The sequence below is a fragment of the Echeneis naucrates genome, chromosome 17, assembly GCF_900963305.1.
Source record: "Echeneis naucrates chromosome 17, fEcheNa1.1, whole genome shotgun sequence".
Lineage (NCBI taxonomy): Eukaryota > Metazoa > Chordata > Actinopteri > Carangiformes > Echeneidae > Echeneis > Echeneis naucrates.
The window spans coordinates 14,465,363-14,537,451 of NC_042527.1; the positions used below are offsets into that span (position 1 = coordinate 14,465,363).

The window sequence follows — 72,089 nt, forward strand, 5'->3', positions numbered from 1 at the left end:
GTGTGTGTGTGTGTGTGTATTGCTTGTCTGCGCACCTGTCTGCCTTGAGGCAGAAAACTTCTATAGTCTCTCATTTCTGGCTGGCACTCGTGTGGTAATGCATTAGAGGGCTTGTCATTGTACTTTATTGGAGACCTCTGACAACCTATTTGACACTCTTGACAGGGTCAGAGGTGTCAACCTGCTCAAACTGACAGGGAGATGGACACACAAGGGCACAGGCGAATTAGGCTGCTACTCGAGTCAATTGCAGGTTGTAACCTGAGGGCACTTTGCTGCTCCACCGCTACTACCTGAATGTTCATGGATGAAAACATCAGCAACACAAATTTAGACCACCTTTCACCATTTAAGTCAGATTTCAAGTATCTTTAGAATTCTCTTTGTTATTCTTTACAATATTTTATAAATATTTTGGTGATTCTGTTGTTAATTTTAAACAGAAACATTACAAATAACATTTTGGAGGGATCAGTATAACAAAATACATATTATTTCAGCCTTCTCAAGTGCATTTAATGAATGTCCACAGCAACAAACTGCAAATACAAATCTGAATAAAATTATGTTAAATGTATTATGTGAAAATCATTTGAAATAGGCCAGAGCGTATACACTTCGATGACAATATATGAGTAACTATGGACTTGTAAGGGCCAAGGAAGGACAAACAATTTAGCTGAAAACTCAGAGGATGGAAATAATGGCACAGAGAATTCTAAAGTCTCAAATCCTTGTTAAGACCCTCCATCTTTCAAACTAAACTGGATCACACCAAGAATCTCCTATCCCTTTATCCTGTTTAGATCCTCTAATCCCTCAGCCATTTTCTATTCTTTCTCTTTTTCTCATTTCAAATGGCAACTGTTTGGTTGTCCGGCAGTGGAACGTTGAGAATTTGTCCTTTTGGTGAAAGGAAAGTGACTATATTGAAGAAAGGAAAAACAGCTTGACAGAGCCAAGAATGCTACGGATCTCTTTAAGTCCCATAATGAGATGTTTTCTCTGCTCGGAGCTTGTATTGACATGGAGACTAATGATTTCCACAAAGTAATAGATTGAGAGAGTAATGCGCAGGGGTGGGAAAGACAACATGAAGTGATTTAAGACGTAGAGTAGCCAAGATGCTCAGTGCCTCTCTTTGTATGGGACGTGAGGAGCCTTGATGGTATCACTTCTCTGCAGCAAACACACACACACAGAAGTATTACTGCTGAGTTTGCAAGGAGCTTCAGTGAATATGGAGCTTATTCATTTTAAATTTGAAAAAAACAACAACAAACATCTTTATTAATTACTAGAAAGCAGGTCAAGTATAATACTTAAAAAAAGGCTTCTGATTTGAGACATTCCCATTAGGAACTAATGCTATCTCTATTAACCCTTCACCCCCCCCCCCCCCGACTTAGCTTTATTGAGGGAAGGGCAAGGGGGTTGGGGTTGCCTCAATAAAAACAGCACTAAAAAGCAATTACAGTGCTGTGAAGAATGGGACTTGTCAGTAATTTGCTGTCTAAAACTGAGGAGATTGCAGGTCTGGGGCCGATTGGAATTCTGAGCCTGCAGTGCAGTGTGGGAAAAGCAGTGGGAAGGCGAGCACCACCCTTTGTGAGGTAATTACTGGAACTACCAGAGGCCAGCGCCAGTCCCTGCTAATGATAACCCCACTCCTCTCCCCTGCTAGTCACCTTGTAACTGATACACCCCATCTCACTCGCTCAGGACACGTCCTCAATTATGCGAATTAATTTGGGGATGCATCTCTTTTTCTTCATCATTTTGGTTGTCCAGTTTCACTAAGCAGATGTTTTTGATCAGCAAAAAGAGATGTTTGAGCAACTGAAAATAATTCTATCAGAAAAGTCACACGTGGTCGCTGCGATTGACTGCCGACCTGTCCTAAGTGTACCCTGACATTGGCTGGGATTGGCTTCAGCATCCTCCACAACCCACACAGATGCTGAAAATGAATGAATGAATGAACTCACATGTGCTGTCTATTCATCAATACTGACTAGCTGGTCCTGGTCCGCAACAAGACTGCTGATTATATTACTATTTTAAGGCTGTCATTATGAATCTTTTTTCTTTTTGTGAAACTTTTTTCTTGTGTTTCTTCGTAGAAATGTCAGTTTAACATTTCAGTATAAACTGTGTGGCTAACAATCGTGTATGGGATGACCTGGAAATTTCCCCAACTGAACACCAATGAGGATTTCTAAAGTGTTATCCATTCTTGAAAGTTCTTCTGGGGACAGAAATTACAAGGAAGTAAGCAAGTACTTTCTGCTGTATTTCACCATTTTTTTCTTTTTTTTTTTAAGGGATTAATCATTCACCTCAAAAACTGGCTCAGTGCTTTTTGTTTGAGCTGATGTCACTCTCTGTATTGATTAACATGTGGAAACCGTAATCTGTCATTTAGGGGCCTAAACTGGCAGCTGCCAGTAGGCAACTGAACGCATTAAATATGTATATAGCAAATGTAGAAAAGGTTAATAACTGTCACTAAATATTTAAGGACAACTAAGACATCTACGAGAAATGTCAGTAAGCGAAGCAATTTTAATCTCTTTTCTGATATTCAGACCCAAAATGAAGACGAGACTTAATCTTGAGACTGAGTGAATAAACTTCATGCTCAACCTACCTGCTAAACTGCTTTGAGCTACAGAGGTGAAAAGGTGACTAATGAGTGATCATGTCTGCCTCCTCCTCCCGTCTACCGCCCCGTCCTACATTGATCTGAATGACCTCTTGTCAACCTCCAAGGCTTGGCACGTCACCACCACAGCCAGACCACATCCTACAGCAGCAGCATACCTGAAAAACTGCCATGTACCGCTTTAAAGCAGCCAGTGTGGTGATCGAATGCACATACATGAACATGCAAACGCGCATCAATAGATTGCATATGGGTCCCCCCTTCCCCCCCCGTTATCTCTCTAGTTTGGATAATGCTCTCTTGGAAGTACAGAGGTTCGAAAAAATTCCTTTGTTGGCTTCAACAATACAGAAAGCAACTTCAAAAGAGGATAAGGCCGCTTTACAGGTGTCACATCTCGTCAGATGATGGCCGTCCTCTTTAGAAATCTTGCAGATAACCCATCCTCCTCATTCAAGGCAGGTGACATACTTCACACCTTCCCCTCCTCGGCTATAAAAGAGAAAATATACTGGCATTATTGCCACAGATGTTAAAACATTTCAGCTCGGCCATTAATGGAAAGAGACAAAGGTTTGTTTTGAATGACAGTGTGGAGTTAGCCACAGAAGTCCGATCATTTTGACTCTGCTGTGTCTAATCCGAGAGTGGAAAAAAAGTGATTAGTACTGTGTGATAAACAACACATTGGAGACGCTTTAGTTAGAATTTAGTGGCTGAAGTGTTGGATAAAAGTGTGAGGGCTGACAAGATGTATTTATTTAGAAAATAGAAGTGAGAAACTTACAAGCTGGACTATCACCGGATAAACACAGCAAGTCATTTTTAACATTTTTGGATGGTAAAATGTTTTATATTTTTATTTGGGAATCATATGGGTGAGCTAGGTCATTTTTTTCAAATCCCGTTGTGCTGGTGTTAATGCGTTTTTTTTCCTTATGATTCTTTTTTTTTTTTTTTTTTTGCTTTAAACAATCTTCCCATCTGGATCCTCTGATGTGTTAAATGTCTTAAACAGATGTATTGAATCCAAGGGAGTGATCTAATTTCAGACAGAAGAGCACACAGACATCAAAAGACTGGCTTCAAAGTCAGTTACATAATGAAATGCCCACATACTACACTCCCCTCTGCAGCTCGGTTTTAGCCCGTCACCTTTGGTGTGTATGACCTACAAACAAGAAGAGCTTTGAAAATCAGACTCTTTAAAGTTACTCTCAGTGCTAAAACAAATTTTTCTTGTGCATTAGGGAAACTGAGTTTCATAGATACACCATCTTGTGACTTTACAACCAAGTTTTCAAAATCATATTGATCATGGGAGATATAAATAATCATCATAGCGGGTGTGTTTGTTAACAGCTTGAAGAGATCTTCGTGTTCGACTGAACATCAAAAGGCTTTAGGAAGAGAGGCAGAGCTGGCTGTAATCAAAGTGTGACTTGAGTGGGAGTATTTGCATCGTGTCATTGGAGTGTGGCTCTTTGCACCACTCCACTGTATATATGTCGCTCCGGTCTGTCCCACAACAACATGGCTTCATTGAAATGCATGCAGGTGTCTCTTGTGAAAGTCAGGGTGAAACTCAGGACATAAAATAAAAAGACAGCACTGATTGCAATTAGGCCCATTGTCTCCTATTTATATGGTTATTGGGTGGTGCCACTTGCAGTCTGGTCGCGTCGAAGTTCTCACAGTCAGGATACCATCTCTCTCACTGGGGACGCCTCCTCTAGCAACTATCTGCTAACAATGTTCATCTCACTTGGGTGACAAAAAGCTGCTAGGTGGGTCTGGCTGAAGGGAAGGGACCATTTCCTTAAGCCAAAAAAAAAAAAAAAAAAAAAAAAGAAAAGAAAAAACCAACAACAACAAAAAAACAGTGGTGCTACGGGGAGTTTCTGTCCATCCTGTGATCTGTTTCATGTTTTGTACTTGTTTTCACCCAGTGAGATGGTGTGAAAAATGTCAAAGGTCGAGGTGTGGAATGAACAGTCCCCCGAACCTGAGCCCGGGCCGAGGCCTTGGAGCTCGTTCACTTCACAAAATCTTTACTCCTCTCCCATCACGGGACCACGTTCAAATGCCATAGCGATTTTATGAATGTCTGGGAAAATTAGCACATGCAAGTAATGAGTTTGAGTCACAGGACAAACTGTGAGAGACGGCTTAAAATATAGTTTTATGTGGGAGGACTAATGCATCAACATTAATGAGAACGGAAGGGTATCACTTTTCTGCGATGCTTCCACACCGGAGGGGGTGTGTATCAATCTTTCTGTGTGATAATAGGGTTAGATAGGAGAGAGACCTGGCCTCTGGTGGTGACATTGTTGCAGAACTCAGACTATCAGGGGTCCAGGGGCTGAGCTGGAGCACTGGTGGGCTCTATTCACATCCAGCCACTAATCTATCTTGAGATCAGGTCTTTTTCTCCAACAAAGCTCTGTCTATTTTCAGACTCTCATCACTGATTTTTTTTTTCCTTGTTATATAGTTTCTCCAAAAAAGCACAGCTGGCCTCTGCAGTCTCTCAAAGGAATCGAATTATAAGTCCAGCTTTATTTCTCCCCTTTTCTTCCGATACCAAATCCATAGCCCGTGTTTCGGCAATAGAGGCGAATCTATTATTGAAAGCTTGTTCACAGGCTAAGTATGTGATTGTGATGATATTTTTCATTATCAGCTTCAAGAACAAGGGAAGGCCTCAGCATTGTCCCCAGTAGGCTGCCATAGTATCTTTGTGATGATGGCCTTGTGACTAATTCAAAATATTTTTAACATGGTGGCCACTTGGTTAAAATTTATTCTTCCATGATAGTTTGTTGGCTCAGAAGAGCGGTCTTAATGCTCCTTTTCACAAACACAAAAAAATATATATATTTTAGGTATTTTTGGCCATTTTATGCCTTTACTGTTTGATAGGATATTGGAAACACATGAAATGGGATGGCGAAAGGGAGTCAAATGCGTGAAAGGGTCCAGCCAGTGAAATGCTGGCTTGAACAACTATTTCTATTTTACTTTATTTCTCGGTGTTGAGAACAGCCACTTTCCCGCTGCATGTCCCTTTTCTCGGCATTACAAAATAATTATCTAGCATTATTTCGTTTTGTATTTATTAGTTATTGAATATCTTTGGTTGCTCATCTGATTTTAATAACACTTATGGCTCTTAACATAAACTACAAATCATGCTGCCATTCCTGATGATTATGTCTCATTTGGGAAGTTATAGATTAGTGAGACTTTCCAATCAGGGCTGTCTATTCAAATTTCCATCCAATCTGGTCTTCTGTTGGCAAAAAGCACCTGGTGGCTGAACACCTACATAAGCTAATGTTAAAATTAATTCAGTGCTAAATTTAAGAAACATTTTGCTTGCTTGATGGTCCCTTCCTCATATAGTGGCTTGTCTTATCTTATTTTGTTAATTTTATGATTCGCACGAGTCAGCAAAAATAATTAATAACGTAAATTTCAGTCATAGGCAAGAGAACAGCTGTTTGGTTTGTTTATGTTGTTTTATTTTTGTGTTAAAGAGTTAACTTTAGAAATCTAATACAGGCAGTAGGACAAACAATACCTGTATGGAGTCAGTGGAAAAACAGATATGAGGTAAAAAGACGACAGTGTTACAAGTCAGCACACTGCTTCAAAAAAAAAAAGAAAAAAAAAAAGAAAAGAAAAGAAAACAATAATCAAATATATATTTTTACTTACTAATATGTACACTGCATGGAATAAATAAATATAAAAAAACACATCCAATTTTAGAAACCCAAAAAAAAAAAAAAAACTCAAAAACTAGTTTGTACAAAACTTTGGATTTAAAGATGTAACAAAAAATTAGAACATAAGCAAACTGTCTACACAAGCAATCAATCATATATAAAGTGTGCAGTAACGTAACAGCTCTTGCACTGATATTGGTTGCCATGTAGTTCATTAAAAAGGTCATAAAGGTGAAACTGGTTATGGCTGCTCATTATTATTTCCAGGCATGATGGAAAGTCATCATGGGTGGGCAATTCTGATTAGACACCGAAAACTATACACGCCTGAGACAAAGCATTACATTGGCTGTGAACATTAATCCATCAGTGACTACACATCTCTCCTCCGTCAAGTGGTTGTCTCTTTCAGTAGTTTTTTTCACTTTCCAAATAAATACTGTATTGTATTATATCTTCTCAAATTAAGGGAGAGAAACATGAATAATATTTGCCCTGATGTTTGGCAAAACTACAAAATCCACAGACAGCTAAAATAACATAAAACTCTATTTTGGTCTATTTGGTTAAATGAGAATTATGGTATGTAAAAATTAGTCAAAACTTCACATTTTTTTCCCAAACTAAATATAATATATTTCTTTCACAGAAAGAATCAATACATGCAAGAATATACACATAACAGATAGACGACAGACATACTGTATGTAAAGACTTAACTACAAACACACAGACACACACATATTAACTTTACTTAGCAGCATTAAAATAAAGGAAGTCTTGATAGTTTCAGTGATGCTGCTTGTTGTTTAGTTTGGGGAACAATAAGCCACAGCTGAGAATCATGACATGCACAGGTTTTGGTCATTATTTTACTGCAATTGCAAATTATACTGCATTATACAGAGCTTATATGACACCGCTTGGTCTGTGGTTCATTTTGCTATTCAAAAATGTTTTTTTCCTCGAGGAGCATAGAAATAAACTCTATCTGATCAGATATCAAATAGTACTATGTATGTATAAATGAAGCAAAAAAGGTGGGAAGATCCTTTTTTTTTTTTTTTTTTTTTAAATATAAATAACAGTTTTACCCACACCCAGTCACATGAAACAATGCTAATACTGATAAAAAACAAAGAGAACATGCTTCATATTTCTCAACAGGACACAAGTGCTGACCTTTCAGGTTTGTCTACAGCTCTTTGACCACTGCCAACTAACAAGGGGTTTTCCTTTCTTGTCTTTGGTCATTCAAAGCGTTGTTACTCTTAACAAAAAGCTTCCAGTGTTACCAGGTGTCTCATGAAATGTGCAGACTGTGTATTACAGTGTTTTCACAATGTTCGGTGGATGTGGCTCATGTCTACTGTCGGATAAAATTAATCATTTAAACCAGATATTGACTCGTTAGCTTAAGAATTTGTGAAAATGTAAACAAATCACAGCGTATAACTACATTCACTCAGGTGCAAGTGCATTCTTACCCAAACATCAGTGACTTATTAGCACTATAAAACTATACTCTCACTCACACAATGATAATGTTAGTTTTCAGATATACAAATATATACTAAGAATGTTGCGGAAGAGAATGCATGCTGTTGAGTGTCAAAAGATGTAATTTGTTCATGAATCCCCTTTTGAGTCACTTTTTGAGGCAAAAGCAAGTGACCAATAATTGATGCAAATGTGACATTTCCACTGTTTGTCCCGTCAACTTGAAAGCATTGGCAGTGCTGTACTATTCTGAACACAAGTAACTACTTAGACCACGGAGGGGATAAAAAAAAAAAAAAAAAAAATCACCAATATGGTGTTTGTCATTTAGCCGACAGTTCTCCTCTCCTGCGTCTGTACACGAAAAAACTGCTGTCATCATCACCCCCTTCACAGTTTATTTGGGTGATGCTTTGAGATGTCAACAACATCCTTTCAACTGTTCCAGTCGATTAAGGCTCTTCTGGCTCTTCTTAGCATCACAGCTCTAAAAACAAGGCCTTTATGTCCAATGCTTGGGTCCATGGACAGGTCAGCCAAGTTTAGTCCCTTGTTTCTTGTAGAAAGGTTCCCGTACTTGTTGCTCTGACTGTTGACGACTTAAAATTTTGGTCACTAGAGATATGCACAGGATGTGGCTATTTGCAGGTATGCACATCGTAGACTCTGACACACTCTTGACAGCTGACGTAGCAGCACCAGTGGAAAATACAGTGGCACTTCTCCTTCCTCTTCTCAGTCCGGGTGTTGTGACCTCTTCCGCAGCACAGAAGGTCACATCCATCTATGCCGTGGGATGTCAGGTTGCAGATGCGATCTCGGGTTCCAAAGGAGCCAGTCTCAGGATTAGGATCACAGAAGTTAGGTGAGCCTTCATAATATACCAGGTCCCGCTCTGTGGGGGGCTTGAAGTAGTTGTACTTGGGTCTCAGGGTCTCCACCCATCCGCGGGATTCCTTATGTTTCTCCACAACCATCTCGGATGCACTGTCATACTTATCCTTCATGTAGTCACCAATAACTCGGAAATCAGGCTGAGACCACCAGCATGTTTTTACTTCACAGCTTCCAGAAAGACCATGGCACTTACACTTCAGGAACATGTTGTCACTGAGGGACTAAGGACAAAAACAAAATATCTATCAATTAAACATGGATGTAAAAAAACAAACAAACAAACAAACAAAAAAAAACTGCCACAACACAACCAGGAAAGAGAACTTTCAGAAAACGAACCATTCTTCCCGCCTCGTTGTTATGGCGGTTCATTGCTGAGCGTGCGTCGGGGCGATTCTCCCTCGCATCAGCAAACTCCCGTGACACCATGCTCCCAAACTCTACATCCTCGCTACAACCACCCCACTTCCATCCCTCACCAGGGGGGCCTTTGTGGCGTGTGTCACACCCGCAGATAGTGGCTGAACCTTCAGCACAGGCACGGGTCACCGCAAATGCCACTCCAGCCGAGGCAATGGCATGAACAAATGCTGACTCGCGAGTGGCTGGAAAGAGAAGTAAGGCATAGATCATTGGAACATTTCTGTAATGAAGGAACAGAGGCACAGAAAGGCAGTGATAGATTATTAAATGACTAATGACCGTCTTGATGGTATTGATTGTTTGAAGGATCAAATTTATTAATATTTCTAGAGAATGAAGGTAGCGCGCTGCATGTTCTCCCCGTGCTTGAGTGGGTTTCCTCCCATCGTCCAAAGACATCATGTTCGGGTTAACTGTTGACTCTAAATTGTCTCTAGGTCTGAGTGTGGGTGGTTGTTGGTCTCTGTCTGTCTCTGTGTGCTGACCTTGTGATGAACTGGCGACCTGTCCAGGGTGTACCCCACCCTCACCCAGAGTGAGCTGGGATTGCACCCCCGCAAGCCGGAAATGGAAAAGCGGTTGGAGATGAATGAATGAATGAATGAATGTAGGTCACCATCTGTTTACACGAACATCTGTTTGTGTTTCTTATTGTGTAATTACAGGCAAAGATAGCAAAGAAACGGCATCCTATATGTACAGCTCATTACATTATTTAGGTCATATCCATGAAGGTGTACCAGTTCCTGGATTCATTCAGCTCAGACATCAATCGTCCTGTCTATGAATAAGACCAGAAAGGCCTCTATGTCTCTGTCTGACATAGCTAACTGGTGACTCAGAGGGATCAGGATCTTCCAGAGAGATGAGAGGAAGAGACGGGCTTGACAGGCCTATAATTAAAAGACTCAATTAAGCTTTTGAAAGGTTAGGAAACAGCCTCACACTCAGGGGACAAGTCATAGACGCAATACAGAGATTGGACTGTAGTGTCCAGATCTCAAACTATTACAGAAGGAAAGACGTTTTCCTGCAGCAGCATTACCTGCTTTAACAGGACTCATTATGGCATAAAGGTTGCCTTCAATATATGTGCTTGTATGGTCTTGCAAAATCGCAAGAGCCAGAGAGAATAAGATCAGCGAAGTGGAAACACCAGGGGTAAACATGAAACAAAGAACATTGTGAAAGAGAGTCAAGAGATAAACAGAGACGGTTAAAGATCAATATTATGGGAGAATGTGTGGGGCAGACAGGAAGATGTTTCTGACTAGAAAACAGAAGGAAGAAAGAAGAGAGTAGAGAATTAAGGGGGAGTATAAAGCTAAAGGGAGGAGAGGAGCGCCTCCCTTTCAGCAGGTCCCAACCAGTTTGAGGACTAAAGAGTATTAGAAACAATGATGCAAGAGAAAAGGTCTCCTGGCATCCTCCACCACCCACTTCATACTACTACTGAATACGGATAAGGTTACCAATGTTTACACTAATGGTACATGTGATCCTCTATTCTTCTTCCTCAAGTCCTGCCAAGTGCATCCACCACAGGCCATTTCACTTGGATATTGTCTCTTTTTTTTAATGACAGTACCTGAAAGTGGGAGGATTTAGTCACAGCAGGAAGAAACTGCCTAGAGTGATTAATTACATATTCCCATGCGTCATCGAAAACGGACCAAGTAGGAGCTCCATGCTTTACGTTTACAAGCTACGAGTGAGTTGAGTTGAATTTCTGAGGTTTCAGCACAACATCAATCTAAAATGTCGAGGTATTTATACAATAGATTCCATTTCAGCTGCTGATAATGGATTCTGTAACTAGCTTTTCTACTGGATAAAAGCTTCTCCCTGCAGGTAATCCTCACGGGAAACATTTCACCCCGGAGTTGAGTGTCAGTTAGTGTATATTCTTCTCTGATATACAAGATTGTATCATCAGCGTAGAGATATAATTTTATGTAAATGCTTTACAGCCTGCTCATTGTTATGAGAAAAGTGAAGAAAAGTGGGCCTGAATCTGAAAGTTGAAGAACACTGGAAACGTGACCTTGTAGATGAAGAGGAGAGATGAAACGTGAGATCTGAGAGAGGATTATTTTTGGGATGCAACGAGAAGACCAAAAGGATAATTGCAAATGAGATATCCTTAAAAAGATTATTTAAGTATGTTTTGTGCACAGCAATTTGGACGCAGTGTTCATCGCCCCAACTGATTCAACACATTACACTCTTCACATTTCAAAAGTAAAAAGAAGGGTTCTACAAACAGGCTGGATGCAATAAATATTTTTATAGCGATCCATGATAACCGATTATTGATAGTATAGAAACTTTTACCATGAAGTTACAAGATTTTAGGTTTTAGTTGATAATATTAAAAATATTTAACACATATTAAACATTGACAGTTTTTTTTAATATCTACCTAAAAACTTTATTTTAGAACCCAGTTCCAATGTACAGACTTCTTATTTTTTAATCAGGTGTGTGATATTATGCATCATGCTTGGTGTAACATGGTGTGACCATTTGACCTTGATATACCTGTAAAAGTTGCCTATACTTCACCTGTAAATACCAGCTCTTACATGAGTCCCATTCCTTTTTTTCCCTACTTTAATGACCAATTTATGGTATTTCAGGACACTTTTCCTCAATAGGACAATACTCCTCCACCAAACTTTGGCAGATCCTGGCAGGCCAAGTGGTCCCTACAACCTGGTGGGGGGTTGAATCCCCTATTGTGCTGCCACTGTCACGCTGTGTTAGTCCCACAATAGGCCCAGATATTTTATATGAAATTTGCCCTGGCCAGTGATTAGTGGGGACCAAGTTAAGTCATAGCAACAGAGAACTATGCATTGGCTGGACCCCGCTTGTCGGCAGACGGGGAAATCCCTATTCAAATGGTTTAATAAAACAATCTAAAGGGCGTGTGAATGGGGAAAAGCACTTTTTCTCCTGCTTAATCTCATGGTTGCGAAGATATTGTGCTCTGAGCAGTGCCCAGCAGGGAGTGGGGTTAAGGTCCCCCCATCAACTCCATTTACCACACCCCTTCTTTCTTTCTTGTCCAGAGTTAATGATATACTGGTGCGCTAGTTTCCCTCCCCCAGCATGGAGAGACATACGTCTCATGAAAAGCAGAGACCTCTTAGCTCATCCTAAATAGTTATACTTTCTCATCCTCAGGTCACAGGTCGCAACCCACATCCCCTGACCTTTTCCTAGATAGTTTAGATGGGACCTAGTGATTTAGGTTGATTGATATTTGGAATATCGAATTTGGGCACTGCAGAAGTACCAATAACGAATGCAGGTTTGGTAAATCAGAGTAATTACAGTGTAAAATTTTGCAGTCTCTTCCACATGCTTCACAGATTACATAACAGTCTTTCTTATGACCCTTATTTGAATTTAATGGTTTCAGTTTGAATAGAGATGGTGCATGCCCATACCTGCAAAGGTGGTACCACCTGTGAAATTGTGGCTGTCCACATTTTCTAGCGATGTGTCCCTGAATAATTCTATCATATGACACGTAAACTGAGGACTGATTATACCCATATAGTCGGTAGGTTTTCTGTAAATTCCAAGAATGCCGAAACAGCTCTGGGATCAGCTCTGCGGACTGAGAACACCTGTGCAGCTTTCTATTGCCTTTCATCACAGGCAGATTCCAGCAGAGCATGTTTTGACACTTTAGTTAATGTAAATTAATGAGTGCTGACGCAGACATAGCCTAAAGGTAGGGCTCATGATTTGGGGTGTGGAGTGAGCAAAGAGCACAGAGAAGATCAGAACAAGAGTAAAGGAGCAAGAACATGAACAAGAGAAAGAATGGGTCCATTTTGCAGGTGTGAGTAATTTTTCATGTTTGGCACATGCCAGGTTTCATTTAGGTGACTAAGTGAATAAAGCATTTCAACAAACAAAAATTGCAAATTTTTTTCGACTCAGTCCCCCAGATCTTTAGATTATAGAATCAATTCAGTTTGCAGGGTTGTCTTCTCTTCTTAAATGGCCATATTTTTTTATTCCTCTAGTACTCACCTTGATCTACCTCAGCAAAACAAACTCCCGCACTTGGTGAAGATGAGGAGGACACGGGCAGTTATGGGCTAACTGAACTAAGCCCCTGAAGCCAGCAAAGGCACCTACTCTTCCTTTCAGCTTTGCCCTTCCCAAAAAAAGGCAGGAGGAAACCGACACACAACAGTCTGAATTACAGACAAACAGACACCAGCGAGGACAATGGCCCTGTTGCACAGACAAACACTAGCATCAATCAAATCCAATGAAATGGAAGCCCTCTCCTACTAAGCCCTATCAAAGGCCTGTGAGCCCCTGAGTCACTCTCCTCTGCCTCTGACAAAGGCACTTAATCCAGCCACTTTGACCTCTCACATTATTAAGGGCCTCAGTGACCTTAATCCAATCAAAATGATTTACTAAAGCCCAGTAGCTGCCTCCTCTTTCCACTCACTACCCCTGCAATTTAGGCCTGGGAGGGGAAGCAATGGGAAAGATGTGGTGGCATTTTGCACCACAAAGGGGCTCAGATTGAGAACCCCCATCGTTAGCCACCTAGCCTCTTCTATCAACTGGCTCAGGAGTTTATTAAAAGCAATTGCCCCAACTAACCTCAAGCCACCCAAGCCACCCCCTGCAACTTTACATCTGTCTTCTGTAAAGTAGATGACAGGTACAGACGCAAACCCTCAACCTGGAAGTTTTGCACTTATTTTGAATTTTAAAAGTCTGTTCGCAAATTAGCAAGAAGCAACACAGGAAAAGAAAATACACAAAACAACATCTAATCTACCTGCTGAACCCATGATTAGGCTTGAAAGTTGGAATACAACAACATAATGGAAAAAAAAATTATTTTGGAAAACTCTGCAAACCAAGCTCTTATATAAGGTACATCTGGGGAAAGTACAGTAGAACAATCTCGGGGGATTTCCTCCTAAAGAAAACGGCAACAAGACAGAACTCACTCATCTTAATTGTGTCCATTATTTTACACACATAGCCTGCTTAGAGCCTGTTCAGTCAAAAGTCTATTTAAACAAGGATTTGAGCATAATGGATGATGCATACAGGGAATGCAGCTTTGCTTATGCAAATATAAGACTCAGAGAATATTAGATTGTTGTTGGAAAAGTCAGTGTAAATAAAGAAAAGTAAGCAATGTGCATTTTATAGGTGGTTTTAGGAACCAAAAACTTCAGGAAACACAATTTTGTATGCCACAAGCACACTTCATATCTATGTCAAAAAGAAAAAAGCAGGAAAAAAAAGGTCAGAACCTGCATGAGAAACACATCCTGTGTGTGATGTTACCTTTGTCTAACACTGGCCCAAAAATGGCCAGATTGTCATTGATGGTTGTGCAGTTCCAGCGTCGGCCTCTGAACTGGTGCTGGCACTCCTGGATGCCAATCTTCACCCCTTCGGCCACGCTGGGCATGATTTCCACATAGTTCCGACAGAAGCGCAGCTGTTTGGGCACCAGACCTGGGATGCTGCCACACAGAATAGGCTGGGTACCCATTGACGAGTACTGGTGCCCCACGGCGAGGGACCTACAGGAGAGGGGAAGTCAGAAGGTCAGTGCTTTGTCATGATCGCATCCTATTCTTTATCTATTGATTTACTACGGCTGACGTTCAACACTAATTTCCCACCTGAGGTGCATGATAATTTTACGTCTGTGTATGTTTGATTGTGTGTGTTTATTGGTTGAATCAGATGCTACTATTAGGCGTCCATCCTTTATCCCTTCAACTACCCTTTCTGCAGACACCTGGCCTTTGTGTGTATTGAAATTGCAGCCCTGCTGCCACATAAGCAGTCAGTGTTTCTGTCTAAGATGAAAGTCCACAATGCATCTCCAGGTCTTCATAGACCATAAGTTGAAAACTTGGAAAACTACACCTTGTTATTAACTGTCCACACACTTAACAGGCCTTCAGCTTAGGGTAATAAGAGTGCAAACCCTACACTGAAACTTCAGAGAGTGTATTAAGTGTAACACTGAACCCAACCCCCCTTTTCCTTTGAGGAAGGTATTCTGGGATACAACAAGTGCAAACTTGGTTCGCTGATTACATCTTTCTCTCTCTCTCTCTCCCTCTTGCTGCTTTTATTGCTTTCTCTCTGTCCCACTCTTTATTTTCTCTGCTCTCCCAATTAGGACTTTAACGTCCTAAGTTAGAAAATCTACCTATCTCCCTACCTGTCTATCTATCTGAATCTTTATCTATTCATCCATTTTACATCAGCAAACAGTTTTTATTTAGCTATATGACCTGCTGACTGTAGCACATGGCACATTTCCTCTTGCCCTGATTATTGACAATCCAGACCTTCCTTATTTTAGGCCTTATTTCACATCATCTATCACAGGAAAGAATGAACACTGGCAGGACGAGCACTGATGACCCTCCTCTGAGAGCTTTTAGAACTGTTACTGTAGCTCTTATATGAAGAGGTAAGTGTGCAATCTTTAGCTTCTCACTTAGCTCACTATCTGTTGACCCGTTCGTTGTTGTTCACGGACTAATTGCTGGATTACCAAGACTCCTGACAATGGCCCTGGGCTGCTTTCCTTAAACCCTGACAACCCAAAGATATCCTCAGCAAAATGACCCTCGCTGACAGTTTCGGATGACCTTAAACATGCAGGCTGTGAATACCTCAATCACATCCTGATTATATCCTTGATTATAAGGCCATGCTCTACTGTAACATATTTGTCAGGTGTCAAGGTGTGTAAGGCTTCAGGTGATTATGCAAGTGAACCAGCCATTTATTTCACCAAAAAAATGTCATGCATGAGTTATGCGTTACATCATTTAGAAATGACCTTCTTCCCAAATTTCTACGGATTAGATGTCTCTAGTTAATCATAAAATCATAGGCGAGACATCAAGTAAGCGAGCAAAGGTGAGTTGATAATCACGCTAAAGGAAATTAGTCTGCAGTTTGTCTACAGCATCCATCAATAAGAAAGATATTCCTATTGCAAATCGACCTGTCTTTCTTCATTGTCAGTTTCATACATCCTCAAGCCCATCCTTGCTTTTACAATACAAATACTTTTTCTGCCATGAATGATCAAATGGAAAAGCAACAGAAATCAGCCCCTATAGAGGGAGAAATGTCAGCCGAATTTGGATTTTTGGTTTCTCTGTTCAGAAACAGCAGGTTTTATTCTCTGCCAGAGACTTTGATGTGCCTCATCAGGACTACGCCTCTTTGCATACATTCCTGCCAGGTCATCCTTCTGTAACGTGTCACACAAAATCATTGTGATGAGTCACTGTGCTTAGGTTGCCCCACTCATGCATGTCTCAGTGAGTTTTAGCAATCTATGCCACCTCTTCCTGTCTTAAGAAATGTCCTAAGAGAAAGAGCAGGGCATGTTCCATCAGGAATTATTTTTGACTTCTCTAAGGAACTATTGCATTAAAATCAGTTTGGTTAAATGTCACCAATTATTAAAATATAACTAGTATTTTGGGCAACTATTGATCTTTAAGTGCCTTCAATCTCTGTAATTCCTTCAAGAAGGAATAGCATTTATGCCCACCTTCACTCAAGAGAAACTGATGCTCACTTATATTTACTTCAGTTAAATATTGTTACAAATAAATACTTAGGCAAAAACATATATCATATTCAATTTTAGTCTCTGTACAGACTTTCCCCCCTCTCATCTAAGTGTATCCAGAGCAGGTTTAATGCATATTTCAGCAAGCCCAAGCAGGGTACCTTAGAATTACCACTTTACTTGTGGGCCCTGGGGCCTTGGAGCCGACTTTGACATCAAGAGAATATGTTTGGGAAAAGGAATGTGCGGCAAGCTTTCACCTCCAGGTATTTATCTTCTAAGGTGGGGTGGACTAGGGAAGGGGGTGGCAGGGTGGTGTCTGCAGCCAGGCTATGTCATGGCAGGTCGAAAAGAGACAGACATGAACCTGTCTTAGTGTGGATCTGTATCTCCACAGACTACTGTGGCACAGAGGTTGAGTGCGATGCAACTCCAGTAGCCATTAGAAGCCAAGTTCAGCAGCGTCTGCCAGTAAAACATCCCAATTCGCTTTTCAGAGTCGATAGCTCTTAGATAACTGACATGCCATTTGCAAATGGAGTGACAATGCAGGCACATTGAGTGCAATCCAAAAGGAACAGCATTATTTGACTTGGGATAAGTTGCCATGTAACAAAAAGGGAAAAAGAAAGAAAAAAAAAAAAAAAAACCATCAGCAGGCTTGCAAAAATAAATAAATAAAAAAAATAAAAAGTGTTGTATTCAAAGATTGCGACACTCCTAACTTATTTCTGATATGTTTGCTTGATACTCCTTTGCTCCTGTAGTTGCAGTCTTCAATCAATGAGCTGACCCACCCTCCGAAATCAAACCATCAGCACAGAAGTTGGGCCTGCTGCATGGTTTCTGTTATGACAGAATGGAAACCTGCCCTCCATTGTGCCATTCACGATTGGCTGCACAAAAAAGAAGAAAAAAAAAAAAAACAGATCCTATGGAGATTGAAATTCAAGGTTTCTACTTGCTCTTCTCACCACAGAAAAGCACAACATGGACTTGCACTGGCACCGATCACAAAAAGTGCCAACATGCTGATATCAGATTGTAAAATAGCCACCATTCAACAAATAATTTGGAAGAGAAGTCACCGTGACAGCACTGCACTGACTGTCTGTTTTATTTTTTCCTTCTCTCAGTCCAGAAGGCCTGCTGTTGCATCAGGATTTCCTTCCAGCTGAGCATGTAATTAGTTTCAAATCAGTAATACCACTTGGGAACCTATCAAGGGAAGCAGATTAGGGTAGCAATGTCTAAACAACCCCGAATAGTGAAAGATTTATTTTAAAAATAGGCTTCTTTTTTTTTGTTTAGTGCTAAAAAGTGTGATTGACGTGTGCAGCTGATTGGCTCAAGAACAATGTTGTGAAACTTGGCAGGAGCTCCTCCAGAAGATGTGACAACATTCGCGTCAGATGTAGAAAATGTGAATGAAAAAATTGTGCTCATTAATCACAATATTAGTCAAACCATTCGTTTCTTATAACCTTCGCTTGCAGTGACTTGTAGAGATAGAAAATGCAAGAAATTAAGTTATTATCAATGCAATGAATGTTTTATGCTGCATTTCTTAAAGGAAAAGGAAAGAAAAAGCCACTTGACACACACAGACACACACACACACACACACCACAAGTAAAGCTTCTCCTTGTCAGACTGTTGTAATTTTGCTTATTGAGCGCTTTATGTTTAATTAGACGTGAAAGAGGTGCCAGAGGTCTTAAAAGAAAAATGCTACGTTGCTGATTATGTTTCATCAATAAAATACAGGAGATAAATGACATTAGCTGTATATTTAAGCCTCAGGAGCCCTGAAGCTAAAGTCTGGGCATCATTAGTTATTTCCATAGTTCTGTGCCACTTTGACCCTCACACACACACACACACACACACACACACACCCCTTAACCCACGACACATGTGCAGACCCGCGTGCACAGACATTCACACAGTTGTAAACACGCAAACTTTGCACCTGCTGCACTGTGAATGTGAATATTTTATCTCAGCCGAATCAAATGTATCAGTCTCCTTTCAATAAACCTCGCTATTTCAGAAATAATCACTTGAAATGAAACAGAGACGTTGAGAAATGCGAGCTTTTTCTTTTCGTCCATTAATATTGCAGAACGGCTCAATTCTCTGCTACAGTTTCAAACAACGAAAAACCTCAACAACTCACCCGTTTCTCCTCGGAGGACAGTAATGGCAGATGTCAGGCGTCTCCTAGTTTAACCGAAATGTTCCGCCGGTGTCAGAAACGAAATTACAACTAAAAGCGCTCAGACTGACAGAGAAGCCTCATTAACACTGAAGAAAAGATGTGCCCAGGATTAAAAAAAAAAAAAAAAGAGAGACCCAATATAAAAACAATCAAAACTTACCACCAGATGGGATAACTTGCCATGACATGCGTGATCCCACAGAGCGTCAGGAAACATCCAAGGTATATCATCCTTAAAGTTTCGCAAAACATCTCCAGCAGAAAGGCTTCATGCGCGCTCTGACGCGCACACAGTTTCCACCGACAGCCAAAAAAAAAAAAAAAAAAAATAGCAAAGGGAAAAAAAAAGAAAAAAGAAAAAGGGGTTTAAAAAAAAAACCCGAATCTGCCCTAAAGTGTACTTTTATTCCTGTCCCCCAGAACAACTGAGGGAGAATCAGTCTCTTCCAGTCGTGGCAGGGTCCAAATATTAAAAGTTAAAAGCTGCTGCTGGCTCTTTTTTTTTTTTTTTTTTTTTTGGGACCCAATCAGCAGGTTTTGCCCTTGGGGGGGGAATTCTGATGATATGTTCCCTCTATTGCCCAGTCAGGCAGTTTGAACTCAAGACAATTTTAAGATGTGTTTTTTAGTGCTCACTGAGAATTGGCTGCATTAGCATGCAGTGTGTGTGATATATAATGTTGTTTAAAGGCGACAGAGGGAGGGTCTGAGGGCTTTTAAATAGACATCGGAACCCCTGTGGATTGCGTAGCTATAACAACCTGTCCGGATTTCACTCCCTGGCTTGAAGCTTCTAAAATGCAGAAATAAATATGTGTGAATTGCTTGAGCCCATTATGAAGGTCTCCAGTCCTTCACTTGTTTGCTGCCTGTTTGCTATCAGTGGAAAATAACATGTTTGGACTTTTTTTTTTTTTTTTTTTTCCTTCTTCTTCTCTGGAGTAAATTGCTATTTAAGTTTCTCCATATTAAATTCCTAATGATTTGGCCCACATTCTTTAATGTGTGAAATAACAAAAGCTAAAATCTGTAGTTTTCTGTCAACTATGTAAATGTTCATTTAATTCATGCCCCTCAGATTAAAAAAAAAAAAAAAAAAAAAAAGCCCAAAAAACGCAGAGGTGTCATCATGAATTTAAGGCATCCTGGTGTGAAGCTACAAGTGCCTCATTTTAACTATTAATCTAAGAAGAAAATATTAATTTTGATTCTTTAAATGTTACCTCTCGCTCTGTTGTACCTACGGTGTTTTCACAGCTTGAGGAGTCTAAGTTTAAAGCTGCCTGCCAGATTTCTTATTCCAACGAAAATATCCGTTAAAATGGGCCACAGCTCAGAGTGTGAACTGTCTGATTCCCTCCAGTTAATGACAAGTGCTTGTTGATAGCTGATCTAATAGTAGGTGGACCGGTCTCTCCCTTTACAGGCACTGATGCTTATCTAACGATTAAAAAAAAAAAGTTGTGCAACATCAGTGACTAATCAGGTTGTATGGGACCAATAACACTATTTCTAAATTTAATCCAAGTGATTCATCCGTTTGATTGTTGTTTTAGTATCGGTGTGCACTATTCTAGTTGTGGGCCATCAAATATCAGTAAATGTTGGGTAAGGATAAATTGCAGTATTTAATGAAATCGATTGACTAGACAAAAAATAAAGAAATTAAAAATTAAATGTTTACACCAGGGAGGAGAGATTTTTAATTAAAACTTCAGAATAAATGAATGAAATAAATCTATTGTCGGAGAAATTAAATGTGCAAATACTGCTATTTTGTTTCTTCCCCTGTGATGCGGAAAGATGTGCTTAAAAAAACAAAAAACAAACTGTGATTAAAAGGTTGATAACAGAGCTGAACATACAGAGTCCGTAATGCAGCGTGTTGGCAACAGAGACTGTTTCTTTTTAACCAGCTTTTCATAAAAACTGAAAAAAAAAAAAATATATATATATATATATTTTTGTATTTGAATGTTTCATTTTGTGTGTCCGTTTTTATCCCCTCAGTTATTTGACTTTGAAGCGTGGACAGCTCAGCAGTCTCACTGCTCTCCAGACTAACACGACGCTGACCATTTCTTCCAGATTATCACTTGTTGTCGACCTGCACCTTGCTTTGTGCAGCGGTTACACAACATTTATTTCTCATTATTACATTACATCCAAAAAGGTGTCCAGATACGGCACATTATCGACTGTCTGGGTCACAACCTTCAAAGGCCCAGAGGCAACATGAAGTTAGCGCCACCTAGTGGGATCAGCTCTGCACTACACATGTTCTGCACACCGGACATGGTTGAATAAGAACACATTCCCAGCGGTTTTGCTTCCACTGGTGATTTTCCTGCACTGCTCTTAGTCACACCTTATATTCGTTGGTTATTACGTTGGTATCTCATCTTCACAACATCCCAAATGCCCCCCCCCCCTCCTACGTCACAACATCTGTAAGATCACTGAAACAGATGTATATAAATTAGCTAAAGTCAGATCTAACACCAACACTGCTCACATGTTGCTGAGTCACTAATTTACTTTGAATATTAATGACAATTGGTTATGATCACTGTATGTGAGATTTCCAGAGTCTTAATTGTAGTTTTAAAAGTTTATTCTCCTACATTCCTAAAATAGGACCAGAAAACTTCTTTGGCTATTGCTCAGATCACCAAGGATGATGCCATTAATGACTTTATTCTACTTATTTCCCTTATCTCATCCATATTATAGTTAACATTGTATTACCTTAATGAAAATTATTAATCAAGGGAAGACAGATATATTCATAGTAAATTCAAGTGTTTCAGCATTTCAATGAAGTAGAGCTCCTTTTGAACTGAGGCCAGTCAAACTTTGGAGCTAAATATGAACGAAACTGCAAAAAAAAAAAAAAAAAATAATGTGTTAAAATAATGTTCAGCTTGTAAAGATAGATGCCAGATAAGTTCATTCATTAGCCCCGCTCCTTCAGAGTAATCAGTTTCAAAAGTATTTCACAAGTAAGTGCTTTATGCTCATTTCATCTCCACCAGCACATTCCCACCCCTCTGCCTCCGTCTCTGCAGCCTGTCCATCCAGGTTTTTCCCCTGAGCAAACAGACGGACATCATGGCACCTCTGTGTGCCTGCGGTGACCTCACCGTGATGATGATGTCACTTAGTGAAATACCATTCGCCCAGTGTCATGCCCCACAAGCGAGTCTTGTCATTGCTCTGCATCATAGGCTTCAGTCAGACTCCTGCTGTTTGACATAACACAGCCACGCTAACATCATGCAATACACAAATATTGAATTCATCACATTTTCATTACTTCACTCCCTTTTCCATGAATATTTTCCTTGTGTACCATGAAGCTGTTAATACTCATTTGTGCATTCGAGAAGCTGCAGCAAATACACAAGAGATTTCATGGGCTCCAGAATTGAAATATGCAGCTGTATTGTGTACACATGGGACAGAGCCACTAGATGTCAGCATTGTAGTGGAATCACAATATCTATTGTCACAGCCAAAATTAGAAAGAGACAAAAAAAAAAAAGGGGGGGGGGGGGGGAGAAAAAAATAAAAACCAAACTGCGTGGTCCATACATGGTATTTTCTATTTTTGGTAATTTTTCCAAATATTGGTAATTTTTCCAAATATCTTAAATTTTATCAAAATTTGAATTTTGTAATTAACGTGCAACCTAAAAAAAAAATCATGTGAAGACTGCTCAGTTGAAAACAGCATGTAAACGATGTGCAGCCCTACCCAACATGTGCATTTCCTTTTAAAATACATTTCATCGTATGTTTCTTCGTTCTACGCTCACACCAGCCCCGTCTATGACCCAGTGCCGCTGCAACGATGCAGATTTCCCTAAGTGATAATAGTCATCTTGTATTATTTTATTGTGTTTAGAATCAACAATTTGTATGATTTTGATGAGATCTGAATTTTTCTGATGTGGATTTTGCCACTCTGCTTCCCAGCTTCAGCTATTCTGTTGCGTATTCTGCTGTCTTACGGTAGATGTCCTTCTTCTGTGAGACAGAAGCGGACTCAAACAAGACTCCTGTTTGAGCTATAATCTTTCCAGGAGAAAGGGGGAAGAGTTGTGCCTCAGTAAGTTGCAACACACCCCACAAGCTCACACCTGGAAACAACTCATAACTTCCCTCTCGTACTTCATTTTCCAGACATGGGAAACAAAGCAAAGGGTCTTTACTTTATCTTCAGGATGGGCATTACCACAGGCGTTGACGTCCCTATCTTGCCTGCCTGCCTCTTGGTAATACAGGGTGTAAAAAGGCTTCTGATAAGAAATCATGGGAGACAACTTCCAATCTTAATGTAAACTGTTCTGTGAGTCTCTGAGGTCAAATTTGCCGTGTTTCAGCTCAGTACCCGCCTACAGCACATCATCATATAGTATGTTCGCTGAGAGTAAGCCCAGATATTTAGGCCAATTGGAACCAGTGACAAATTTGGGAAATGAAGTGGATCATATATTTAAAAAGGCATATACAAGATGCAAGATCAGAATTTCTTACAACAATATTCATTCCAGACTTATTAAAGTTTCATAGTTTGACTTAAAAAAGAAGCAGATCTCAGGTGTGTAGGAATATAAAAATACATGAATAAAGAATAGCATTTCAATGGGAAAAGATCAAGGACCAAATTTGGGGTTTTATGTTTACTGTTCCCTTTAGTCCCACAAAGGTACTTTTAAGTAGTTAAAAGTTGTTCAAAGCCAGACTAACAGAATATAAAAGAGGGGAAACAAATGTCTGGTATGATTTTAAAACTAGATATTAGCAACTGATATCTAAGCAAATTGATGCACCCGAAGGACTAGAACTATTTCTCCTGTCAACATGTTAAGCCTGCAAAGTCTCATTTTGTTCATAACTGAAGTCATAAACAGTCTGATAGTCTTGGGTCAGGAGGCTTTGCCTTAGAGGGACTCAGATGCCGCTGTGTTAGCGCTGAGGTCACACATTAAGCAAGCAGGATGAAGCCAGAGAACAAGAAGAGACAATGCAGCTTTAATTACAGGGACAGCCCTGGATGTCATATCACGGTGCAGTGTTTTCTGTCAAGCACTGAGAGAGAACATTTCCACTTCTCCACCTTACTTCAGTCCTCTGTTCATCCCTGGACTTTTCCTTACTGACACTTTTTCTCTGGGTCATCTCAGGTCGTGATCAGCTGAGAGGGAGGCTGAACTGGATCCAGCTGCTCAGCTGGACTCTTGTCTTGTTTCATTAATGCTAAGTAAAGCAGATCGTACCAGCTGTCATTCATTCCAACAACTCCACATGTTGCTCTTTCCTATTTGGTATGTGTCTACCATGTCCTCCATCTACCTACAGCAACCTGTAATTTCCTGGCTCTGACTCTTCACATGTCACAACCTTCTTGTGTCACTGCAGACGATTCTGTCTCCAGTGAAATGTTGTCAACCTCGATGAACGGCCGTGTTCCTTATAAGTAAAGCAAATAGAGAGTTGCAACTCTGTAAACACCGTTCAAGCTGAGTTTTTCACAAGCTGCTGGGAAACCAAAGACCGGATCGGATCATATAATGCAACGTTTTCAATAAAAGACATTGTAGGCCGCGGTTTGGTGTTAATGTCAGGTGTTAATGTCACTGTTTGTAAGACAGGAAAAGTTAAATGTGTTCTCTCGCAGTTACACAGCAGCAGCTTGGATGTGCCTACTTAAACATTTTCAAGTAAGGACAAGTAGCCACATGCACACATGCAATTTGGCTCAAGTGTGTCATAACACTTCACTAGAAAATGTGCGCAGACCATAGGTTACATGCCACAAATGAAGCACTGGGAGTGAATTCCACGATGGTATTTTTGTGATAGCAAGGTGCTCCTCTTTTTATCTAAAATTAATATTTGGGTCTCTGCACACCAGGTGAGTTTGGAAGACACAACTGGACTTGAGCTCTGTGATCTTCTGAGGTGTGAGAGGAGTTTTTTTGGTGGCGTCTTCGTCTGATTTTAGTTGTGTTGTTAATTATTTGGGAAGTGAAAGGCTGTTTCTTTAATCACTGTTAATCTCCAGGGTGCCTGGTGTGTATTCTCCCATAGATGCAGTCAAACCATATGAGGAGACTGACAGTGCTCGTACTGAGGATTCAAAAACAACAGCTACCTCTCCAGCCCCCGAGGACAGACTTTTCCTGAATCCTGAGAACTGCTGCACATGGTGCACCCGACGCCTGAAACAGCAGAGTGGCGCAGACGCACCGTCAGCCTCCAAACCTAAGCCACAAATTATGTCTGGTACATGGAAAAGATCATGTGGCCCTGCAGTAGAGTAGGGTTGGTGAGAACGAGGAGTTTGGTGGTAACTGGGTTGGGATTGGACGGATACGATTTAAATTCCTCTCCAGGGATGTGATATCAAGACAAGGTCAGACCAAGGCTAATACATAAGACTCTGAAGACAGGGAGGAGAAATCAAATCTTTGCTCTTTATTCAAAATGACTTTTTTATATGAAATGTAATATTATGTTTTATATGCACTCTGTAGGCTGCATAACATTAAATGAGATAAAATCTGTCTCGCATTAAATTAATCATCTCCATCCTTCTGGATCTCCTCTGTAGAATATTGGAAATTCACACGCAACAGGTGCCTTGACACAATGTTTGTCGAAGATAATGCGCTTTACGAGATTGCTCCTTTTATGGAAATTCCTCAAACTCCATCAACATCCTACAGCACATTCCATCTCATTTGAATAGTCGGTGCTCAGACTAACCTCAATGCCCAGAGGACCGTCATTGTAATTGCAAAGAAATGTTACACTGCAGGCTAATCTGAGCTGACTATTCTAGTCACACTTGGAGGTGGAACAAAGCTGGCTTCTCTACACCCGTCCTTAAGGGTGACATCTGATACGTCAGCTTTTCAGGGGCATCTATAATATTCACCTCTAAAATGCATTTTCTTTCCTTATCTATGGGGTGGTGGCTTCTGAGATGAATCCTAGCGGCAGAAAGTGGCAGAGTAATGGACGGTAGTATCACCAACAACAGGAAGGGAAACACTCCTGACGGAGATGAGCGTTCATTACCAAACAAATTTCTGCTACCACTTCAACCCTCACAGGAGAGCTGTTAAAAAAACAAAACAAAAAACAAACAAACAAAAAAAAAAAAAACACGCTTTGGCCTCATGGATGTGTTCCCTCGACATCAGAATGAAACAAGCTCTGTTTTGTTGCTTGCTGGGTCTGAGTAGAGGGGCAAGTGTGTTTCAAGAAGGGTGTGGGAATCAATTATCCCACTCAAGAGACATGCAGGACCAGTGGGTATTGCTTGGGATTAGTGTCCATTCTTGTCATGTACTGACAAACCCTCCTGCTGATCTGCTTAAAACCAGGTGTTATTAAGAAGCAGGGCCCTCTCTGGAGGCCTACGAGCTTTTGAATAACTGCCCTGAAGAAATGACTGACAGGCTTATAATGTTGAAAAAAAATTCATTCAAGTGCTCACCTGTTTTTCTTCTGAAGTGATGTTGACTGTGAGTTGAATGTGAAATCAACCAAAAAGCAGATTTAAAAAGACTTATGCCCTGAGCTGACATAAGTCCGTGACATTATCTATCAATAACCCTGTTTGAACACAGTTAAGCTCCTTTTTTTACATTTAATAAAAACAAAAAACAAAACAACACACGTACACACACGCGGTTTGTCCGATTGGAAGATTTTCAGTTGCGCCTTACTTCATCATTGCGTTGTAAAACATCGCTCCTGTTGCCCAGCAAGCTTAATGACAATTCTCCCCCACCCCCACAAAACCGCAAAATTTTACGACCTCCGATTTTGATAAGTTTGTACAGTTTTACTGCTGTTTTCATTCCTGGTGTGCAATGAATCCTGGGATAGCTCGGACTTTGAAGTATCCACCCATTGGATCCTACATCGCTCAGGAAAAGAGGGCCGCATGTTTCGTCCACATTTGAAGGAGTGTTCAACAGATCCAACCTCTGAATTCAAACACTGTTCATTTTTGTGCCACTTAAATATGGATGAAATATGAAGCCATTGTCAGAAAATAACAAATATTACTGGCGATTTCTCCACTTGTTTCTTATTTGTCTAAAATAAACAAACAAATTAGAAGGTGTAAATTAAGAGATCTTAAGCGTGGCAATTTTCTTTTTTTTTTTTTAATTCTTCTTAATTGTCTTTAATTCTTGGAAGAAAACCTTCCTTGGTGCGGCGACTCAACCGGGAGTGTTGACTAATAGTCGTGTAACTTTTGTTCAAATGTGCAAACATTGATGATCTGTTGATAGGAATGAGTGACAGTGATCCACTTTCAAGTGAAACATGCAACAATAATTATCAAGTTTGCTCACTTTGCTCTTCAATTTAAGACGCTATATTGTTTACACACAGAAAGCAGAAACTTGGCTCAGTGAAGACACTTGGCTCCTCTTTGACTGTTTGTGATCTGTGGTAAACGGGCTGGATATTGTTTGAGTTCAGGAATGAATAGACTTCATCCCAAATCCTGGCAGGAGTGTTCCCCCAGGTGTAGATGAGAAAACCTGGACCCTTCCCAAGTTCAGATGCTTTTCTCTTAAGGTGCCAGAAATCAAGGTGTATGAAGACACAAAAGGTTTCAGGTGGTAGCTGAGCCACTGAAAGGTGTTTACACAGGAGTTTAAATAGGGTTGTCCATGACTAAAGACATTTTCAGCTGGTGAGCAGTCAGTTATGCAAAGGTCAACTTTAGTCAACAAATATGGAAATATTGCTGTCATGCCAGTGAAGTATCCTGGAAAGAATAACTAACTGTTCAGTCTATGTCTGAACATAAGAAAATAATGAGGAAAACAAACAATATTAACCTTTAATTCTTTAACTGATTTGGCAAACAAGTCATTATTGGATCGAGTGAAGCTTCCCTGGATTATGTGTTCACGTATTGTGTGAAGATGGAGCCTAATTTTCCAAAACAAGAGTGTCAACACTGATTGCATGTTAGAGAAGGTTGTCTAGGACAATAACTAAAGGTTTTGATAATCTCGACATCTTATGCAATCAAATGCGTAGGAAGATTAAATATTTTTCAAGAGCAGGCCTGACAAACAGTTGGGATTACTTGCAAGAATGATTGATAATTTGCCAATTGATTTATGGTGCTCAATATGATATTTCTGCAAAGTGATTAAAGGTCTTGTCCTCTGTTCTTGTGAAATTGCCTAGAGTTATATTTGCTGACTAATTTTCTTTTTTCGTTGTGAACTGCGGGTGAACTCACCTCAGCACATGTGGTTTAGTGGAACTGCTCACTGTGTCTCGTAAAAAAAGGCAAGACCAGACTGATATTTCACTTCCACAGACAATCTTACACCAGAACTAACTATAGGCCGGAAGCCGCATATGCAGCATACGGTGCATTTTTCACCAATGAAATCACCACAGATATGACAGCGAATGCACTTAAATTCAAATTCCACAATGAACTTTGAGGTTGAACTCGAGTTTATGTAAAAAAAACAAAAAACAAAAAAAAACCCAAACATGTTTATGAAATGATAATGCTGATGGACGTTTAAGTACATTTTACTGTGATCTAACTGGAGTAAATCTCACTCATTTTTCTACAGCTGATTTAGTTACAATGTGTGATATTCTGTAAATTCGTCAAAGGCAACAATGGCCTGCAATAAAATGCACATATGCAATGAATATGTCCTTGCCTGATATAGACAGCACCTATTTAGGCTGATACAGAGTACAGATATGCCAAAAAGTACATTTGAAATTTGAAAAAATAAATCTCAGCCAAAGGTCCAGTTACAGAAGAAGCATTTGATCGCGTCACACTATCTTCTTCAGTTTCACTTCAGATTGTTTCGTCAAAACTTTGGTGGAGTTACCTTTTTCTGCAGATATACTTAACAACACGTCACATTCTACACAACTTGGGTAAACTGGTTTGTAAAGTTCATTGAAAAGGCCAATCTGTACCTTCCCTTTCTGGCATGGAGGAGTTTGGAAACGATAGGCCGCCTCTGTCGGACTGACCTCAGTCTGCAGACACAGAGACGGTCCTGTCAGTCATTGATGAGGACAAGCAGGAGGATTGATCTGAATTGTGAATCAGTTGAGCTCTCTGTGTATTTCCCTATCACTCCCCCCTCCTCTCTCTCTCTCTCTCTCTCTCTCTGCCTCTCTCTCTGCTGATGGGAGGAGCGCAGAGCTCCTCTCTGTATAAGAGGTGTTGAACATTGGGCAAAGGATTTTACACAGCTACTCAGGAGAAACGAAATGATCTGCCCTGGAGCCGCAGCAAAATGCTGGATGGACACCTACTCCTGGGATGGTTATCATTCACAGTTATAGTGCATCTTCTCAACCTGCCTGGACCAACCGCAGCATATTTCGGGTAAGTGCTGACCGACACAACCAGCCGAGTCCATGATGCTGCTTTCATTGATCTGATTGGTTCCTGAACTGCGAAAGCCGGCGAACAACTTTTATTCCCCTTTAACTTCAACCAAAGCGCCAAACCGAGTGTGAAAACTTCTGTCTCTGCCAGTAGCTCTGGAGGAGGGAGGGGGGGGGGGTTGATTTTGATTCATCTTCACACATGTTCAGATTGATATCTGACTGCGGGTAAGTTGCGGGTCACTTGGCGGAGGTTGAGCAGCGCTCAGCGGCTTCACAGCTGGTGGCTGCAGCAGGTTGTCTGCACATGATTTGGCCTCACTAAAGCTGCTGACAATCATCTTTTTCTTTTTTCTTTTTTTTTTTTAAACAAGCAGTGTCAGCAAATGTCTCAGCAGGCAAACGAAACAGTATAGCCCATCAACACGGCATCTATTATAAGGTATATGATGGCAGCCCCGCAGTAATGTTGGCCGGCCGGAGTTCACCCCATTCTTTCCCCGACAATTGAGTCAGCGGGCCGCTGTAAAGGATCCCCTGGCCCGCCTGAATGGCAGGTGATTATTTTTCACAATTTAAAAAAAAAAATAAAAAATCATATCCTCAGTCGACTCTGAAAACAGCCGAGGAGCGAAAGGTGAGTGTATATATGCCTCAGACTCAACAGCTGGTAACAATAAAGCAATCTGGTGGCCGAAACGTCTGCTCAGCTTGCACAGAAAAATCCCCCATCCAGCATAAACATCACACAACTCCGGCAGGGGCTTTTTCTTTCTCCTTTTCTTTTTCTGCTGCCTCCATCCAGTTTAAAAAACACTCTGGAACACGTGTCGGGAAATTAATCTGTATAAAAGATCTAGCCCTTCATGAATCATGTCATATACACAATAATGTTTAACTTAGAAACAGCAGAAGGGTGTACATTTCAAAGTAAGTCATTCCCAGGGAACGCCTTGGATTTAAGGTGTAGCCCACTATGACCTCCACCTTAGAGCGGCTACTAATGCACTGAACTCAGTACCCTGCTCTGCTTCAGAACATTTTCAGCGTGGGGAGGCCAAGGTCATTCAAACAAGGGTCAGAGTGTCAGAGAGGAGAGCACCTGGAGTTTTGATCCAAAAATCAAAATATAGCTTTTTTTTTTTTTTTGGGGGGGGGGTCCAATATTAGTTTGTCCAAATATGTGTGTTGATGTGGGTTGTTAGTGGTGCTGCAAACAGCACAGAGGTGCAAGGAGACAAATGACTGTAGACTGTGGAGTGATGACACTTGAGGCCTTTCCAGCAGAGTCAAATTTATGGGAGGTATGGGTGTTGTGCCGGATCCAGGAGTGTTAGGTGATATGGGAACTGTTGTGAATCTGCAAGTCCCCTCAGGGCCTGTTAGACCTGTTGAGCTGCAGAAGGGGGTTTTACTTTCTTCAGCTTATCCTAAATAAGGTAGAGAGGTCTGGAGAAAATACAAACAAAAAAGGACAGGCCAGCCACGCAAGGATGTCAGTTTCAGTGAGCTGCTCGATTAAATTCTGCCTGAATAAGCCGGATGGTTGTTCTTCACACCCAGTTTTTCACATCTCTCGGTAAATGTTGTTCTCTTGGGTGTTGCACCAAAGTGTTGGCACTCATCTTTGGAAAGTGTGTCATGCAAACATCCTGTGTGGCACCTGTAATAGCGCTGCACGCTGGAAACAGTAAAACGTCATCATCTGTAATGCACATGCATATATCAAGTGCTTTCAATGTCTGACTCTGCCTGTGGTTTCGTTGCAGCTCTAAGGTTGCAGTAGGAGCATAAACGTAAACCCTGCTCTCTGTTTCAGCCCCGCTCCCCGTTGCAGTGTCGTCCTTGGTAAGCAGTGTGTTTTTAAAGCTGACATGTCAAGTTGGCACTCACATCAGCCTTAATGGTACTAATGGTAATGTACATTTACTTATTCAGTTCGCACTTGTTTTCAGCCCCGTCTGTCAGTCTGTTCTCTATCTGAGGTCCGCGTAGCGCTGAGAGACATGTGGTATTACAATACTGCTGATTTATTATTCTGCGGCCCAGTGAGGAGAGAATATGAATGAGTGTCAGTGAATGATTTAACCCTGACGCTGAGGAACACGAAACATACTGAAAGAGGCTGCACAGGTGACACAGATACTGAATGTGACTGCCCCGTGGCCAACTTCCCAGAAACCTGACACCGGTCACACTCCAGCACAGTCCTGCTCAGCTTTGACTGTGGGACATACTAACATAAACCTGTTCAAATAAATATTCCATGAGCACGAGGCATCCTAGGGCCTCCTGGGTACTGATTTACTCAAAATAGAGGGTCAATGTTGCATACCCAATTTCCAGAGTGCGGTGGAGCGTAAGTGTAACATAAACACAATCTCTCCTGCCCATAGTCTGCGCAGCTGAGGGTGGGGTGGGATTCCTGGCGTAGTCGAGCACTCGCTTAAATTGTCATCCCTTGCCGCAAGAATGTGAGCACTCATTTTCCTTCCCTCAGCCTGTTGTGGCAGGTGCTGGTTTGGCTAAATCCGTTATCATTAGAGTTTGAACGGGAGATGTGCTTTGGGCTTTCCTTTCGCAGACTTGCAGGTTACAGCGCCTTCGCGAGATATTGCAGGAGAAGGAAGTGATTTGTCTGCTCGGTTGACCCCAGCGGAGTCCTATCTGGGAAGACTGTGTTGGTTTCAGTTTTGAGTTTTTAGTAAAAGGCATTCTGCGGTCTTGTAAACTGCGCTGAATGTGCGCACTAACACTGAGTCAAAAGTTTGTTTTTATTTAGCTCATGTGTGACATACACAGGAAGGCTGCCCACAGCCACGCAGCTGGGATTTACCAATCACTGAGGCACCACAGCATCCGGAAGAGGCAAATATAGCGGTTGCTATCACTTGCTATTTAATTACTGTGATATCCTTAAACACTCTATCATCAGTTTGTTCCTGAAGTAGAGCCGGTACCCTTTTAGATGGTATTATTGTTTTCAGCGCTCCATTAAGTGAGGCAGCATGCCAAAAACAACAGGATAACAAATGGGATGTGTGTAAATTTACTGATGAGGAGCGATTTTTCAGCAAGCGGCCGTAAAAGGTTTTTATCACTCTGCTGAATTAGTTCCTGGTGGGTATCAAACAGCAGTGCGTTTTAAAACTTTAAAAGAGCCTCATTTCTTTCGCACAGCACGAAAAAATGTTACAAGTTGTTTTTTAAGCTCCTCCATGTAAACATTTCCTTTGGTTCTCCTTCTCCCCTCCAGTCTTCTGGTTTGCCTGCCTCATGTGCGTGCCGGCATCCCTGCAGCGGTTTGTGGGGAGCTGCTGGGTGATTACCACTCATTAGGAGCAGCAGAGTTAGTGTGGGTTCAGACTGGCGTTGCCTGGCAGACAGTGGTGGCGGCCGTCTCATTACCAGGCCTGAAGGACTGATTAGCCCTGACGTGCAGCAGGGTGGGGAGCACCGTTGATAGAGGGATTTCCCAACTTCATAGGATATCCTGCAACCGCAGCCACACCTCAAAGGGTATCACTTTACTTTAAGCCAAGAAGATAGGATCCTCGCAGCGCTGGCGGTGTGACTGTGTAGTGTGGTGAGATCACACAAAACCTGGGGGCTTAGATGAGACCCAATATTAATATCTCTGAGGAGAGAGAGCCTTGTTTTTGTTTATATATTACTATATATCAGTTTGATACATCCAGATTTGGGCTTTTCTTTGAGTGCTCTGCTATCTGATATCCCTCTAGAAAGGCCTGCTACACCTGTGGATGCCACAGGGTGGTGCAGTGTTTTCTGGGAGCGCAGGATGGTCCTTCATCAGCACTTTGAAAACTTTTTTTGTGTAACACTATGAGAGTGGGAATTGAAATGTGAAAACATCAACCCTAAGAGGCAGCCATGTCTGTGTAAATGTAATGTTACGAAATGAAAACAGCTCCAAGTGCGCTTGGTTGTGGTCAACCTGCTTGAGGTGTACAAGAGAAAAAAACAAACAAAAAACAAAATCACCTCCGTGAAGAGAGAACAGTGTCTAATCAACACTGATTTTACAAACATCAGAAGCCGTAGAAGTTGGTGCACATACACCGTTTGATTGTTTCAGCTGCATCTGTAGTTGTCGTTTTTTTGGGGTTTTGGGGCTCACTGGACTAACATGGCCGTGCTGAATGCTGCTGAAGATTTGGTGAGGCTTTTAAAAACGAGTTTGGCCAGCTCACATCTGAGAGACTGGTGTCATCAGCGGGCCGAAGAGACTGCAGCTAAGCCACATTTGAGTTTAAAAGGACGGCAGCTTCGGCTCAGTCCCACAAGTCAGCTGTGAACATGATTGGTGGATAGTCTGAAGATATGGGAGGGTAACTCCCATTGAAGGAAACTCTTGTTGGCCGAGCTGCACATGATGATCTTTGCAGATGGAGCTGGAGACATGGGCAATTTGCAAAACAGGAAAACTAATATAGACTCAAGATACTTTTAGTGGTCAGGCATTGATGAGATGATGCTAGTTAGTGAGACCACTATGTCCTGTGTTTTCCATCGTAAAACCGCAGGCAAGTTTTCTCTGCCTAGTTTGTGGGGATAGAAGAGACACAGCACTTGACAAATGCTAAGATTAGTAGACTGACAAACCCTCGGTGAAGGTTTTGGTCATCTGTAGAGTATCTGTACATTTCTCACGCATAACTCACGTAGATGTTTAGATTTTCTTTTTTTTTAAAAAGCCTCTTCTGACAGCAGCCAATATAAAATAATCTAAAACATCACATCTGTTTGGAAAATATGTGAAATTTCATAAATGATGAAAGAAAGCTGATGAAACCCTTTCTGAACAGGAAGGTCAGACTGTTAATGTACTTTACCTGGATCTTGTATAAACGTAATCCTATAGGATGACCTGACCTGCACTCAGATACTCGAATGTGTGCTTTAACTAAATCAGCGTTATTATATAAGATAGCGTTTGGCCCATAAGGCGTGTTTATCCATAAAAGCCTCAGCACTGATTTGACAATGGACAGTGAGACACGCTGACATAAATGAGCACGGATATCATACATTTTTTTTTTTTTTTTTGGTCCCAGTTGCATGATGTCCAACTGTTTGCTTCTACTTGCAGATAAACGAAGTGTGTGTCCGTGCACAGACCCTGACACTTCAGGTTAACAGTAACCCACGTTTGACTTCATAATTACTGTCACAGCAATCCTCTGAGCTCCAACATCTCACTGCAGATCAAATACAATGTGTTCTGTAGATCTCTCAGTAATAAGAGTAAATAACTGTTAATGAACTCAGCCACTCGCAGTTACTGAGGCATGAGTGATTCAAAACAGCTACTGTTTTGTTTTGGACTTTGTGGTTTGACTTTGCACGCTTGGTTTATTCACAAGTGTTTTTTTTCTTTTTTTCTTGGCACAACAGAAACTAGCAAATCTGATATTTCCAGTTTTTGACATTTAAATTTGTTCTTTTGCTCTTCTTTTTTTTTTTCCTCTCTCTCTCTTTTAATTTCACACAGTTTGTAGGCAAAACTGTTGTGTTCCGCCGCCAAATAACCACAGTCTGGGTCTTGTGTCAGCATGTGCAAAATGGGTGAGAGCCGAGTACAGTATGTTTGCCTGAACGTGTTTGGTGCGTCGGTGCGCTGGTACAGGGCCGCTCTGTGCCATGGTGTAGGCTAGAACAGGGGAGTCATGCGGACACTGCAACGCGCCCAATCTGTGCCAGTCACACAGTGACTATAACTGAGCTGCTGACCTTAGAAGCCTTGAGTTCTCACATAGCAGTTAAACCTCTTATCATGCCCCACACTCCCTTTCCCAAACCTGGTCCTGTAGTCCCTACTGCTCAGCTACCAGTGCTTGCGTTCATGGCTATGGATTAAAAAATTAGTCTGAACAGTGACTGTACTTCCTTTTTATGAATTGAAAAAGAGATATATTGTTATGGTGTGACTTTAAGTGAAAAAAACTGAATGAGAACACACGGATTGAAAAGAAAGTCTGCCTATTGCATCATGTCATTCACATTCACAATATCAAGAGAGTCCAAGTCCGGGAACTTGACACGATCGGTGGGTTAGTGGGAATAGTCTGATGCGGCCTATGTGGGTTGTAAATGACCAGAATGGACAGCAGATGACATAACTCTGGGTCATATCCTGTTAAGTCATAAAAGATAACGGACTTTCCTGCTTCACAATGTGAATAGCAGTGATTCTAAATGCAGTTGGACATTCTCACCAAACAGAAACACTCATTACCTAACTAATGGTGACTTACTAAATCCCAGGCCCGGGCCACTTTGTTTTGTCATATTTCTGTGCTGTGTCAGTCACAGCTTGTCAGGAGTAGTCACAACTCTTAGCACTTTCAACCAGTCACTAATCTTATCTTAGCCTCATACATAATCGTTTACTCTTTCCCCCCATTTCTCGTCTTAGTGAGTTTGAGAAAAAAAACTAAACAAAACAACTTTGTCACTCCACAGAAAGTGCCTGAGTTCAGAGCAGGATTCACTTCTCTTCCCTTATAAACGTCTTGGAGGTGGACAACAGCCTGGAGCCTCCTTCCACCAGAGAGCCATTCAACACTGATTCATGGTTTCTTCAATTATTCAAGCCTAAGCCGTGGAGCACATTGTCAGCCATAGTTAGAGTGAGCCAGAGGGAAAACACCACACACACTCACATTCCTACTACCTCTGGCATGGCCTGGGCCGTGATACACCAGATGGGACTTGGGCAGGGTGGTCTGAAGTTCATCCAACATTTCTGAGAAAAACACACACTTTTTTCCCCCCTAAAGGAGCATTTTATATCCTGTTAGTGCAGGGGGGAAAACATGAACGAGAGAAAAGGAGATCAGCACTTGCAAGTTAAATTTTCTACAAAAACTACATTTTTAGTTTCATGTATAATACGAACTTCTTTTTTTCCCCCCCATCTATTATACACAGATAAACCTCCGCTGAGCACGGTAGTTTGTCTTCATGACAGTTGAACTGTTCCCGGACACATTTTCATGTCTGTCATTGTCTTGTGTAGGCTGCGTTTGCAGACAGCGGTGGTTTTGTCTAGAGGAGGCTTTGTTTTGAGCCAACAGCTGGGCGGAATGATTGGCATTCGTTTAGAGTAATTGACCAGTGGGAATAGGAGGAGTTTGGGGAAGAGGAAAAAAGGAGGAGGAGAAGGAAAAAGGGGGGTTGGTTGCTTAGTTGTGATCTAGGAGACACCAGACCACACAACCTGCAAGTTCAGGCTGATGGAGAAACTGCAGCTTTTGTTGCTTTTTCTGCCCGGGCGCGTTCAGCCCTGACTGATTCTCGTAGGTGTTGACTTAAGGTTGTAAGTTCCCACATGCACGTGCACGCGTGCGCACACTCAAATGCGTATAAATGGTAACTGCATACACGAATGTTGTCAGCACCCGTTAGTCTGGATTGAGGGGTGATAATAAACAGATGAATTCATTCTTAACTATGTATCAGGGAAAACACCAGAAATATTTGTATTTGGAGACTTCCTGTAGCTCGACAATGATTTTGCACAACAGAGCTAAAAGAGCTTTTACAAAAATCAGCGATTTATCAACAAACAATCATTTTAAAACATAACAAACAGCAACATTTTGTATAAATGGGTTACAACGTCATAGTGTATTCAGGGGGAAATTTTGCAGTTGAAAATTTGTTAGTCTCCTCTGTTGGACCAGCTAGCTAATGACAACTGAATATCTGAAGCAAACTTGCAACTGGCCAACATTAAAGCTATCAGTAATATATAGGTTTAATGAATTTAATTTATTTATTTCAGTATCCTTAGTATCTTGTGGCGTTCTTAAAAGATTCATCAGTTTTCAACATTATAATTTATTTATTTTTTGATCCATTAATTGTTTCAGTTCACAGCCTCTTGTTGGTAAAGTTGACTAGTTGGAGAACTTGATCCATACCACATGTGGTAAGCTGCCTCTGTTTATCTATGGTTGTGTGGGTATATGAGTAGCACCGTCAGTTACAAAGCTATATGTGTTTGTAGATTATATATGGAGCGAGCACTTAAGTCAGGCTAAGAAAGTTAAAGCATATGTTTTAACTATCTAAGAGTTTAGGTATTATTAAGTTTCTTTAACTATTTACATACCAAAGAAGTGAAGAACGGGCAAAATTAGCAGGCAAAGTCGAGTACTGGTCAATGATTTCTCCGAGAAATTGACTCCTCTGCTCTGTGGCGTAAAGCAAGGCCTCCTCAGCCAACCCGCCGCATTGGAAAATGTATATAAAGTCAATGTCACGGGCAATGCGAGGTGCTGACAGGTGGAGAGAAAGGCCTAAACAAACAGCAGTGTTACTAAGTGAAAGACAGTGGTGGAGGCGCTGCATGAGTGGGTCAGTGGTGTCTGAGCGGAGTGCGTGGAGGCAAGTGTGCGAACGGAAAGCAAAGCTGAGCAAACACCAGCAAGAGTTAAACCTCACGCAGGATAATGAGTTTTATACGTTGGAGTTATATTCCACGTGTAGCTGATGTTGCCGTGCCAACACCTCAAACAAAAACACTTACAGAAAATGATCCATGGTGTGAAAACAACCGTACACGGTTTTACTCTTAATTCAGTACGGTGCCAATATTGGGTTTGGTGCCATTTCCCAATCAACCAATCAAGTACTGTTTAGAAAAGAGAGACAGAGAGTTTTGGCTGAGAAAAAGAAAGAAAAAAGCTGTTCATAAATGTTTGATAAATTCTTTCTTCATCCTTTTATTGAACAGTTATCTCTCAATGGGAATTTTTGTCACTGATTGCTTCATCAAGCATATATTCCACAAATGTTATCAATCTGAAAATGGACAAATTTGATAGAGAAAAATAATCCAGTCATAAAAATCTGAGTGATACGGCAAATCAGTCAGACAATTCTTTTACAATTTGAAAGAGTTGTACTTATAACTCATGTAGTCTGTTAGGATGATCTTTATACGAAGGATTTATTATTAAAAAGTGACTGGACCCATTTAATACAGTCATAAAACTCACTTGGTTTTTAGAGATGACATGTGGCTGTGTTTTTCCATTTTTCCCACATAAAAGTGGTCAATAGTTAAAGGAAAACATTGAATTGCGAAGACCTAGGTTTCTTTTTTTCCATTTTCAGATTTGAAGTTCAGATGTGTAATGATTTTTGTGATTCAACCACTGTTCTGTTTTCCAGTTCTTTTTTTTTTTTCCCTCTCTGACTGAGTTGACTGAGTTCATTCCTCAGCAAACAGCAGGGTGGTATATATATATATATATATATATATATATATATATTTTTTTTTTTTTTTTTTTTTTGTTTGTTTTCTGTACATCACCATTTTGGAATGTGTTGTGTGACTACGGGAGTCAAAGTGCTGCATCTAAGGAGAATATCATCTTCAATTTCCAGCAAGTCTAAATTAAAGAGTGAAGAGTGATTGACATTTAACACCACTCTCCTGCAAATATCAGAAAAAGTACAACCACAAAGAACAGAGTAGATCACAGACAGGACTGGGTAAACATCGGTGACACTACGGTTGGAAAGTAGAGTCTTCTCCTGAGGTGTTTCTCCACTCTTAAATCTCTCCCCTCTGCACTTTGCCTTTGGGCTGTCTTTGCAGCTTTTTAACACAAAGGCATGTTTCTAGCACAGACAGTAGCGCTGGGATCAGTGTCATGTCAACTTTGGCTTCCCACCAGCGCTGCTCAGACCCTCTCTCTGTCTCAGACAGTCAGACGTCACAGAGACAGTTGAAGCCTGCCACTCTAATGGTCTCCTGTTTTGGCAGGCATGTGGGCTTTTAGAAGATTTTGATGCTGATATGTGCGACCATCCATGTCCACTGAGGAATGTGCGCGTCACTTTGGTGGTACTGAGCAAATGCTTATGCGCAGTACAGCTTTGCTTGGTAATTTGCAGATGCGTGCTGCAGTAAACTGCCTTCCTGTGTAGCGAGGATTTGGAAAAGAGTTTGGAGTTTTCTTCCAGACTGTTGCTTCAAATGGATTTATGCAGGTACTCCACGTGGCCCCATCATTCAAACTCCGACTGTGCTCTTGCCATAGAAATGTTGTGAAACGGCTGTCAGTCATATGTAACATACTGGGTCAGCTGGAACTGTTTGCTTTGGCACCTTGAACATATTTCCTTGGCGTTGTTAACCCAGCGTATTTTAACAAAGCATGAAACAATTAAGAGGAAAATGTCAGTTATTCAGAGAGACCCAGTTTTTGTGAAATGTGTATGCCTCACTCTGTACTCCTCTAACCATACATATTTTTTTTTTTTTTTTTTTTTTTTTTTTACTCTGAGTCTGTTGGGAGACCAATCTCTGTCAAGACACAGCTTGCCAGGTTTCCATTTGAAAATTCATAGCTGTCAGACAAGTTAAGGAAAGGCAAACAAGTATTGTAAAGAGGAAACCATTTGACCCAATCTGAAAGCAAATCCTGATTCCTCTTCTTTGATTTGACTGCTCAGATCCTCAACTAGGCTGCAAATACACTGAAAAGACAATATCTCATGGCATATGTGAGCTATTAAGTCCATCGGTATGAAATCCTCCACTCGAGGGGAAACATTTCAGTCAGTTATTGGACTTAATAAAACAAATCTCTTGTTGACGAACTTCGTTGACCTTCTGCTGTTGACTGGATGGAATGTGAGTGGTGACAGAATCTTCTCCAGTAAACAGTCATGAAGTAAAAATGTAGCTCACCGGTCAACACAACTGGTACATTAACTAAACTGGTGTGGACGTCCAGGGAGTCCTGTGCTCCTTTACAGCAATATTGTAGAATAATTTCTTGTACACTCATGGCAGCTTTCCCATTGGCTGTGGTTACTCTTGACACTCATTTAGTTGAACTTCTTTAAGTTTAGTTGGGTATATATTATGTTGCACACCCTTAAAGGGATGATTGGTTAACAAGCACAGACTGTTGACTTAAATTCATCGTAACAACAGATAGTGATGGAAACAGAGTGCATCATCTTCCTGTTATTTGCCTCCGTTCACTGTCATGTAACGGACCTGTGGGACATACACCACAAAGCTAGAAGCTCTTTTACAAGCATGAAGACGAACACCGCAACCTGTCAAAGTGCTGCATTTCATCTATGTAGCTTTAAGCGAGGTGTCAATCCATACACAACCAGGCCTTTTAAATATCCAGAGTTTGTCTGCAAAGACACGTCGGCCTTCGGACTTTTGTGAGTTCAGTAAATCCATTTATTCTTCAGTTATACTTTAAGGGTGTAAAGGAGGCCAGAAATTATACATAATGAACAACTACAATGCCAATCCTGTCAGTTGGTGTGACCAAAATTGTCACAGGCTGACAGTCATGTCCCCTGTGTGTGTTTATGAAAGTAATGCTCTGCGTTCCCCATCACAACCTCAGAACGCTGGTTGTCTGTTTTGCCAGCAATGTGGCAGTCCCTGCTTTGTGTGTTTTATATATGCTTCCTTTAAATAAACTGACGAAAGGAGAGCAAGTCTACCACATGTTCTCCATACCATGTTTAGAAGTGCGACTTACGCTTGTTATATTTCAAATGGATTGCAGCTTTAAGACCCTGAATACTGGACTTTTGTTATGGGGACTTTGTTATAATGAGTGTGTAAATCCTGCAGTGTGATCATGTTCAGTGAGTGACATTCCCCCTCAGGATACAATCTAAATATTAAACCAAGTATCCACTGGCTACTGTTTCACATACATGCGGTACGACTGTCACGCTCGCTGCATGCCATTGTTTAGAATATGTCCTCAGACTGGCCGAACACCTTATCAACCATAATACACAAATTACCGTCGCAATCTAAATTTCACAATACTGCGGGCAGTGAGCTGCTGGTTCTGTTACAGATGGATAAAACAGTTTCAGGAACTTTGATAAACTTGAGAATTGCTCTACACACAGACATGCCTGTGTTGGAGGTTGATCTCAATCTCCAGCAAATGTTGAATTTCCCCTGAACATTAACCACCGAACATCAGAATTCATTTGAACATTAACCAAACTTTTGGGCATTATATGCCCCAGCTGTGCTTCCTGTGCTGTTTATGTAGTATATCTTTGCAACTCTAATTGTTTATCCAGGAAGGTCGGCATCCTGTGCTTTATTAGATGCTTTATCAAGATGTATCCACTCCCTGTTTGCACTGTTTGAAATGACCGGACCGTGTCTATGATCTTTCCCTCCAGGTTGACAGGTAATGAACCGTTGTCTATCCTGCCACTGAACTCTCTACCAGAGGAGAACCTGGGCAGGGCCCACTACAAGCTGTGCGACCGGCTCAAACTGGAAAAAAAGCAGCGCAGGATGTGCAGACGAGACCCGGGCGTGGCGGAGACCCTGAGAGAGGCCATCACCATGAGCGCCCTAGAATGCCAGTATCAATTCCGCTTCGAGAGGTGGAACTGCACCTTAGAGGGGCGTCACCGAGCCAACATACTGAAAAGAGGTATGAGCAGGTCTTGGCCTTTTTAAACTCATGCAGCATGCAGCTTTTGTTTCTGCATTCATTCCTCCCTTTTCTTTTTTTCTCACTTGTCATTCTACTGCACACTGCAGGATTTAAAGAGACAGCCTTCCTGTACGCCATCTCCTCGGCAGGCCTGACCCACGCGATGGCCAAGGCTTGCAGCGCAGGACGCATGGAGCGTTGCACATGTGACGAGGCCCCCGACCTGGAGAACCGCAAGGCGTGGCAGTGGGGAGGCTGCGGAGACAACCTCAAATACGCTAACAAGTTTGTCAAAGATTTCCTGGGCAAACGCTCAAACAAGGACCTGCGTGCACGCGTGGACATGCACAACACAAATGTGGGCATGAAGGTAACGAGAGGCTCTATGTCGATGTTGATTTACTAAGGAACATTCTCAGCCAGTGAAAACAGCTGCATGAAGCTATGAAAACGCTTTTCTGAGTCTGAGAAGTGAATTTAATAAATATATTCCTGTCATTGGTGGATCACATGACCATGTTGTGAAACAGGTCATTCATATCTGTAGATCCATGAGTGTTTTAGCATCTTTCAGCTCAGCATTTTGGTTTTGCTCTTCTCTCTTGGATTCACATTCACACAAACATGACTTTAAACGTTCACAATTCCCAGTAGGCCAAAAATAAAAAGAAATTGAAGTATTTAGTGAAGTTTAATTTATTCAACTCTAGCTTTTCAAGACAGAGAGACAGAGGCAAAAGTTGATTTGTGTTATTGAAAGTGTATTATAGAGCAGAAAGCGAAAATATCTCAGCCTCTGTTGCTTTAATTTGTCTCTTGTGAGTCCCCCAACATCAAAAGTGAAATATTGACTTGTTGGAGTGACCTTTTAATGTTTTAACTTTCCAGTCATGCCTTCATTATCGTAGCTTATCTGGAACTAACAGTAATAAAAAAGTATTATTACTATTTTATTAGCTCATAATTTACCTTAGCATTAAACTTGATTTAAGACAGACAGTTACTTTTGTATATCTGTGTTATGTTAGAAAAATTTGGGGAGTTAACATCAAAAGGTCATCTTAGTTTTGTTTTTTATTAAAGTCATAATTTCCAAAGCAACGATGTGTACATGACGCACTCATAAAAATAGTTTGAACAGAGGCCAGACTTCATTTGGACTCACGGACACTATTTAAACAGAAATGTTAGCTAATTGCTCACATGAATCAGTTTAAACGGTGGGAAAACTGTGATACTACAATGCTCTCCGCTTCAATTATGTCGACAAACATCAACATGAAGTGCCAAATCCCGGATACAGGCTCCTACCATATCTTTCATTTAGCCATTGTTACACAGATTAAACATTACAGTGCTGGTAAATGACTGCTGTCCAAGACAAAACACACTGTCCAAACATATGGTTTAAGCGACCACAGGAGAATTTAACATGACCACGAAAGCATGACACTGATAAAGTTATATGTGGGGCATCCCGGGAGAGAGAGAGGGTGAGATTGTTACACCAATACTGTTGAGTTTTGAACCGCCTTCATTAAAGCTAGAAAAAAAAAAGAAAAGAAAAAGGAATTTAAACTAATTAAAGTAATTGCCACTGGACTGGAAATTTGGAGAAATCTTAAAGTGCTCATTAGTCAATATTTGGTTTTCTTTTTCAGATTAGATAGGCAAAGTCTCTCACTTGCCTTCTTGCTCAATTCAGGAATTGTTTGTGGTGAGCAAATATGGGTTTTTCATCTTGGAAATAAAATAAAAAACAGGGTACGGTCTTAATCATTAGAGCCAAAGCAAACCTAAGGCCTGGATGCTGTTGCTTTTGCTCGGCTTTTCTCATATTGTAACCATTTTCAATTTTGGTTTTCAAAGTGAATTATAGTAGAGGCACACTTCCCAAATGTTAGCAGACACAAACCTCTCCCAGAAGACCAATGTAGGCTCTTCCTTTTCAGCTTGACTCTCCAAAAATCTAATTTCTCAGGAGATTATATTTGTGATAAAAGATTTATAGCCTTGTTTTTTGCTCCTTCTCTCTCTTTTTTTTTTTTTTTTTTTTGTTATTTGCACATGTAGTGAGGTGTACCACATTCATTCAGGATGAATTCCCACACGGAGAAAGAAACTGGAATGTGCTAGTCTCTGCATCCCCTCGACTTTTAAAAGCTGACCTATCAAATTTTCTTGACCTGCTGCTGTGATGAATATGCACTTCCTGTTCTCCCGATCTCTTTCACAGCCTGAGAAAAAAAAATGTTGATGCTATCCAAACCTCATTGAAGACAATGTGTTATTGTCATTGATTTTTGCACACACTGCCTCTGACAATGTGGTTGATGCTTCAGTGAACTTTGGCTGACTGTTACAAAGTGAAGTAGCTTGAAGACAACATGTAGTCCCCCCCCGACAATCTCAATTTATCACTCGCCATTATGATATTGTGCATTTACATATTTCAGAAACAAAGACTTGTATTTTCTGCCAAAGTGCTCGCTTGACCTGCTCACAGTACTATTACGTCAACTACGAACACGCAGCGCCGTCTATATGTGGGTGCTTGAAAGGAAGGAGCTCCCCTCACTTTTCATAATAACAGTTTAATCAAAATGTCATCCATGGTTATCATAATAGAATAAGTCCTCCCACCGACCATTATTCACTTAGTATTTTATATGCAACCTCAGACAAAGTGTTATATTGTTCTCCTTTAGTTCACGACCAATAAGTAAAGCTCTGGTTTTCCCTTTTATTAAGAAAGGAGCAGTGAATGTACTAACTTTCCATTACATCTATGTTCCTCCCAAACTACTGAATATCATTTAATTTAGAACATATTTAGGTAATTTGACTCCTTGAACTGCTGCTTACTAAACAGATTCTCATTAAATTCTACAGCTTTCATTAGATTTGTTTTATGTTTCACGGCAGTTAACAGTGTTGCTCTGCATCTGCACCAGGTAATCAAGGCAGGAGTGGAGACCACTTGCAAATGCCACGGCGTCTCTGGTTCCTGCACCGTCCAGACCTGCTGGAGACAACTTCTGCCCTTCCACGAGATCGGAAAGCAGCTGAAGCAGCGATACGAGACCTCTGTCAAAGTTGGCAGCTCCACCAATGAGGCGACAGGGGAGGGAGAGATCTCCACGGGCCGGAGCCAGCTGCAGCCGCCGCAGCAGCCGCAGCCCCTGCCCGGTCTGAACGATCAGATCCCTCGCACTATGGACCTGCTGCACATCGAGGACTCGCCCAGTTTCTGTAGACCCAGCAAGTACTCATCGGGCACAGCGGCCCGCAAGTGCTACAAGGATAAGAACTGCGAAGCTATCTGCTGCGGACGAGGCCACAACACTCAGAGTAGGGAGGTGACCAGACCGTGCCAGTGCCAGGTGCGCTGGTGCTGCTACGTTGAATGCAAGCAGTGCACGCAGAGAGAAGAGGTTTATACCTGCAAAGGATAAACCAGCCAGCAGCCTTTTGCAGTGGAGCAAGTGAAAGATGGTCATCTTGAAGAGGAGTGGTTGCTCTTGTTGTCAAACATGGCTTTGCTTTCGTGTCTGAACAAAGAGGAACGAGCCGATGGAGAAGCAATAAGCACTTTGAGGGATTTCTGAGGGTTGGGGTTCAGAGGTCCTGTGTGACCCCCTGTGTCCGGGGCTTGCAGAATTTAAAAACCCTTTCAGACAACTGGGTCAGCATCTCAAGCTTTTTGTCACAGTGTTGCCTTGAAGAGAGTAGCTTTTATTTTCCTATTAACAAAATCCATACACATCTTCAAACAAGAAAATAGAAAGAAAACAACGATTGGCATCCAGTTATAGGGGAGCCCCTTCAAAGACTGTAACACCAACAGACTGGTTTTCTGAGAATAATGGCGTATGTATGTCTGTCAGTTTTTACATATGTGTTTGTATGTGAGCACGCGATAGATAAAGGGGGGGGGGGTGACGGCAATGAAAACTATATTCAGAGACTGCAAAAAGAAAAAGACAGGGTGTAAGATTTATTCTACACGCACATATTTACACACGCACACATTGTGTGTTTGCATATCTATGTACATAAATTCAGTTATATTGTAATGACACTATACAAGCCACTTATCTAACTATGTTAAAACAAACCACTAACCACACAAATATATGTTGTTTGTGTGTTCTCGCTCATTCTTTTTCTTGATTCATGTTGACAAGGCCCTTTGGAAAGCAGCACACTTGTGTCCGTCGTCTTGCTGTGGATAATTTATAGATCCTATGGGACTACTCCTTCACAAGGAGGAGGAGGAAAAAAAGTTAAAAAAAAAAAAAAAAAAATTATAATAATAAATAATCATTTTTTTTCTTTCTTTTTTTTTTTTGTAAAATAATATGAAGCTGTTAGTAAATGCATTAACAGAAAATAACTAAACCAGTCAGTTTAGGCTATTCTCGGCCTTGAGCGAACCAGTGTTCAGGGAATAACTTAAACCACTATATAAAAAAAAAATAAATAAATAAAAATACTGCAAATACAGAAATGATCCAAGTTGGACATGACAAGAGCCTTGCTATTATAGCCAGTAGCGTTGCAACAGGTGTTTATTTTATCCAGCAAATGGTCCATGTGTGACTGAGATCGAAAATCGTGGAGCTCTGCAGAGCTTAAATCTACATAAGGATTTGAATGAGGAATGTAGCCCCCCCGACCATTTCACATCCTCACTCCTCCTCAGCTGCCACGATTTGATTGAGCCATGTTCAACGCGCAGACGTGCAGCATTTACAGTGGGAGCTGCATCTTTCAGTGCACGCATTGGGGCACTCAAGACGGAAATCTAGCTTGCGAAATTGGTCAAGTGAAGATGAAATTATAAGCCTCATAGCTAACATAAATATATTTTATGAGAATAATGTTTGCATAGTGTTCAGCGAGTTGAGTCTAAACGCAAACACTGGGGTTCTGCTAACACGCTGTCTTCATTCGGATGTCTGTTTTTTAACGGCAATGACAGCTTGAAGCAGTAGTTTGACGTTTTGGCAAATAGACTTATTTTCTTTCTTGCATAGAACAAGGAGGCTTCTGCCACCAGCTAAGTTAGCCGTTTCCTCCTATTTGTCTTTATGCTAGATTGAGGGAACCAGTTATTGGCTGTAGTTTCATATTAACCGGACAGATATGAGAGCAGTATCGCTTTTCTCCTCCAATTCTCAGGAGGAAAGCGAATAAGTTGATATTCCAAAATGTCAAATTATCACTATAAGACAACCATGAAGTCAAAGGTTTCATTTCATGAGAAATGCCTGCGCACTCACAAATGCAGACAATAATATTTCATTGTATTCTCAGTACTTAGCTTCTGGGTACGTTATGTTAGATACTATAAGATATAGGACATTATATGCCTTGTTTTCAATGGGTGTGAATTAACTACTGAGTGAGGGACCCAGCTTTGTATTATAGCACCATTCACGCACTGAAGCCCAAAAGCCCTAAAGTATTTAAAGTTCTGTATTTATCGATACAGCGCAGTACAGTGTCTCTCTTTAAAAAAAAAAAAAAAAATGTAAATAGCAATGGTTTCTTCTCCTGTGGTATAGAGACAAAAGTGAGGCACATGTTCCATTCTCACAAGCAACTGAAACAGAAATTGGTAGCAAAAAGAATCGGTGGAAACAGCACCCGGCTGTTGTAACAGGTTGTACAGTGTTAAGGATGATACCAAACATCCTTAAAAGATCCAAATAGATGGTTAAATGTTGGAGTAATATGATTATCATGCATGATATTTGAACGCAAACCATTATCCCGTGTAGCAAAATCATTTTTGGGGAAGAGAGCTTTGCTCAGCTTCTTTGTCGTGAGGTGAATTCCAAGCATTTTGATATGAGGAGGCCTGCCAAATAAAGACTGGTCAAAACATATACATAGAACTTTGCACGCTACATGGAAACCATAATAGCTATGCTGAGACTCGAAGCATAAATGCCTGCTTCCCGCAGCTTCTGGTTGTGTGTGTGTGTGTGTGTTTTCCCCCCCTCACACACGCGCACACACACACACAAACACTCCTCGACTCAAACACACTACTATTGAACGGATTCAGAACAGACATGACAGGAATACCAAATGCACACCAAGTGCATTTTTGTTTGTTTATAGATTGTACATAGGCCTAAATTTTCTCCCGGGGAGCATGATGCAGCAGCCAGTGGGTTTTTTAGATGTCACAGTCATCCATATCCTCAAATCCAAAACTCTGCACTGTTTAGCCGTCAGTGGATCATGTACAAAATTCTATTTTGTAGAAAGGAAAAAAAAAAAAAAAGATAAATTATTTTTAAATATATTATGAGCATGTGTCTAGTGTAAATAACATCAAAGTCTAAGTTGATTTTATATCCTGTATTTTTTACTCTATTTTTCTTTTGGGGTGTTTGTTCTATTTGGGGTGGAGGCTTCAAGAAGCAGTGTATCCTTCAAACATATTTCATTTTGTATCTCAACGTTTGCTATCTAAGCACTAACAAATCCTAACAAATTTAGAATCAACTCACTTTCAGCTGTCTTGCATTCATCCACACAATTCACACAACAATTAAACATTTCAGAAAATGTTCAAACAAAATAACAATCAACAACATTTTAATAGGATTTGATCTGTTTGCATAATTGACCACTTATTGAAAAGCCTTTGTAGCGTTGCCCATGTGACGATATAAAATGATGATTTTTATGACTTTTAATCGCCTTCGGATCACTTTACATGTACATGTACTTTTTGTTAGGATTTGTGCTGTGCTTGTAAAAACAAAGATAAAGCGCGCCAACACATGTAGTACCCTTTGTGATGATACTACACAAACAGAGCTTTGTCCATGTTCACTTATTCATGTCTTATGGGAACCCTAAATTATTTTCCTCTACCTCATGTGTATAGCCTGTAGGTATAAACAGATCACAAATGACTGGTAAGAATGTATTTAAGTTATTTAACATCTTTGTATAACAAAGTCAAAAGAAATCTGAAATAATAAATGAATTTTTAAATTATTGCATGCATGGTTTCATTCTTTTGTGGCACAATCTGGATATATTTCTGAATTATCTTTTATTAAAATGTAAAAAGGTGCTCAATTGAGGTCGCTTATGTTGTTAAAAATTCACAAACAAATTAATCAATAGCTTTAAACACAATTTCCAAAAGTTTTTTGCACTCAGCTTCTCGAAAATGAGGACATGTTTCTTCTAGATCTTTGCGTTAAAACTGGGCTTCAAACTGGAGCGTTCCATGAGTGTTTATCATTCATTATCAAAATTATATAAATATAAAGAAAAGAAATACAATTGTTATCTTCTGACTGATGATCAAGAGATCCGATAGCCGAAGTTAGCGGATTTCAGCACGTTTCTACATTAAAAAGTCGGACTTGCTGTTAGATTGATCTGTGGGTTCTCCTGCCTACGACGGAGACGCTGACCCTACCTGGTTGGGTAGGGTACAGGTACAGGAGATCCTTACAAAAATCCTGAGCGATATAAACCCAATAGTTAAATTGAAAGATTAAAAACAAACAAACAAACAAACTCAATTTTCACAATCAATGAGGTAGTTTCCTTTGCAACAGCATAAATGGAACAGGAAGGAACAAAAGCAGAAATGGAACAAAAGCGTCCGGCCGAAAGGTTTTCAGTTCACATCACGGAACTCTAGGGAAAATGTCTGAGGTCTTTTGATAGAAGAACAGTGACTGATGCAAAAAGCCCTTCCTGCTTTGCAATTAGACATCATTGTTGAGGTTATGTGTTTATGGGAATCTGATACGGACATTGTTGGATTTTCACAGTTTCATGTGGGATCACTCAGAGGTTGCTATGACATTTTCTATTGATTTAGTATAAGGTAATTATCAAGGCCTCAGTCATATTGGACTGCACAACTACGGCAGTGATGTTTTTACCTCAATGTCAAACAAAGTTACCATGAAAGTAATTAGTGCATGATATAAACATTTCTGCTCTGGGTTGCAGTGTTTGGACATACATAGGTGCGGGAGAAATACCCCGCTGAACTGCTGTTATTTCAACAAGCTCTACTCCCTCAGCACACGAGCGAAGATTTCAGAGAGTTTTCTCTCTCAACAATCTTGCAAATATCTTGTGGCCTCATCATACAAGCCTCGACGCTCAACTAATCCAGGAGAAAGGGGGCTTTGTGATCCCAGGCTGTGAATAGGAGCTTCACGTCTGGTTGCGAAAACAAAACACAATTACAGAGTGTATCTGTACTAATACCTAAAACATCAGTGGAAAAGCCCATGATATCCCTGACGCGTGTACCGAAATTAGCAGTGCAGGAGTAGCACCCTCTTGGTGTTACATATTCCTCCCCTGGGTCCTAACTGCTTCGCTCTGAGAAACTGAGAAGCTTTAATGTACCCTGCTTGCTGGACTCCTCCTAACTTCCTGTCCTGTACCAGGCTCTAATATGAGCTGTAACTTTGTGGTGTACTGTAATCCGACAAGGTTTTGACAGCTGTTACTGTGAAGGAAGTGGGTGCAACTAAAGCGCAGACATAAAAAAAAAAAAAAAAAAAAAAAGTAGAGAAGAGGGTAAAAAAAATGAAGTGAGCTTGGACCCCCCCCCCCCTCGCTAGCAAAGCTGCTCCTGACTACCCTCCATTCCCACTCTCATCCTCCTGGTCTGCTCGGACGTACAACAGGCTGTCGGGCAGAAAGAACGAAGCGTGAGGTCAAACCTGAGCTGCTGAAAGTGGAAGAGCATGTGTTATTCCAACATCACCTCACTGTATCTACATGTGCTGTCTTGTGGAGGATTTGTTGATGTGTGTTGGTTGTGGTTGAAATGTGCCGGTTCATGGTTGCAGATCTCATGAAATGAAATGTATAACCAAAGGTACGAAACTACAGTTGGAGAAAAACAGCTGAACTAATCTTTCATGATAAACAATCTAAACAGTTCATGTTTTGGGACTTGCTCTCTTGAATGGCACTTTCATTGATTATATAATATAAGACACCCAAGCATGAACAAAGACAACGAGAGTGCTATGAAGTCTTTATGGGAATATATTTCTATAAAAACAACAACAAAAAAAATCCTCAGTAGACCCACCATCGACCTTCTGGTAAAAAAATGTGAAAAACACTTTCTGACAGTTTAAGCATCTAAGCATTGTAAGTATTGCTCAGACACAGACACATCAAGTGAAACATATGTCTCCAGCACTGTAAAAGCACCTTAGCTCATGCCAAAAGGTCTGAAGAACTCACAGATTTATGATTTTTTTTTTACAGCATGTTGGGAAAAAGCGAGTTCCTCTCTGGAAAGTGTGATAGGGGTCTGAAGGGTATGTGCCTTCCTTGCCTCCTTCCTGCGCCCTGCCCAATAGCTTACCCTGTTTATAACTGTTTTTGATTGTTGTTAAGTACCTGTCAGAGCTGCCGCTTGTCCCTCACGCCTGGAAAAACATGTGATCTCAGCATCTCTCAAAACAGGAGCAAATTCAGAAAATGCAGTGCATTAAGGAAAAATACTTACTGCACTGTGTATGTGTGTGTATATACATACATATATATATATATATATATGGTGGTTTGAAGCTGCACGTCAGACAAAGATGACTTTGTTGAATCAGCAGGTAGGCTGTCAGTCAAGATGAGTTATGTGGTTTATAGCACCTTTAGCAACAAAGAGACACATTTCATTTATTTACTTGTGAGGTAATGGCAAAATGAACTCAATAATCACTTCAATAAAGATTACAGGACAGACTGCTTAAATGATTGACTGCCAGTAAGAGTGTTCAATTATAATACATCTTGAATATATCTTGTGATGCATGTACTGTAAAAACTATATATCCAATCCAATCTATCCAGCATGTATATATATATTGGAATTGAACTGCTCCAATTCCCTTTTGACTAGGGAGAGAGCTTATTGACCATGTTTGAGGCCTCCCCACAAGACCCGATGGCTAATGATGCTCACTGGCTTGGGAGGTTTTCACCACTTGCTCACAATCATAAAAATGTCAGCTTCACATGACAAAGCTCATTTTTCAAAACTCCCTCCTTCTTTTACAATATGCTGCAGCACTTTCTACCAGAGTCCAAATGAAGAGTTCAATAGAGTCCATAAACTCCACAGATTCTGTACAGACCTGAGTCGACAGGCTCCTTCTGGAAAAAGCAGAATAATAAACAAACAAATTATTCTATAAATAATAATGGAGCATGTGTTTCTTTCATTGGCAAACATACTTGGGGGAGAGGGGGAAATCCCCAGCGACCCCATAGCAAGGTTTCTAGGGGGATGGGATAAACACAGATCTGTGTAGACGCCTGGGTTTTTTGGCAAGCCGGCTGCGCTTGCAAATTGCACCGGGAGAATTGGAGTGCTCACCAGGAGAGGTGCAAGGTTAGAGACATTTTATTCTTGAGGAAATTCCTCCTATTACTCCATTATTCATCAGGATCTCAGAGGAGATGGATGTTCTAACTGCTCTAACAGAGACTGTTTGCAGGAAAACAGTTCATCATGGTAGATATCTTAGACAACAGAGTGTTCTGATGTATCACCAGTAGGACGTATGCGATGGACACATAGTCCTCAGTACATCAATACACTCAGACAGTAAGTACTTCGGAGATCACTGAATGGCTATTCAATACCATAAGTAAACGGTATTAAACGTCAGAATAGATGAGACATTTACAATTGGGAAGGAGAAATTTCCTTCAACCAGGTCACCACCTGTTTTGTGCATCAGGGATGTATAAAATATTAACTACTGGGACAAATTGTGGGTTTTGTTTTCTCCCAAAATGTTGATGTTATATAAGCACAGAAGGGAAAGTTGTCCAACTATGAATCAAGGAGGGCTTGGAAGTTTCTATCAGCAGCTGTGCTGACCTACAACAGCTCATTTGTGCCTGCATGTGGGGTGATGGTGAGGAAATTAGCTGTAGTTGTGGTGACTGTGTGCGTGTTTTGGTGGGAAGGTGGGGTTGGGAGGGGGGTGGGTTACAATGGCAGGCTGATGAAAGCAAGGGGGTTTACAGGGATGGGCCATGAAGCTGCTGCCCAGCTCATACTTCAATTGTGCAGTAAAGATTCCCCAGCTGTCCTGAGGATTAGCCCGTGTGCTTATGTGATTAGGATACATGGCACCGCGGCTAGACCAGGCGCCTCTGACCCAGAGAATGCAGAATGAGATGAGATGCACGAAACAGGATGGAGGGATGGGTGATGCTGCGGAGCCCAGAAACACTGAGCACCCAACATAGAACATGAGTTTGCTGAGCCCACGAGAGAGCAAATCAGCCTGTTGCTACGTAGAGGTATGAAAGGCACTTGACTGTTTTGAAAAGAAACAGATTTATACTTGTGTGACCTTAAAGAAAAGCCTTCCAGGATGGATGTGCCATGTAAATGTAAATCAAAGCTACCGCTTGGATTATTGGTACTTTGTCTTGTCATGCTAACTATACTGAGCTGATAGATTATAGAATTAAATGTGTTCACATAAAGTCATTATGTTTAGAGAGCAACAATCATTTTTGCGGGAAATGAAGTTGCTATCCTCTCCTAATTATTTCCAACCCAACATGTACAGCATGGAAATTTTGCTTTCCAATAGGGATGTACAATTAATTGAAATATAATCATTGACAACTTTGTTATGTAGTCTTAGTTCCATCAGCATTAATGCGTCACAGAGATAACCTGGTCATCAAGTAATAATCTCCAGACATAAAGGAATGTTTCATCATCATCATCATCCTTTTTTTCCAGTGAAAATGAAAAAGAATGTAAATACAAATATTTCAGCTAAATCGATTTTTTCCCCATATTCTTTCTTAGGGAACAAATGAGAAATGTGGACGGAATCTGTTCTGCCAAGCAATTTGATAGATTGTGTAATTATAGTTAAATTATGAAAAGGTGTAAATTAGGAGGCATCCATGTGCCCCCCCTCCCATCACACACACCATAAACCATCATACATTCGATAAATTCACATCTTTGTCACACCTTCAACGTATTGATCACCTCCTCCGTCCCTGCAACAAACTCTACCTTTACTCTTTCATGGTGTTTCTGCTGGTATGAGGATTGAACTTTACAATAACTACAAACTGTCCTCTATCACATTCTTCAAGTCAAGTAGCCATGGACATTCACTCATTCATTCATCTTCTACTGCTTCTACCTGTTTCTGAGTCACAGGGAGTGTTGGAGGGCCAACACACAGAGACAGACAGAGACCAACAACCACTCACACCTACAGACAATTTAGAGTCACCAGTTAACCCAAACATGATGTCTTTGGACGGTGGGAGGAAACTCGCATCGGCACGAGGAGAACATGCAAACTCCACACAGAGAACCCGCAACCTTCTTGTTGTGGGGCAACAGTGCTAACCACTATACCACCGTGCTGTCCAGCCATGGACATGTGTTATCATTTACAATGTGCCATGCTGATCATGGAAAATGTCTGAAAATGAGGACTTGTCATGAGAGACAGCTCTTGGGACATGCGTACAGTGGACAGCATGGGAAAGCCTTAAAATATGGGAAACACTGTTGTTAACACAGGAAGAGGCTGTACTTTTCCTCCCGCATCCTCTCACTAAAATGTGTTCATACTGGCTTGGGAGAACTCAGAATGACTGACATGTGGAATGACAAACAGTGTGACAACATGGTGTGTGTGTGTGTGTGTGAGTCCTGCACAGCTGCACATTGCCCGTTTGACTGTACCAGACACTGTGGCATGGCTTCAACAGTAACGCTGACGTCATGGGTCACAATCAGCACTGCCTGCTAACTGGAGGCAGTGAAACCATTGCTATTGGCCATAAATTAACAGAGTGTAACACAAATAGGGTAGAACTGTGTGGCAACTCATTCATTCACACTTCTACGGTTACAACCAACGACAAATTTGGTGTGGGAATATGAGCTAAGTAGATAATAATCCCGTCTATAAATGCAAGATAGTTTGCTTTAGCCTGATTCCCACCCTTGCCGTTTTTGTGACAGGCAATGGCTGACTAAATTGAATCCCAAAGGATAGCGGGGCTTCGTTTAATAGAGAGGTACTTGAAGGGTCTGTGGCCACAATCTCAACAAGTGTGGCTGGCCGCTTCAATAGAAACCCCTCATAAGGACACAAGAAAGGAAAGACCACATTGTCAGTGGGGGCGGGTCTCATTTTGTGTGAATTTGGTCATTTGTTGGCTGAGGTCAGCTCCTTAAGATTAGTGTTGGTGGTAGCAGTGTGTGTGTGTATGTGGTGGGGATGGGCTAAATTGTTAATCCATTGATTTAGCTGGAGTTAACACACTGGCCAGGGTCCAACAGAGACTTAAGTCACAATTGGAGTGGGCCAGATATATAGAGAGGAGATGGTGGGAAAGTTGAAATGCCGCTTTTATCCGACAAAAGGGTAATTTGAAGAGGAAATTGAAGCAACAGTCTGCGGTAGATTTGCCAAAAAGTCCTTAACTACTGTCTACACTACACCTCCACGCTGTGATTTGTTTTGGGTAATATTTTCAGATTGTAAAGCAGAGGAAATACAGGGGAAATTTGGCATACAAAGCAGGGAGCATTGGCAGTATATTCACTTTTTAACATGACTTATTGAAAAGATGAATTGCACAAACAACTTAATCGTGCCCAAAAATCTTGAACAAATGTTTTTCTTTGTTGCACACTGGCAGAGCAGTATTTCCTTAGTAATGTAAATATGAGAAAGATTGTCATCATGAATGAACAGTGATGAATAATTTCATTTGAAAGATAGTGGAACAAGGGGCACATTGTCAAATACGCTGACCAGTAGACACATTCAGAGATTCTTGGAACATGTCAAAACAGGACAGTGAACGCGTAAGCATCCAGGACAAAGAGACATTCCTCGTGTCAGTGATACTTGTGTTTTTTCACGGCCGTGTTTTCAATTATGTTTGCAGTTCTTGTTGAGAGAGACTAGCAAGTTTACCATGGAAAAAAAAACACCCATCATCCTAGACAGCTATTTACGGAGCTGCTGTAGCCTCGCAGGAATGGTTCTCCACCTTGACTTATTGAATTATGGCAAAGCTGTCGACAGGTTGAGCAACTGTCTCCTTCTCTCTGTGTTTCCTCACATTCACTTTACTCAACACGGCGCTGCAGCTGTCAGTGCGCGCTCCATTCCTTGGCTGCAGCCAGCCAGGGTAGATGAGTGCACCTTGCAGTCTCAAATCACAGTGTCCTGAGGTTGTGCTGGGTTCTGTTCCTTAGAAACACACTAGTCAAATGGCACGAGAAAAACTCCCTACGGTGAGAGAAATGTGACATTTTTGGATGGCTCAGGGCCTCAGCTCACCAAAAACAATGCCAACTATGATGAAACTAGAACTGTCACAATGTTTTTCCATTTTCTCCTGATTCATATATTTCCCCTTGATCAGTGGTGTATCAGATCAGACGAGGGCTCGAGCTAATCATGATCAAATTAGATGTCCAATTCCCCGCCAAATAAAAGTGACCATTCAATCTGGAACACATCAGAAAATGGTGATCAATGGCCATTGGATTTTCACCTACTGCAACATTTTATAAGCTTCATTCATTCATCTTCAACCGCTTATCTATTTCCAGGTTGCTGTGGGTTCTGGAGCCAATCCCAGCTCACACTGACTGAGGGCAGGTCATCAGTCCATCACAGGGATAACACACAAAGACCAACAACCACTCACACTCAATTTAGATTCACCGTCTTCGGACGGTGGGAAGAAACTCACACAGAACAGGGAGAATGTGGAAACTCCACACAGAAAGGTCCCAGGCTGGGAACCGAACCTGTGACCTTCACTAACCGCAGCACTAACCGCTCTGCTGCCGTGCTGCCTAAGATAAAGATAATGGCACACAAAGAATAAAACAAAACTGCACATTCTGAGTTAGCTTGATACAGCAGATTTGGACGTGGGTGGCGGTGTTGGAGCAGTCTTGCATCACAATGTATGCTGACCTAAGAGATTGCATCATCCCTTTTTTTTTTTTTTAGAGCAATATTTCCGACATGTATGAGATTCTGAGCTTCTGGGGAGTGAGACGTGATAATTTCTTCCAAATTCTGCCGCCCCCTCCCAAACTTATTAAACATTGTGCTGATGCTGCAAGGCATGGCTGCACCACCTGCTGGTCCGGCCAAAAAATGCTATTAATTATAAAACAGGTGTGTTTTCTGTAAAATGACCTATGACATTTGAGTAAAATGTACATACCATTTGCACACTAGCATTAGTAATGTGTTGACTCGTGTAAGAGTGCACAGCTGGCTGCTGGGATCTTGCTGAGCTTTCCTTTCTTGAGCAGTTTGTTGTTCCAGCTTTTGTTGTTCTAGAAACCAGTAAATCTCTTTCACTGTGTTCCTTTACAACTTTTAAGTATCTTTTTTCATATTGCAGCAGGTTTTAAGAGTTCAGTACGCAGTCCTTGTTGAATTATGAGAACATTTGGGCGGCAAATACTGTACACGGCATATTTTGTGTGCAAAAGCAGAATGCATGCTGGGTTTAGTGGTGTTTAAAAACTGGAGGTCATTAAAATGTGAGCATGTAGCTCGCAAATTGTGATGCTTTGAATTTGTAGCCAGCTCTGAGGTGCGACTACATGGAATAATGACGTCACTGTGTGGCTGGCGAGAACAAAGCCTGTGGGCCACATCCAGAGACACTGCAACCTTCCAGCAGAGCCGTATGGAGTCGTTCAGTTCCATCGAGCTTGATGATGCCCCGGCAAAAAAAGGCAAATTCATGTAAAGCGGATCTGCCACCTTCCTGGCTTTCGCCTGTGAGCCTTAAAGTGCGCACTCGGTGGCAGGTATCAGTTAGTTACAAGCAAAGCTGAGCATTCCAGTACCCAGGCAGCAAACCAGGAGCACGGCCCTGCTGGGCAGGAGGGAGAGGTGTGGCAATCACATGTTGTCTTGCTAACTGGGAATATCCGGCAGTGGAAGCCATTACAGATTAATGTACCACAGGTGTTGGATGTCTAGACTAGCACAGAGAAGTATGCTTGCTGGGTAATTGAAAGTGCAGGTGCATCTTGGGCTACTGCCAGCATGTGGGGCTGCTGTAATGTTTTTAGGTGCATGACATCTCACTTTTGGGGCTTGAACTGTTACGTAACGTGCTCTGCGCTCTGATGAAAAACATGGTGCCTGAGGAATGCTTGTAAAATATCTCTTAGCTATTATGGATCTTTTGTTTCTTCTACACCGACAGCTATTAATGTAATTTCATAAGTTCAGTTTTTGACTTGTTGAAGTGATATAAAATGACTTGGCAAGCTGTTTGGAATAAAACCCTCCTGACTTCGTCCTCTTAATCATAAAAACCTGGTGGGCTTGGCTTCCTCTGCTGAACAAGAGCAGTCTGAGCCAAGAAATACAATCAAATGTTCTTGAAAAAGTCTGTCATGGTGGGCAATGCAGACAGGATAATGTCACCTGATATTCAGTGATATTGGGATAATGACTGATGGTGGATAATGGACTATTAAGTACTGACACATGGCAACATATCTATTAGGATTTTTTTAAACTGTATATATTGATTCACATATCTGAAGCTTTTAGAGACAAAACAACAATTATCTATAAGACTGTGATATTGGATGCAGGTATGATGACATAAAACATGTTTGTTAAATGTATTTTTTTTTTATTAACTTTTTTGTTAAAATAGACTATCAGTCAGTAGATCAATAAGTGAGAATGGCCCATGTGTGTGCGGTTTTCTGTTGTTGTAGCTGTGACGCCTGTTTTATTCTCTGACCTGTATGGCTGCTCCTGGCTCCAGGCCCTCACTGGCTATCAGTCTTCAGGGCTAAGAGGATAATGTGTTAGCTGATATCTTAACTCAGTGGGGTGCTGAAATGGGAAAGGAGGGACTTGAGAGGAGGTAATGATGGACCACTTTGGTTTCTCCTGAGAACGAGGGATTCAGGCCTGATCTCAGAGGGTATGGCTTGTACACAAAAACAAACACTGTGGTTTTCGTGTTTAGATATTGGGCATATCATATCTTATGTTGGTTCAGGTGCTCTGATGACTTTTTGTGTTTTTATTTGTTTGGGGTTTTTTTTTTTGTGTGGGTCCCTCCGTGCCATCATATCAAGAGAAAAAACAGCGCTGTAAACAGAGATACGTTGCTTCGGATGGAAATTGTCCACATTTTTTTGGTCAAGATGAGATGGTGAAACATGACTTCACTCCACCCTGCAGGGTGAAATGAGTATGTGAAATGTGTGCCAGGTGAGGGTCCTCTTTCTCTCCTCACACTGAGGCTCTCCAGTCATGGATCACAGAGCTGGAGAAGCAGCTAATAGCTCTCTCTAGCTGGGCTTGCGCTAAATACTCCCTCCACTAAAATTATTCCTCTGGGAATCAATGGGCCCATTCTTTTGTGAGCTGTAGTTTGCTTGATGGTCCCAACCTCAATGTGAAACATTAGACAGCAATGGGGAAAACATAAAACATAATACTTGTGTGACCAGCTTGTCATTGGCTCTTCTGTGGCTGTGTTAAGAATTTTGCCCAAGATAGTAGATTCAGTGAAGGAGAGGCTCGTGAGGGGAACAGGCCCTGTGTGGAACAAATCCCAGCACTGATGCACAGCCGAGGAGGGGCTGTTGATGGGTATCGCCAAGATTATTTTAGGTGCCTTTTTCACGGGAATAGAAACACGCAATATTTTAATCCAAAATCATTGGTTTAGTTTTCACTCTCCCGGTGAAATCACAATACTTAAAAGAAGTCCACACGCCTTCGTAAATCCCGGAGTATAAGATAAGACCTTAATGTTTTGTTTAGTTTTTTTCTTTGTTTGTTTCGAGTGGGATATCTGAACAACTATTTGATGGATTGACGTGAAATTTATGATGGATATTCAGGGTGCCCGAAGGCAACAGCTTCACTTTCCATATTGCAGAATTTTATACTTTTTACATTTTGATTTATGACATGGAATTTACAAAACTTCTCAGCTGTACTTACTGAATTTTATCATGCCAATGAAGAGCAAATCTAAAAAATGTTACACCTGATAAGCATATTCACATTAGCATTGTCAATGTCAACATTTGACCATGTTGCTCAAAGCACCAGTGTACCTGTTTACATCCGTACAGAGCTGCTTGCAATGAATTATAGTCTTGTTGAAAAAGATTGATTCCAGTTCCTGAAACACACCCATTTGGGTTAATTTTACAACAGAATCCATTTCCCTTTTATACACTGTGGTCAGAGCCAGCACCTTGAGATCAGGGATCAAAGATGAACCACAGTCTTTTCGTCTGCATCCCCTTTTTTGATTGAGCTCCACAAAAATGTCTAACATCCAAAATGGAGCAAAGCATTTTGTGGAAAAACAAACATCTCTATTTCAGCTCTTTATAATCCTCATCATGTTTTCTCTTGAAGTAATTTTTAATCTTCCAGTAATTGTTCTTTCAGTTAACCACAGGCATCACTACCCTTCACCCAGAGACTTCAGCCGAGCCCTCGACCACAACATCTCCGCTGTCTCGCCACGAAAACCTGGTATTGAACACTTACTCACCCACAATTCGCAATTGCCAGCATTTCTGGGGTCTTTGCTTCCCAAATCAATTATCACAGATCTGCTCAGACTTTCCCAGCTGATGACGGGAACCTTCTTTTTGCTCAGAGGCTCCAAAAACACCAGATCACACACTTTCGAAAATGTCAGTCAGGAAGTTTCACAATGTCCACAAATTGTTTGTTAAATATAAACAAAATGTGCAGTGATGAAACAGCTAAATCTGGCCTTTTATATTATCTCAGGAGCATGCAAAACTCACGCGGAGTGGCACGGCACAAATTAAGCAGATTTAGACTCAAGTGTTCACGGCAGACCAGCAGAGTAAAGTACCCAAATCAGCTTAATGTGGCTAAGCCTAAATATTTATAAAATCAGTTGTAATGGGCTTCTCCCCTGGCAGTACCATCCTCTCCAGTATCACTGTGGATATAAGCTGGAAAACTGTGACTTCTGATGTGAAAAGTGAGCTTCTATTGATCGGAATATGTTTCTTTTTCTGTTTTGGATGTGGTACTTTTAGAAGTCCACTTGTCCACTGATACAAGGCAAAGACATTCACTTCAAAATTATTATTTATTCTTTTTGGTCATAACAATGTCTAAATGTAGTCTGGATCTGCCCTGTATTCATAATGTTCCCCTGCCAATGCCAGACCTCTGCTCAGCTTGTCTGTTTGGTTACTATTACTGAGCCTTTGTTTGTACTTCAATGGAAGCTGATATGAGTTGTAAGAGGAGCTTGTTGCTACAAGAGTCTCTGCAAAGGTCAAACATGGTGGTTTGTTTTTTCTAGGATTCCTTCGGGACACAGAGTGAATAAGTTTAAAGCTTTTTACCTGTAGGCAATAAGGAGCAATAGCACCCCTGCCAGTTGGTCAATTAGAGACAAACATGTCTTTATGGACCTGCCAGATTGGGAAGTGTAAACATTTCATAACAATGGTCAGAATGGAGGTGGAGAAGGTAATGGGAGTGAGGAGAAGTGGCTGGATCTTTATCACCAGACGTTTATCACCACTTATGTTCCAATATGAAACAATAGTGGGCTCCAGCCTTCATTTCCAGTCAAACCGAAATCATAATTGATACTTTCTGATAAGTCAGCATATGTTAAAGCTAGGATTTATCCTCTGTATGACCTGGGACAAAGTCAAGAGGATTGAGAATTTATAAGAGTAATAACTTGCTATGCCAACTGGTTTCCAGTGTTCAAACAGGTTATAGTTAGCTTAGTTTCCTACTTTAATACAAACTAAAAAGCAGAAAATGTAATTCCAAACATTCAGTTTGCAGAAGGACCTGCTTGTTTGAAAGGCCTGTGATGTGCTCTCGTTTATGCGTATCTCAAAAGTCAGTCTGCCATTGTTATGGCAAACACTGAATCACAGGCATGAAACTTTGTGTTGACGTGTGAAACGGGGAAAAAAAGCCCATTAGCTGCAATGTTATTACATTTCCTGCACATTTTAAATGACCTTAAATGGATCATAGATTAGTCATGATGTGTCAGTTATCCATTTCTCAGGCTCTTGTTCAGAGAGCCCTCACAGCACTGAACTGAACTGGCCTCCATTTGGAGTATTATGTGGACTAATAGCCACACTTAGAAAATACCCCCCACTCTCCCGACAAGTTGGCCTTATACCTCAAGCATCATTATCAAACGGAGACATTATCTCAGCTGTTCTGTAGGATGGCAGAGAGCCAAAATCGCCTGCCTTTTCCTTATTATTCTCAATGGTTAGATAAGTGCATGCTGGATGGGATGTGATTTATTTGTCAGTCACGTCAGGCCTGAGACAGATGAGAAGTACACGGGGAATGTTAAGTGCAGCATATCAGACAACATCAAAGTATGCACCTTAGCCGCGGGTAGCCCATAAAATTAATGATCCAGACTGACCTCTGGGCAAAACAAAGAGAGGAGAGACTCGGCTACTGTATGAAAAGGGTCACAGTTTAAGTTCCTGTGTGTTTTACGGTCTGCTGAACCATAATGTTTCACCTATTTAAAAACAGCCAGGCCTTACATCCTGGATGTGGCGTCATCTTGAAAAGAATCAGAGTACCTGCCAAGAAAATAGACAGCTAATAATTAAAGGACATGTTGCAAATCCATTCACTACACAGGCACTTTTTTATATCTGCATCTGATTCCAGATGCATTTTTTTTTTAAAGTTTCTTTGTGTATAATAAGAGTTCTTCAACAATGACATTACAATAATTAACTTAGTCTTTACAGCTGCTACAAGGATTTCAAGAGATCAATTTTTAATCATATTTATATAATTACTGGATTGTGCATCTTTCTGTGTTTCTGAGCAACAACTGTTTAGATGATTTGTGAATGTACTGAAGCAATCCTAATCTAGAAACCATCCAAACCCGACAGCTGGCCAGATGTTTCAGTGGTGCCTGAGCGCTGCCCATGTCCAGAGTGACAATCTCTGCTAACCAAGCAGGGCTGAAAAGCCTGAAAAGCAGCTTTATTGGGGAGCTGTAGCACCAGTGGCGCCTGCATGAGTGCGATGTAAAACCTCGCTGCTTTGAAAGTAATTAGCACAGGGATCAAGGCTAGCAGGGCAGTCTCCCCGGGCGCTGAAGAGGAGACAGGTGCTACCAGTAGCCTAAGCCACTGGAGCTACACTCCTGCAGCACAGAGCAGGCGCAGGCTGGGAGAAAGAATGCCAACCTTGATTAGACAAAAGAAAGAACCCCCGCTGGTCACAGAAATCTTGTTCCTTTTTGTGCTCCCGCAGCACAGTTTAGGTGGGTGTGGGATTTATATGGGTCTTGGAAGAGAAAGCGGCAGAAGAATTAGGACTGAGGGGTGGGATGTTTGTGTCCACCCCTGTGACCTGACCATTGAACTGACCCCCTGGTATGATGAAAGCTATGTTTTTATTTGGCCAATATCTACAGACAGCAGTGAAGTCCAATGCAAATAGATGATGAGGAGATTGAAAGGAATGGAAGACTTTTCAAATAACAAAGTCAAATCCTGAGATCAGGGCTGAGATGGGGATAACTAAGAAGTGATAAGAAAATAATAAAGAACACAGCAGAAAGACAGACAACTGTATTTTCTATTAACACAATTCACCATGGAGATGTCACCCAAGTGTGTTTGATAGATTGGATGGAATTTGAAAAACACAAGGGGGCCTATCATAAGGGTAAGCAGATCTGAAGGTACACACAATTGCTGTCAAATTTTGTGTATAAATTTGAGTAAGACAAAAAAAATGTTTAGAGGAGTTCCCAAACTCAAGTTCCCTTGTACAATGTGTTGAGACAACAAAGACATGCATAAGACACAAAGCTCAGAAAAATAAGTTGTCTAAATTCTCAAAGTCAAGTATTTGATTTCAACTGAGCTCAATTGGTTGACAGGTCATGAAAAATTTTCCATCGTTTTAATGAAAGGGAATTAGTGCAGTACTGTTCTCAAACTGGATTTGGTGAATTCCCAGACACACTGTGTAGTTCCCATCTTTGATGTGTCATTACGGATTTAGTGATTGATTTATGGCATCTTTCGATCCGATGTTTCCTATAACTGAGATGTTTTGAAGGAGTCAGCACCACAAAAGTAAGCTCAAGTGACCGACCGCGTCTCCCCAGTTTGGTTCCGACTTATAACGGAGCTTCTCATGTCTGCTTACACTCATGGAAAGTCCTTTTCCCTCACAGCTTCATAGTACGTGCTGAGACTGTCCGTCATTGTCCAGACAGATGACACAAGACCATCATTTTCCACTTTTAAGAAGCGTGGGGATCCCTGGCTGTGGTCGGCTGAAGGACAGGAAAAGGAAAAACAGGATAAGAGGCAATTCCCTCAACTAAGAGAAGGCCTCCTGGTTGGAGCTGGGGATCCCCTCACTGGTCTGACTAGTGGTGTTCAGTGTTGGAGAACCAGACAGCTGAGACGTTCCCATGTCATATATTCTATTGTCTTTTGCGCTTGGGTCAGGGATTCTCTTTCCGTCCGACGTTGGCGATGATCCTGCTGCTGCCAGAGTTACTGTGGTTGGGAGGCTTGCAGAATGAGCTGTGAGACAGCTGTCTTTAAGTGGAGAAGCTGGGTTCAAGCCCTGGTTTTGAAAAACATCCACCCTGCTGCAGAGTCCTTGAGAATGACACCTAATCCTCTGTTGCTGAGTCTGCACGTTGACCTCTTGTTGAAAAGGAGCAAGAACAAAAGAAAACTGAGGAACCTCAGTTTTGAATTTGTATGACTCATACCTGGTCACCTTAAAGCCTGATTGCATCCATTGTGGTAGAAAGTGAACTGTCTAGCAAAATATTGTTTATTCTCCATACGCTTTGCACTTGTGTTGATTAATTGATAAAATCTGATGCTTTATTATGGATTGAAAGGATCGTGTATACAGTCCATTCAATAAAATTTGTTACACCTTGACAAAAATATCAGCAACAATATTTGAATGCTGCCTTTATGTTAAGCCTTCAGTCCTGTAAATATACAATAACATTTTCGAATACTGTGAAAGAGGCCATTTTGCATTTCAAACAAATTTAGTTTAGAGAAGTTAGGTTCTTTTTTTTTTTAAGGTTTAATTTTCAATTTGAAGACTTAGTTTACTTTAACGCCGCCTACTTTTTCTTCACTTCTATATTCTATATTAGTGGAGCACACAACAAAATAACAAGAAGTTAGTCTGTTGTAACATCCCGACCACTGTCGCCTGTGTCTTATTTATACATGGTATAAAGTTTAATTTCTCAGATAACTTGTATGTGTAACAAGACCCAGGAGGTTTTATTTAGCCTTTGGAGGTGACATCAGTCACAGGGACATGAAAGGTATTTCAGTCCCTCCTGCCAACAGGCTCATACTTTTGATATCATCAGAGTTGACTTTTTCCTCAGCCGTTGCCTGTAAAGCTGCAGGTAGCTTGACACAGGCCTTACTGACTTATGTCATACAGAGATGAGCACAAACTACAGAACTGATGACGTTTGCCTCAAGCTCAACATTTCTTCATCTTGTGCTGCAACATTTAGTCAATGACTTGAGGCTGATGACCACAAGCTCTTTCCCTATTATGACCCATGAAAAAAGAAAATAAGGAAAACACACACACTTGCTAAGTGTCGAGTGAAATTATGACTGCCTTGATTTATGCCAAGAAACAGTCTTTGCCAGACTGTCTCAATAACAGAATAGCAGCACCTGGCATATCATTGTTACATGCATGTGCCAAACACACTTTTCTCTCATTAGCTGTTGAGGGATAGTAGTACATTTTGTTTATTGAAATAGTGAGCTGGGATTTATTATTTCCTCTTGCAGAGGAAATGTGGACACTTATTAAACACCTCATATTCAGGACACTCGTGCAACAACGAAAAGAAGCCGGAAAAAGCAATAAAGAGGGGAACCCTGAGAAGAATGGGGGAAGTAAGTGTGCCAGGCTTTTGGGAAGTTTAATCTGGAGACAACACCCTGCACTTGTCAAAGGTTTTACCTAAGGTCATGAAGCAGACTTGATGAGGCGACAAAGTGCTCAGGTATTCTCATGCTCAGCAGAAGCACTGTCTTCCACGAGGCCTGGCTGCAGCAAACTTTGGTCAACCGGGCAGAGACATCGAGCCAAGGCGGAGATGACTGAAGAAGATGAATGTACGTGTTTTTAAAAAACTGTATTTATTGATTTCATTTGAAATGAATGCCAATTTCCACAGCGGATTTACTGTCTGCTGTACTAGTCTGCGAAGCAGTCATGGGAAAATCTTAGCTTTGTATAAATAATTAGCACCGAGGATAAAATCGGATACATTTTGAGCAGACATTCATTTCCAATTTTAAAAAAATAGTTCTGTAAAAGTAAGACAGTGATTGTTTGCCCAATTGGTCCATGACCACAATTTGTCAGGACAAATCATATGACTGAGATGCTTCCTTTCAAAACAGTGTTTAAGGAACCACTGAAATATGAAAATCAGCCCTTATTTTCAAATTAAAGGGCAGCACGTTTATAGTCCACATTACAGAAATTCCTGATCAATTTGATGCTTTCATGTTATTTTATATCATTGCAACCACAGATGTTTAATTTTTCGGTTGTTTAAAGTGCTCCGGGCTTAACATAATGATTGAACATTGTGTGTACTGGAAGGGTTCCACATTTTTATATTGTGGGATATCTGCAGTAGCAGTCTTTTACTGGTTTCCCTCAGTGAATTTAAGAGTAGGAAAGAGGATGGCTGTTAACTTTGTGTATGTTCTGACATCAGCCACTGACCAACGCTGTTGAATAGACATCAAAAACATGCACTTAGGCAAACTGCACACTCCCTCTTTCCCACATCCCATCCCAGAGCCCTTTATGTTGTCCACACAATGGAAATCCAAACACACAAGAAAGATTTTTCCATGCAAATGTGAAATCCATACAGGAAAAAGAAAAATATGCAGTCCAGGATTCACCATGCACCCAAAGAAAACAACACTCTGTAAAGTGCTTGCGCCGCCAGCCTGACAACCTCGTGCCTTTCAGTTATGCTGCCAGCAGTATATCAAGTTGACAAATACTGAACGATGTGACCCCTTGATCTAAACTGAACTCAACCTTAAAAATCACGGTCAGTAAGAGCTAATTAACAAAATTTTATGTCTTAAAAAAAAAAAAAAAAAAAAAAGAGTTGGGTAATCACAGTCACACTCAGTAGCTCCAATAAAATGGATACAGGGAAAGCACATTTTTACTTTTCTTCTTAAATATTACTTAGTTAAAATCTCACACAAACTCCGCTCTCATAGTGAATGAGATGTCGGGAAGGCCATCTGTAATTATATTCAATCACAGGGTGGGTCAGTGTTTGGACTAGCTCCACTTGTATCAGTTTGTAGATAATATGGACTTGTGTGGCATCTAACTGTTGTGTCTTACGAGTCTGGGAAAAAAGAAAGAAAAAAAAAAAAAAAAGCCTAAACAATCACCTGCTACTTTATGGATGATATAGGATAACCCTCAGTAAGGTAAAGTCATACATCTCTACTACATGTGGAAATGTTTTTTTTTTTTTTCTTTTTGATGTTTTTTCTTTTAACATTTGAGGTAAACACTGGGTAGCAGATAGCATCGGCTGTCCCAGTGGGCAGGGGACAGGCTGTGGGAAAGTATATAAAAGTGGCACTGAAATGATGATCACTCTTCAGATGGGACTCTAATTGTCGCCGTCAGATCACCTCCTCCCAGTCTTAGAGACACTGTCGTCGGAAACACGCAGATGCTGTTAACAATCGTCTGCTGATGCGCTGCAGTCCCTCAGCTCCAGAGGTTACAAAGCTGCCTGGCTTCGGTACAGCTCTGGTGTGCTGACAAGTCGGATGTGTCACACTTAGTTCCTTGGCACAGTGAGTCACATGTGCACATGTCTCAACCCCCAAGTAGATACAAAAAGAGAAAAAAAAAAAAACAACAACGGAGAATTAAAAACACAAGTTCTAACTTCACTTAAAACCATGCGCGGTTTTCTGTTGCCAAACTTGCAGATATATGAATCTGTGTGGATTTGCTCATGAATGTTTCCATTTTTCAAGTTGAGAGATGCACCAATATGTTTTTTCCATATGACATTCAAGTTCTTCTCGCTTTTGCCATTTGTTTGATTAGTAGCATGAGAGGACATGAATGTCAGCACCTGTTATTGTTTGTTCATGTTAAATCACTGTCTGTCTGTTGTGCACTGGGGGATTTCTTCTACCTCTACAAACTGAAAAGCAAAAGTGGAGCTACTGTTGCTATGAGGAGGTGAGAAAGAATGAAAATGAAATATGTTTAAAAAGAACATATGGGGGTGTCAGTTGCACAGTGGGTAGTGCGTGCATGCCATTAACAAGAGGCTACAAAGTCTTCATTGGCAACACTAGTTTGGTTCCAGCTGGTGCCATTTGCTGGAAGTCATTCCCCACCCTCTCTCTCTCTAACCCTAACCCTCTCGTTCCCCCATTTCCTAATCAGTCTTCAAACTATCTTATCAAATAAGGACAGAAAAAAAAATACTAATGTATGGCTTGACAATTGCTACTAGATCTTGATACAAAACTGTTTTATGAACTCAAAAGCCAGTTCCCTTCAAATCTATGAACTGATGATGGGGATCCATGTTAAGACAAAGTGGAGTTAAAGCTCAGTTGAAATGTTAAAAAAAAAAAAAAAAAATCAACAACTTTTGACCTGATGGATGAGCAAGTGGAAAATTCTGCTGAATCACCAAAGCCATTATAATTTGTCCTGTGGGGAACATGACTCTCCATCCAAGATTGGTGAAACATTTCACTCTGATTGAAAGTGGCAGACGAACAGAACTACACTGTAATCTCTGGAGTCTCACTGAGTGAGCGCCGCAGCTGTATTAAACACTGAAACAAACACAGTCTCACTCCAAACTCATCACATATGGACACTTCGGTGCTGAAACCAACACAGCTACAGTGCACAGGTAGTTGGACTTATGCATCTCTTTTTTTTTGCAGATGCCTGTGGCCCCATGTCTTCCTTGGAGAGTGGAATATAACAATGCTCTCAGGAAAGATATAGATGTCATATGATGTGAAGATGTTGCATTACTGAGGTCTGTACTGTTTTCATTGACTTTGCAGAAGCGTTCAGGCTCCCTCCTGTAAATTTGACTGGCACGGTCATAAAAATTAAAAGGCATATTGGCAGGGGCACTTTTGACAAATTGTAAACCATTTGAGTTTACCTCTTCAAACCTAACACTAACACCTATGAATGAGTCACAGATCTGCCAAACGCATTTGTGCTGAGCCATTGGGCCAAATACAACAAATGGATCCACAAGAGACCAAGTGTGGCCTGCACACCCGTATGGAAACCCAAAGGTATTCAGGACAGTTTTATTTTGAAAATTAAAAAATATGACTAAAATGTAAAATCTATAATCTGTAACTGTCACTGTAAATGTAAATCATATTTTCATCTGGAATATATATATATATATATATATATAAACAGCTTTTATAATGGCATGCACTTCCTAGAGCACATGTATCAGACTTTTCATACATAAAATAGACACAAATGAAGAAAACAGCCAGTTTAGCAAATAAAAGCTCCCAAAAAAAAAAAAAAAAAAAAATCGGATCCTGGTATGATGTGTGTGCAAATTTACTCCAGCTTTGTGTATAGCTATGTAGGCACCACATCTGAATAAAACCTTAGACATAACCAGTTGAACAGTTAAAATAAAAATATTATTGCTGGAAGGACCAGAATCCAAAGCCTGGCAGAGATTGCGTCCTCCGAGTAATATTTCTTATCCTTTATGCCACACACTGGAAATACTGTATTTCCACAATATGTGTCTCAGGACATATGGTGGCTGTGAAATGGACCAGAAGAAACCAGAGAAGAAAAACAAGTTGCTTTCTCTACCAGCAAACTGGAGCAAATTGGGAACGCGGCCTCAGACTTGGCACTAATATGGGAGACAGTCACGAAGCTGACTGTGGGCAATAAACAACAAGTCACGCAAATGTACACTTCACATGTAATACACTTGGTGATTCACTTAAATGTCTGGACGGGATTTTATTCCCTTCGGCCTTAGTTGCATATGGCATCATTTCTCATGACAGCAGAGTGCAGACGAACACACAAAGAGGTTGAACGCAGGTTATCGATAACACACAACTTACACCATGCAGGGAGAATCCAAGTGAACCACTCGCACTGCCAACTTCATTTGAGACAATGGAAACCTTTTGGTCTCCCCTCCCTTTTGAGCAGTCAGAACCCTGCTCCCTTCTTACGTCACCTCTGCTCCCCTATTAAAACAATATACGAAAGACTTTGTGTGATGGCCATTAATGACTAAAAGAATTAATACTGAGCAACAGCCACGCCTCGAGAGGTTATATCGACTTCCCCTACACTATCAAAGCCTGCATTATAGGGCGACCACCAGCGCTGTCGGGACATGACTGTTCACATCAGGACCTACACGTTTCCTCTTAATTGGACGTCTTTCATCAAACAATTACAAGCAGGCCTCTGCCAACCAGCTGGGAAGGGAAGGGCTAGACAGAGATAACACAATTACATACAGTGGGAGGAAAGTAATATCAGAGATGCTGGACGACAGAAGTGGAGATATCAAATTAGAGACCCGGATGAGTCACAGATCGCTTTTTTCTGAAAAACGTTATGGTTTATGGTTATAGTTTAGGTCATTCAATCAAAATAAGCAAACGTTGCCCCTTATTTTTTAAAACAGATGATGATAGTACGATTGATTCATGTACTCTGTATTCGGAAATCCATTTCCAAGAAGTTTAATGTTTAAATGATGATAAATGGACGCAGGTGTTTGTACTTATGTGGCTGCCTGTTGTTGACGGACATGTCCTTGACTCAGTCGCTTCGCACGTGTTGAAAGTGGAACGACTTTATATGCCTTGTTAGTTCACAAAGTGCGGTGACCTTAAGTTATGTCCAGCAGCGCGGCTCAACCTGTCACTGATGTAACACACATGGGAAATGTTGTTGGGCAATGACAGAACAAACCCAAAAGAAGCTCAAGAAGAAGAAGCTGTTCCTTTCAGCTGTGCTTCTTTTCTTTTTCTTTTTTTTTTACCAATTAAATACAATCTGTGCAGTTCAAATCCAGATGAGGTCTATCAGCCATGGAGCTGTGATCACCATGGATAAAGGACTTTCATGCCAAAACCTGGAGCACACAGGTCCAGACTCAAGTGTCACACTCTTCGAGAATGAATGTACAGGCTCAAGAAACTTGTTTGAACAATGCAAAACATTAATTTAACATTCTGGTGACTGGGTAATGTAGTTTCAGTGGAGACTGAATATATATATACCAGAGAAGTGGTTAAACATGTTGAAAAGCTGTCTGCATGGTGAGAAAGTCTGGAGCGGTATGAATTGTAAAATTTCCACTTTTTTTTAAAATGCTGTAGTGTTTTCAAACACGCCCATGTCTTGTAACATTTTTAAGTCACAGGTGGGTTGATTTACAGCATTGTGGGTTATAGTAACATCTTCTAACATTACAAATCCGAGTGTATTAGCCAGTGAAATATTCTGGCAACATACCAGAACTGCTCGAAAGATTCATGTTGTGTTTATGATGGAGTTAGCAGGCTTCTGGCCCCGCGAGTTCAAAGAAGCATGCTGAAACAAAGGAAGACGGCGAATGACCTGACCCGGCTCTACAGTGTGAAATCACTCCCAGGTCACATGTGTTTTTGGTCATCCTCTTCACCTTGAGGTTTTAGAAGATGGAGCAGATAGCACGCAATGGTGCAGCAGACCTGCTGAAGGCCACCTCGCAGGTCCAGATGCAGTCTTTCATCTTTTTTTTAGAAGCTCAGTTGTGGTAATGATTTCTGCACTGACAGAAAGTCTGTGTATGATCACAGCATGCTGTTGCTCGGGGACAGAGCAGGCATACAGTTTATTATTCTGAATCTGGAGAATATTTCATGGAA

The 72,089-nt window shown here is 41.0% G+C and overlaps 2 protein-coding genes across 3 annotated transcripts; one reads left to right on the forward strand and one right to left on the reverse strand.

Moving 5' to 3' along the window:
- Positions 1 to 7,451: 7,451 nt before the first annotated feature.
- On the reverse strand, positions 7,452 to 19,339 carry wnt3a (wingless-type MMTV integration site family, member 3A). 2 transcript variants are annotated; one of them, XM_029524311.1, is made up of 4 exons: positions 19,216 to 19,339; positions 14,563 to 14,804; positions 9,136 to 9,401; positions 7,452 to 9,017 (listed from the first exon to the last, which is right to left on the reverse strand). In XM_029524311.1, exons 1-4 carry the CDS (start codon positions 19,305 to 19,307, stop codon positions 8,538 to 8,540), a joined length of 1,080 nt encoding a protein of 359 aa, XP_029380171.1. In that variant the 5' UTR covers positions 19,308 to 19,339; the 3' UTR covers positions 7,452 to 8,537. The 2 variants fall into 2 exon arrangements, with proteins under 2 accessions (XP_029380171.1, XP_029380172.1); XM_029524312.1 differs by lacking the exon at positions 19,216 to 19,339 and adding an exon at positions 19,014 to 19,113.
- A 10,013-nt stretch (positions 19,340 to 29,352) lies between these two features.
- On the forward strand, positions 29,353 to 47,500 carry wnt9a (wingless-type MMTV integration site family, member 9A). The gene is made up of 4 exons (XM_029525689.1): positions 29,353 to 29,475; positions 41,703 to 41,962; positions 42,073 to 42,335; positions 44,920 to 47,500. Exons 1-4 carry the CDS (start codon positions 29,384 to 29,386, stop codon positions 45,418 to 45,420), a joined length of 1,116 nt encoding a protein of 371 aa, XP_029381549.1. The 5' UTR covers positions 29,353 to 29,383; the 3' UTR covers positions 45,421 to 47,500.
- Positions 47,501 to 72,089: the final 24,589 nt, after the last annotated feature.

Excerpts from the sequence above, each read along its gene's own strand:
- wnt3a (XM_029524311.1), bottom strand. The coding sequence starts at position 19,307 with ATGTTTTGCGAAACTTTAAGGATGATATACCTTGGATGTTTCCTGACG. Across the intron at positions 14,805-19,215 it reads GCAAGTTATCCCATCTGGTG|GTCCCTCGCCGTGGGGCACC; the intron begins GTAAGTTTTGAT and ends CCTCTCCTGTAG. Across the intron at positions 9,018-9,135 it reads ACAACGAGGCGGGAAGAATG|TCCCTCAGTGACAACATGTT; the intron begins GTTCGTTTTCTG and ends TTTTGTCCTTAG.
- wnt9a (XM_029525689.1), top strand. The coding sequence starts at position 29,384 with ATGCTGGATGGACACCTACTCCTGGGATGGTTATCATTCACAGTTATA. Across the intron at positions 29,476-41,702 it reads CCAACCGCAGCATATTTCGG|GTTGACAGGTAATGAACCGT; the intron begins GTAAGTGCTGAC and ends CTTTCCCTCCAG. Across the intron at positions 41,963-42,072 it reads AGCCAACATACTGAAAAGAG|GATTTAAAGAGACAGCCTTC; the intron begins GTATGAGCAGGT and ends TGCACACTGCAG.